The sequence below is a fragment of the Equus caballus genome, chromosome 27 (genome assembly GCF_041296265.1).
Source record: "Equus caballus isolate H_3958 breed thoroughbred chromosome 27, TB-T2T, whole genome shotgun sequence".
NCBI lineage: Eukaryota > Metazoa > Chordata > Mammalia > Perissodactyla > Equidae > Equus > Equus caballus.
Window position 1 is genome coordinate 33,808,186 of NC_091710.1, and position 71,425 is coordinate 33,879,610.

The 71,425-nt window shown below is 46.3% G+C and overlaps 1 protein-coding gene across 2 annotated transcripts; it reads left to right on the forward strand.

Moving 5' to 3' along the window:
* The first annotated feature begins 3,342 nt into the window (after nucleotides 1-3,342).
* On the forward strand, nucleotides 3,343-52,972 carry PRAG1 (PEAK1 related, kinase-activating pseudokinase 1). 2 transcript variants are annotated; one of them, XM_023630785.2, is made up of 6 exons: nucleotides 3,343-4,119; nucleotides 9,124-9,540; nucleotides 11,266-13,112; nucleotides 33,112-33,269; nucleotides 44,365-45,122; nucleotides 51,611-52,972. In XM_023630785.2, exons 2-6 carry the CDS (start codon nucleotides 9,211-9,213, stop codon nucleotides 52,802-52,804), a joined length of 4,287 nt encoding a protein of 1,428 aa, XP_023486553.2. In that variant the 5' UTR covers nucleotides 3,343-4,119; nucleotides 9,124-9,210; the 3' UTR covers nucleotides 52,805-52,972. The 2 variants fall into 2 exon arrangements, with proteins under 2 accessions (XP_023486553.2, XP_023486552.2); XM_023630784.2 differs by lacking the exon at nucleotides 3,343-4,119 and adding an exon at nucleotides 4,436-4,632.
* The last annotated feature ends 18,453 nt before the right edge of the window (nucleotides 52,973-71,425 follow it).

The window sequence follows — 71,425 nt, forward strand, 5'->3', positions numbered from 1 at the left end:
TTTCCACCCCTCGAGGAGGGAGAGATAACTTCGGGTTGGCAACTCAAAGAGCTGACTATCGCTCAGGAGGAAAGAAAGAGGGAAGAAAGAGGGGAGTGGGGCTGTGTACCCTTGCTAGACCAACCTTCAACTGGCTTGCTGAGAATATCTAGCAGGACAGAAGGAGCCCAGAAGAGTTTTGTCCTTACCTCCTTACTTTCTCAATCCCTTCCATGGTGGTTTTGGGACCGCAGATGCCACCAAGGAAGACCCAGCGCATGCCCATGGCTTCCAGGCGTCCATCCTCTCTCACCTGCAGCCTCCCTCCTGGCCTTGTGAAATGCTGCTCACTACCTGCATCCCTATCAAGCCCACCTTTTCCTTCCCATTTGTCCTCCCATCTGACTTATTCCTTCCACGGAAACTCCGCCTGTTACAAAGAAAGTAACTAAGAGTTTAAGCTGGTCTCAAACACTCCCCACCTCATGCAATCAACTGAAACCTGGAATCCCCTTGATGACACCTCCTCCCTGACTATCTTCTCCAAGGGACTTCTCTTCACACTGCTCTGGATTTAACGAGGTCTGGAAGAGAGCGTCCACACCTTTTCTTCACAGCCTCTTCCAGATGACTGTGTCTCCACTCCTTTACCTCTTTGTGACATCTTTGTCCTTCTTCACCATACTCTTCCAGCCTCTTTCATTTTTCCTATCTGTCCAAACTCCACTCTGGTAGGCTAATTTCGTTCACCAAATGGCTACCACACACTTCAGACTCAAGAGTCCCCAAACTAAATCCTCTGACTCCCCTATTTGTACTTGTGATACTATCTTTCTATCAGTCTCTTGAGGTTAAAGTTCTTTTGGTCATCTTTGATTCCTTCCTCTCCCTCCGTCACAGCACCTACCTCCGAGTTTCTGTGAAGTTCAAACGAGAGAAGGCGTGTGAATCATCTAGCACGTGGGGCCTGCCGCAGAGTAAGTGCCCCATAATGTAAGCTATGATTAGTTAATATCTTATGGCTCATAGTGAACCAGTAAGAAGCCAGTCCCCATATCTCCCTCTTCAAGTCTTGCAAAACCATCCATATACCATCCATCCTCTCCAGTCCCCCCACCATCTCCCTTATCAAGGCCCTTTTCCTCCCCTCTGAACCAGGGATAGAAACTCTAAGCCAGTCCCCTTGTCTCCAATCTCTTCTCCCATTTCCTAATCCATCTGGGATATAAGATCCAGGTAGAGCTAATGAAACACGGACTTGGATAATGTCATTTGGCTGATCAGAAATGTCAATACTCTCTTGTTGGCTCACTTGGAAACCAAGCCTTTCCTGCCCCGTGCCACATTCCATTTCCAGGCTTGTCTCCAACAACCATGCTCCAGCCTGACTGCATGGGAAATCTCTGAAAAAGTCGTCTGCCTCTCCCACGTCCATTCCTTTGTGGGTACCATTCTCTCAATCTGCAAAGTCCCCATTGTCCGCAAATCAAAATCCTTCTCATCTTCCAAGGCCCCCTTCTGCCATGAAACCACTTTTTGTGTTTCTGTCCTTTCCTCCTTTGAACCCCCACTGCTCCTGTATCCTCTTCTTACTCAGTTTTCTTTTTTCTCCTCTATCGTACCTCATTCAGTGCATCATAAGTAGCAATAAGTGTTCAATAAATGTTCGTTGACTAAAATGGATCACTCTTCTCTCTTTAAGGTGAGAGATTCCTCTCTATTATTTGAGATCTATTCTCTAGCTGGGGAGAGATATCATGCATGGGATTACTTTGGTCCAATCTTCATGTTGTCTAACCCCTCAAATACTCCAGCTAGCATTTCTCAGTATAATTTAACGGTGGGCATTCCTCATTCTGCCTTTTTGCCTTTCCAATTCCAAACTACTTTACCTTACCCACCCCAAAGCACTACCTGTCCCAGCCTTTGTCTTAATTTCCCCAAATTTAACCACTCTCTTCTACAGAATGGTGCTCATGGACTAAAACCCTGAAGGGTATCGCTCTTGTTCAAGGTCTCTGTCAGGGAACCCAAGCCCTGCAGTTAAAAGTGTCATGAAAATGAACTGATAAGTAGCTAGCTGCAGAATGCTGTGTACACACAAACTGTACTGCATTGCAGGGTGCAGCTGGAAGTTCAAGCAAGAATTGTTTATTAAAATGCATGAGCTTACCGTAGCTTTACTGAGGAGATAACATACTTAACAGTCACTGGTGGAGCACTGCCTAAGAGAATGGGTATTTTATGCGCATCTAAGTGAGTCTTTTGAAGTATTTTTTGATTCTTTTCATTAGGCAAGATGAAGTCATCTCTAAGGCCACGTTGCTAGCATAAAAAGATGCACATTACGTGTCAGCAGCTACAGTATAATGCATTTATTTTGTGTGAGCACAGCAAAACAGTTGAGAACAGTTGATTTTTCAGAAAGACTGGATTAACATTTCCATTGCTGTCCCAGGCCACAGAACCACCAACCTGTTCACACTACAGCCTTCACCTCTTCTGATTACGTTCCTTAGGCTGTTCATGTATTAAGGATAAATTGAGCATAGAGAAAAAAGTAAAGTGGGAAAATGAGTGCTTCCTCTTCGCTCAATTCTGTGAGGTGGGACCGGGAACTCCTCAAACACTAGAGTTGACCTCTCCCATTGTAACTGAATTGTATGCACTTCCTGACGTCATTTTTGTCTTTCTCCAGTGCAGATCAGTTTGTCCCCACCTGCTGAGCAACACTTTCCCTTCCTGGGTCTTGGTAAGTGAACAAGCTGGACCCTTCAGTTTTGTTGGATGCTAATGGAACCTAACTAGAGTTTTCCTTCCATGTTTGTTCAAATGGTCTCCCCTGACTTTGGGAAGAAAGAAAAGCAGGAGTGGACTACCAGTACTTGGGGAGGGCAGTGAGGCAGAGTGGAATTGCCCATCAGTGGAGCCAGAGAGCTGTTGGTTCCAATTCCAGCACTACCACATTTTAGCTGTTGAGCCCTGATAAATCATGTGGCCCTCTGCACCTCTGTTTTCTTCTCTATAAAATGGGGATTTTATAAATTTTATAGATTTTAGAATTTTATAAATTCCTCTCATGGGGTTGCTTGGCACAGGGCAGGTACTTACTGAATGTTGGTTCCATCCTTCTACACCTTCCCCCCCCCCCCCATTCTATTCATACTCAGTAGACATTAGTGACACAGAGGAAGTAGTCTCTATATCCCTTCTACCTTTGACCTCTTCCGGAAGCCAAACCTGGAAACTATGTCTTCTCCCTCCGTTTCCTTCACCTACGTCCTCACCCTCAGTCCTTCTATGTCACTGCCACATCACAAGGACAGCCGGGGGATCTCAAGGGGAACAAGCCTTCCTGCTCTTAGCCAGGTGGGGGCTCCCAGGCTTATCCTGCGGGCTGACAGGGAGTGGACCCTAACTGGAATTACAGCACACTGCCTCTCTGGGGAGGGGAAGAGCCAGAGAGAAGGCCACGGGTGTTTTTCTGGGGTCTTTTCCCTGTTCCATTTTGCCACATGCCCACCTGCCAGCACAAGGCGGTGACCTTGGCGCTGGCTCCCTGAGGAAACACCCAGGTCAAGGTGCGAGCCTGCTGTAGGCAGCAGGAGGAAGGGAGGGGACTGACCGAGTCATGGCTGTCATACTCTCTGTTAAAACATTTTTAGCCAGAAGACTATCTTGGACTCGGTTTTATCTCAGTGAATGAGTCACTTACTTACACAGGTGTAAGATTGGCCTGCGGAAGTCCTGAGTGTCCCAGCGTGGTGGAAGACCAGCTCTCTCCAGTCCAGCCTTTGCATTCCACATCCAGAAAGCCAAAGCTCAAGGAGCTTTGCCTGAGGCCTCGAATCAGCCGAGGGACTGAGCGGGACCTGGAACCCGCTGTCAGGATTCCCAGCCCAGCTCCGTCCCACGGGACCCTCCTCCCACTGGCAACGGTAACTGACAATTGCGGTGCCCACGCTGCTTTCGGAACCGTCTGGGATCCTGACCTCATCATTCCTCTCCCGATCCCTGGCTTTCTTGTTCTGCCACTCCAGCTCTCGTGCTTTATCCTCCCCGCCCCCTCCCCCGAGGGTCTCGAAGAGCCGGCTGGATGAAGGAATGCCGGACACCTACAATACCTGTGCATACATTATGGTAAGAGGAAGGTTGCAAACACCGAAACTCGCCCATGCCGAAGCGCGCAGAGACATCCTTGGGGAGGGGCGCAAACGGGGCTCTGCTCGGGGGTCAGACGGCGCCAAGTCTCGGGCTAGGGGCGGAGCCTCTTGATCGGGAGCGGGAGGGTGGGGAGGAAGGGAGGGACCGGGCATGGAGAGTTTGGAGGAATCCGGGGCTGGAGATTCGGAGCCCGCCGGGGTGGGAGCTGGAGGCGCGCGAGCCGAGCGGCAGGGTGCGCTCAACCAGGGGGGCGCGGGGCGGCGGCGGGGACTGCGGAGGTGCGGCGGGAGCCGGGGCGGGCGGCGTAACCGGAGGCGGAGGGGGCGGAGCCGCGCTCGCAGCTGCCACCCGGCCGGGCCCGGCAGACGACACCCGCCCGCGGCCGGGCACGCACCGCGCGCACACTCTGCAAACAATGCTCCGAGGCGCCCGGCGGGGCGCCTGGCGGCTCGGAGACAGACGGCGAGGCCGGGGGAGCGCGGCCCCGAGGTGAGCCCGCGACGCTTTCTCCAAATTTGGCCTCTTTTTGTCTGGCAAACGTGGCCGCAGAGGGGAGCTTCGGAGGAGCGCTGCGGTCGCCGAGCGGGCGACCCCCTGTCGGCGTCCCCCGGGGTGACAGGCGGCCGCTTGGGGAGGGTGGGGCGTCCGGACCGCGTGCGCCCCGGGTTGTGCCCGAGGTGGAGACGCTGAGACCGGAGGACAGGGAAGCCGGAGGGCTGTTTTCGCTTCATTCGAGAATCGCGCTCTTTAAAACGGGGAAACTTTCCTTCGAGTTCCGGGAGGGGAAACCGACTGTTCTGTCGGTCTGGCTGCTCTGCTTGGGGCAGGAGGCTGACACGCTTTGGGGACTGCCAGTGTGGAGACTTCCTTTCCTGGGCAGCAGTATTGTCAATGGAGCAGAGAAGGAAAGACTGTCCGGGCTGCCCGGACCAGGACCCCGGGTTGATGTCTTGGGGCCCCAGGTTAGTGGCTGCCTCTGATGCGGCACCGGGCTAGGTGCCAGCCTCGGAGTCTCCAGGGGGGCCGAGATGATGCCTTTTTCCTGAGCCCTGGCTGAGCCCTCTGAAAGGCGTGCTGTGGACATGTTCCTAACCTTTGCTTGTGCCGCTCACTCCCCAGCCGGACACACACATACACACACACACACACACACACACACACACACAAAGTAGAATCTCTCCACTTTCGGGTCCCGTGAATCGGAATGGAGGCAGGGCCGGCTGACTGTGTATATTTCTCTTGGGTGAAGCTCAACCAGCAAGCACATGGCTTTGCAGAGCGATAGCAGAGCCCAAAGGTCTAGAGGGGAGGAGTTTTGCAATGCGTTCGGTCCAGAGTCAGGTTCCTAAGGCCTTATTGATCACTGGCCTGAACTATGTTAACAACCCTTTCCCTTTTTGAGAGAGAAATTTAATAGGAAGCCCTGGGGAATTCTACGCTTATTTTGCTATCATGGGGTCCTGTGGAACTGGGTATGCTTCTTACTGGTTTAGACTGTAATGGCTCTAACCCACAAAAACCACATTCCTACCCCTGAGATTAGATTACCTAGCATTGGAGAAGAAAAAAGAGACTAAAAGGTTGGGGGAATATCATGACTTTCCCTGTGTTTGGCAGGGCAGGGAGGTGTTAATGTTGTCACTTTCTCCACCCCTGTCACCCCTGTCAATGGCATGTTGAAATCTAGACAAGCACTTTCCATGCATATTTCCTTTTTTCAGTGTTGTGTTAATTTAATTGTAATATATATAAATTGTTTAGATGAATGTTTTCTGGAATTCTGTCACTTCAGGGTAAAGCATAAACAACTTTTGATGCAAGGATGAGGGACAATATTTTGAGCCAAAATATTTAATTTTATGAAACTGGCCACGATTCTTCAGACTTTTTTGGGGGGGGTTGAGAAAGATTGGCCCTGAGCTAACATCTCTTGCCAATCTTCCTCTTTTTGCGTGCCAGTCTTCCCCTATTTTGTATGTGGGATGCCACCACAGCATGACTTGACGAGCAGTGTGTAGGTCTGTGCCCCGAACCTGTGAACTCCTGGCTACCGAAGTAGGGCCCATGAACTTAACCACTATGCCACGCAGCCGGCCTCTTCAGATTCTTTTTGAAATGGGGTGGGAATGTATCTGACAGCTTCAGTCTTGCAAATTGTGGCCACAAATCTAGTGCAGAAGGTTGCAGAGGCAAAGATATTTTATCATGACTTGGATCAGAAAGAATGCTGAGATCTTTTTCTAATCTTACACTGCCGCCTCCCACTGAAATAGGGGAATTTGCATAATTCTGGAAGCCACCTCCCTTCAGAGGTAAGGAATGTGGGCTGGGAAGGTGCCATTCCCAGGCTTCTGAGAGAGCTGGCACTGGTAGGCGCTCGCTGCGCCTGCTTTCTGAGTGCCACTTGAGCTTTTCATCTTCTACTTAAAACACGTAGGAGATACTTCCAGGCACAGAACCGCTCTGGACAGATCGAACGGGATAAGTATCTTTCTGGCTTGACATGGTGGTAAATTCTGTTTGCTCCAACTGAGAAGCCAGTTTTAACAGGTTGCAGTGAGTCAAGGATGCTGAGAAGCCTAGGGCTTCATTCTGTTCTCTTCTTCAAAGACTTCTCCTTAAAAACCTGTGCCTCTCTGAGCAGTTGGGTCGTGAAAGTTGTGCCGATGGTGAGAGAATTTCAGAGCTGAGGATGGGAGCGAAGAGAGCGCTCATACACTCATGAGAGGCTCTGAGGGACGCTTCCTGCACACGCGTCAGTAATCCAGAGCCTACCAAGAGTCCCCGGCTGTAGTGGGCCATGGCTACAAAGGACAGGGGGACCCCTGGCCCCAAGCAGCCATGACAAGCTTGGTCTGTGGGCTGCCTGTTGAGGAGGAAATGAGACGTGGCCACCCAAAACTGCTTCTTTGTGCATCTGTGGTAGCCTTGAGGAAGTGGTTGGACACCCACCTCCTCAGATAGCGCAGCCTTATGTGAAGCTGCTGGAACGTGAGGGGCCCACACAGAACTGGTCTCCAGGCTCTCTTCCTGCATCCGCTGAGGGGCGTGGGAGCCTCTGGCTGCAGGAGAGAGGGACCTGTCTTTTTCCGTGGCCAAGAAGAGCTAGGCACCCTTCAACAGCTCCCCAGCAAAGGACCTGCTCCCCGCCTTGGGGCAGGGGTAGGGAGACCTGCCCTGTTGAACACAGAAAATGCTTCCTCCTCTTTTTCTTCCTTCCAAAATTTAGCACAGAACCTTACGCTCTCAGCAGCCTGAGATCCTAGGAAAAAGAAAAATCCTTGCTATCCTCCTCTGCTTGTTGAAGCTTAGTGACCTCTTCTGGGGAACTTGGCAAAGAATGAACCTACTATATGGGTGTATTTAGGGGAGAAGAACCTAACCTGGGATCGTCTTAAGGAGAGGGATGCAGAAGATCCTTACAACAATGGCTGAAAGACAGATGCTTGTCTTTTATTTCAGAGCATCCATTTATCTTAAAGATGCGGTGAGCTTCAAGGTGGACTTTGGAGGGAAAGGAGGCAAATTTAGCTTCAGCTCTTGTTGAATAAGCACCCCTGACTGTGAGTGTGGGGGAGACCAGAAAGAGAGCACTTCCCACAAAGATTCTGGCATGATCTTTGGGGCTCCTGGCTCATTCCAGCTAGTTAGTCCTGTTGATAGTTTAGAGAGCATCAACCTCAAAGCAAATTCTCACGGGAAGAAAGTGGAGAGCAGACCCCAGGGCTAAACCCCTCCTTATTTAATGAGAATCTGTTCGCCTTAGGTCCTTAAGGATGATTTTCTCATGAATGCGCTCCTTATGAGGAAGTCGGTTCATTTAATGAGGAGAGAAGAGCAAGGAGCCCCAGACAGATAATGGCGAGTGACTCAGTGTGATGAGTGACGCAGTGAGGGCTGCCAGCAAAGTGGGTTTCTCTTTCTAGGACCACCAAATTCTCTGTGTCTATGGACAGGCCTTAGTTTACGTCATTGCCACTGTTTTCCCATCTGTATAATGGGCATAACAGCTACCTGACAGGGTGTTCTTCAGGTTACTTGGTTAATATCCTCAACCCTTTGAGCTCCTCTTTACTGGTGAATGACTCTGTTCTATGGTGCAGAGTCTTTTCTTTCAGTTTTACCCTCAGAGGCAACCGATTCTTTCAGCAAGCTCACCGCCCCACCTCCAGGGTTACCGCGGGGAAAAATAACTGTGTGATAATCTTTTCCCTCTGTCGTATTCTATCCAGCCACCCCTGGACCACAGGACTGTAGTGATCATGCATTTCTCTTTCTGTTTTCCCTCTTGGCCTGCAGCTCCAGCTTTGTTGACCCCACTGAGCACTGGGTTGAATAAGGAATATTAAGCAAGGGGAGGGGGACAGGTTCCCAAGATGCCAGACCTCCTGACGCGGTTTCCTTGGGGGGCAGGCCAGCACGGCACCACTCCCCATTCTCACCCAGCCCATCTCCACCTGGTCACAAGGGTGGATTACAGTGTGAGGGCAGGGCCCAGCCTTGCCTTCCCGCTCACACGGTTCTTATTACCCTAAGCCACCACTTTTGTTTGCTGTACTACTTGGAAAGTCTTGTTTTTCTACGTTATAGTCCCAGTTGCTAGACCCCAAGCAGCAGGGAATGCATGAATGAGATCCAGGCTTCTCATCTCGGATCTCTGTGATTTCTTCCCATCACTGTGCCCAAATCTCCAAGCGCTCAGGATTTTAGGGGACTGAAGTGCTTTTAGGCTCTCTGTTCATGTAACAGAGTTGTGTTTAGTTTTTACAGCTTCTGATAAGGCCACACCACTAGAGAGTGACTTTAGGAGCCTTATGACAAATGGATGAGGGCCTTGGAATAAACGGAATACTGATCTTTACCGTTTTTCTCCTCCTGCCTCCCTCTTCTACTCCCCGTCAAACAATCAGACTCAAATTGATAAGGCACCCATCCCTCGGCAGGGAGATGTCTGACCAGGCCGGTGTTCTGCTTTTCCAGGAAGCTGCTCTGTGACCCACTGCTGCCTCCCACAAGACCACGCCAGAGAGCCGGGCGCAAGATGAACCAGCACACCGTCCACTCAAGATGCACCAGACCATCCGACTGAACCCTGAGACCCTGAAAATGTCTGCGTGCAGTGACTTTGTGGAGCACATCTGGAAGCCCGGGTCCTGCAAGAACTGCTTCTGCCTGCGGAGTGACCACCAGCTGGCGCCTGGCCACCCCCAGCCGAGAGCAGGCAGCCTGCCCCCTCCTCCGCGCCTGCCCCCCAGGCCTGACAACTGCCGCCTGGAAGATGAAGGTGTGAACAGCTCGCCCTACTCCAAGCCCACCATCGCTGTGAAGCCCACCATGATGAGCTCCGAGGCCTCTGATGTGTGGACAGAGGCAAACATGAGTGCTGACGTCTCGCAGGTGAGGCTGACCAAGCCCAGTGGTATTTTTACAGGGGCTGCTCCTGTCGTAACCCTTGGTGACTGGCTGGCAGCCACAGGGCACTGTAGAGCAAGACTCCTGGAGGATGGCATTCTGCCAGCTTGCCCCAAGACTGCTCCATCCTGACGGCAGCCCTCCTTTCTCTCTGTTCCTTTAGGCTAAGAACCATTAATCCAGTCTCTCAAAGTTTATTTGGAGACTGTATTAATTATTGATTTGGATACATATAAGGGCACAAAAAGGAAGCTTTTTTAAAAAAGTTTTTAAAATTTTTCAATCAATAATTTCACGTGTGTAGATAAGTAGCAATAATTGCATAATGAATTCCATGCATCTACCACTCTCAGCCTGAGCATCAACAATCATCTAGTCATGACCAGCCTTGTTTCATCGCTACCCCCCACCCCATCCTCCCTTCCCTGTGATTTTAAAGCAAAGCCCTGACATCACGTTATTTCAGTACATCTTTAAAAAGAGAGCCTTTATAAAAATGTAACCACAATATCATTATCGCACTTAAAAATATTAGCAGTAACTCCTTGATATCATCCAATTCCCAGCCAGTGTTCCTATTTTCAGTTTTGAAGTTTGGGTTTTGTGGGCTTTGATCTAGGATCACTAAAAACGGTGACATCCTAGAGATTAGACCATTCTGCTCAGCACACAGGTGACCCTTAGAAAAATCCAGTTATTTTGAGGGTGCATAGAGCTTGCCTCCTCCAGACATGTCTAGGAAGCTCTCTGTCTAGGGCATGTTCTCAAGAACTGCTTTCGACCTGTTTGACTTCTTGCCTGTTCTAGTTTCTCTAAACTATTTCCTGTGGTTGCACTGAGCTCCATTCCCCTCAGGCCTGCTCCATTTTCATCAGCCGGCTACATCCCTTCACCGGGCCATTCTCGCTGCCTTCAGCCTTCATAGATGCCAGCCAGGGACTCTTTCAGTTCAGAATCACCTTGGAAAGGAGCTAGGTGCAGGCCCTACTTTGAGGGTGCTGCTAAAGGTGGGGATGGGGGAGACTTTAAAAGGGAAGGAGGAGAAGACAGCGACGTCAGTGATGGGAACGGCCAGTCCGTGTCTCTGTGTCATAGCTCAACTAGTCCAGCCACTTCTGCAGGCTCGGACTGAGGTCACTGCCTGTAACTGGGAGCCAGAGCAGCTCTTTGGCATGGCCCAGAGAGAAGAAATAGGTAATAAAGAAAGAAGCCGGGACCCAGCTCAGAAACCCCCCCTTGTCTCCTGCCCCCTGTCCCACCAGCCACCCAAGGTATTTTAAAAAGCCTTATGACTTTGGTTCCTTCAGGAATGTGCTGTGACACGGTTATCAAAAGACTAACCAACACAAAGCAAAAGTTAAACAAAATCCAAAACTCTATTTTCGAAGCCCGTTGGAGAACTTATCTCATCTGGCAGTTTCGAGGGAGAAGGCAAAATGTTCTTTTTTTAGAGTTTCTTTTGCCCTGCCTCACAGACTTTGCCAAAAGAATGACAGACCATGGGTGGGAGGCACAGCTCAGTGTCTGGGAAGACCGGTGGCTCCCCGGTGCCCCGGCAATGATGAGAAGGCAGTGGGGAGATCAGAAGGTGGGCGTGCTACAGCACAGAAGACAGTCGACAATGCCACGGCACTGCCCTCTCACTTTTTCTCTCTTCCTTTTTTCTCTGACAAGGTCTAATGTAAGTCTTTTAACCTTGGGGCTGTGTAGGTCATCTGGAGACGAGCCCCCGGCAAGCTCCCGCTCCCGAAGCAGGAAGATGTGCCGCTAGTTTACCTGAGCAGCTTCCGCGGCCTCCAGAAACCTGCTGGGCCCTCGACCTCCGCAGATGGCCACTCGCGCTGCCCCCCTGGCTATGCCATGGTCGGCCTGCATGGCCGAGAGGCCCGGGGGGACCGGAGCACTGCCTTCCACCCGGTCAGCTTCCCCGATGAGAAGGTTGGGAGAGAAGATAAACCCACATTTCCCTACCAAGAGCTGACCTCCCCTCAGGAGAGCTTCCGCCAGAAACTGGCTGCCTTTGCCGGGATGACATCAGGCTGTCATAAGGGCCCTGGGCCCTTTGCCTCTCCACAGCCCTTGCGGGAGTCCCTGCCCTCGGAGGATGACAGCGATCAAAGGTGCTCACCCTCGGGGGACAGCGAAGGGGGAGAATACTGCTCCATCCTGGACTGTTGCCCTGGGAGCCCTGTCGCTAAAGATGCCTCACAGGCTGAGGGTTCCCGGCACAGAGATGGTGGAGGGGACTGCTCGCCAACATGCTGGGAGCAGAGATCCTGTGCAGGGCCAAGTGAGGAGGAGAAGCGAGTTGTGAGCTTCCCGAAGGAGTGCTGTGGCCAGGGCCCGACAGAGAACCTGCCCCGCCTGGGCCCCAAGAAGCCGTCCCTTCACTCAGAGGCCGCCAGTTCTTCAGATGGCCTCTCCTGTGGCAGTGCCAGCAGCGGCACCAGCAGCCCCTTTGCCCCCCATTTCGAGAGTGATTACTGTTCCCTTGTGAAGGAACCTGTGTCTGGGAAGCAGCAGGACGCTGGCTGCCATGTTGTGACCTTGAACAGGGGCCTTGGGCCAACTGGGGAGCCCCAGCCCCCAGCCCACCCCAGGGAGGCTGTACAGCCTGAACCCATCTATGCTGAGAGCACAAAGAGGAAGAAGGTTCCAGGGCTTTCCAGGCCACAGGCCAAGGCAGAACAGGTGGCAGCTGCTCAGGGCAAGGGCCAGGTACGGACAGCCAGCACCTGGGCTCAGAAAACAGCATCTGGCTGGGGCCGGGACCGGGAAGGCCCCGATGTGGCCCCTGAGATGGCAGATATGGCCCCCCAGGTATCAGCCACCATCACAGTCATGGCGGCCCACCCAGAGGAGGACCACCGGACCATCTACCTGAGCAGCCCTGACTCTGCAGTGGGGGTGCAGTGGCCACGCGGGCCCTTGAGCCAGGACTCTGAGGCCGGCGAAGAAGAGACTTCAGCTGGCCAGGGGCTGAGCTCCAGGGAAAGCCACCGTCACGTTGCAAGTGAGAACACACCCAAGGGGAGGCCTGCCATTCCCCCCAAACTGTCCAAGAGTAGCCCTGGAGGGTCCCCAGTGTCACCATCTCCCTCCCCACTCTCTGACCTCAGTGAGGGGAGCTGCAGTGGTGTCATTGGGCCCCAGCCTTCATCCAGGGGCCCCACTGACCCCGCTTCTTCTTCCCGGGCCAACGGTGTCCCCACTAGCGACTCTGTCAGGTGCCCCCCGCCTGCCACCACCAGCTCAGCCTCGGACCAGCGGCGGCCCCGGTTCCAGACTGGGGCCTGGAGTCGTCAGTGCCGGATAGAGGAAGAGGAGGAGCTGGAGCCCGACTTGTTGAGTCAAAGGGGAAGAGAGATGGAAAATGGCACCATGGACCCCTCCACCTCCTCCACCTGGCACCGTCTGCGCCCCACAGATGGCTCCTCTGGAGAGAGCAGCAAAGCCGGGACCGGGATGAGCAAATCGGCCTCCTTTGCCTTTGAGTTCCCCAAGGACAGAAGTGGGATGGAGGCGTTCCCACCTCCCCCACCGCCTCCAAAGTCCAGGTGAGTACAGTTGTCTATATGTGACTCAGAGCTCACCTGGCAGGACAGAGGGCTCTTCCAGAAACCTTTGTCTTTGCCTCCTTTGCCAAAGGGCTTCGGACTCAGGCTCGGAGTCTTGCACTCCAGGCACCAGTGTCTGCCCAAAGGCCCTTGAGCCTTGCTGTCAGTTTCTGAGAGTTGTTGCTCATGTCAGCGCTCAGCAAACACACCTCCAGGCCGTGCTTCTCGGGATTGGCTATTTACAAGGACTCTTTCCTGGTGTTCATAATTTTATAATTTGGTGGTCTTTCTCTCTCCATCTCTCTGAAGTATCTTCAGCAGGCTTTTGCAAGGAAACCCTGAAATTCTCCATTTATTTAAACATGCAAAAGAAGGCCTAAGGAGGTTCTGCTACAATGTTTGGAGGGGCAAAGAGATGGGGAGACAAAAAGGCCTTTCTACAGGTGTGCTCCAAAAACTGTTACCGTGATGGCGATTAGGCCCTGGGCCCAAAAGCAGAACAGGAGGAGGCCCTGCACGTGGTTAGTAATCCTTAGATGTATATTTTTAAAGAAAAAAAATGGAGTTTCATTTCAGCTTGCCGAAACTCACAGCTTTCTTGGCTCCCTCCCTGCTGTCGCCTGCCGGTTTAAAGGACCTTTCAAAGGCTCGAGAAAAAATAAATGCCTTTTTTAAGGTATTGAGTTGTGCACAGAATTTAAATTCTGGGGAAAAAAATTCTTTCTATTAGAGCAAAAAACTGATTCCTATCAGGGAAGGGAGAAACCTGCTGTTTTTCAAAAACTGACAGCCTTCCTGAACACACTTTCTCTAGTCATGTCATTTTCAGTGGCTCTGTTTCGGCTCGCGTGCCTCCAGGTTGATGTCAGAAGCAGCTGTGACACTTGACTTTGAACATCAAGGCATCTCAGGCTGTGATGCCTTCTAACACAGGCTTTTTCCATTACCACGACTTTGTTCTGGTATTGCATTGTCCTCCTGCCGTGCGGACTAGACTCCCCCCCAGATGCTCAGGTGCCTGCAGACTCTCTGTGGCTACAGTTTTAACGCCCTGAATGAGTGAAGCGTTCAGCAGCTAAGAATAGCTTCCATTTATATGGTGCTTACTATAGGCCGGGCATGGAGCTAAGGGAGTTAGACATATGAACTCATTTGATCCTCAAAGCAGCTCTTAGAGGCAGGAATTACCACCTCCAATTTACAGATGACAGAACAGAGATGGAGAGAACTGAAGTCACTGCCAAGGTTGCACAGCCGTACCTGGCACTCTGGCTGCAAAGTCTGTGCTAAAGACATAGGGCAAATCCTTGGGCACAGGACGTGAGCAGAGTGTGAGAGTAACGTGGGCATGGCTCTCTCAGCCTCGGGCGGCGTCGCTTAGTGAGAAACACAGGCTCTGGCCTCAGAAAATCAAATTCATGTTGCATCTGTCTCACCTACGGGCTGATGGATCTTGAGCAAGCCACTTGCCATGACGGAGCCTCCAGGTTACTCTTCTCTCAAACGAGGATAATAACAATACTTTTATAACAGCCTGTTGTTGAAAGGCTCACATGAGACGAACAGAATCCAATGTGGAGGTTAGTTATTATGTAGGCAAAAGCCACCCCAAGCTGTTGGCTGTGGCCCCCACACCCTATAGAAACGGGCCTGGCGCACTTCCAGGAGCACCACCTGAGCCGTGGAGAAGAAACTAAAACTTTCCCATTTAAGAATCACAGGGCTTAGAGAAGCCCCAGTCGCCATAGCAACATGACTCAGGGAGGGTTTTATTAGCATCTGGGTGGAAATCAGAGTTTTTTGCCCAGTTTGTTATGATAAAATCATTAGATTATATACAGCTCAAACCAGGTGAGAATCTCAGAGGTTCTGGGTTCCAGCTCTTAAAAGAAAAGAAAAGTTCTTCTTTTCAAGACTTTTGGGAGAAAAATGTAGGAAGTAAAATTTTAAGTAGCTTAAGAGAACTCAGAGAAAAGAAAAGAGCATTTCGTACTATTTGAAATAACTCAAACTAGTATATATTTTGATTTGGGGAAGAATTTTCAAGCATTATAGACATTCTCTCTTGAGTTGTCACCTTTCCCCCTTGAGGAGATAAAAGGGCAGGCTTGGGACAATAAGCTGACTTTTATTTCTGAAGCTCAGTACTTAGTGAATTCCTCTGAAGAGGGGGCCAGGGACCCACAATCTTCAAACTTAGCAGGTCAGGTGATGGCAAATCAGAGTATTAAGGAGAAGGTAGCCCACAGTTGATCCAGTACCAATGCTAGTACCACACTGGTAACTATGGCAGGCTGATGTCAATTTCCAAGATGGAGAAGCGTTAGAAGGTCTTTGAGCAGCATACAAGGCTCACTTAACGTCTTCACATGGGCCGTCTGTTAAATAAGTCTTATTTCTAAGGATCAGCTTCACCTGCAAGCAAAGATAACGGATCTCATGATGTGTATTATACACACGCAAAACTCTGGAGAAAGGGTCGTTTCATACAGGGCAGTGTGACTTTTCACTTACACTTCCTTCGATCCATCTGCTTTCCAGGGCCACTATGGAAGAACAGAGAATGATGTTCCGGCTTGCCTATGGTCCTGTTTGACAAAAGTGACTCTGACTTGGAGGGGAAAAAAAAAATAGATGTTGAGAAGGACTCGGCTTTCCTGTGGTCTGGTTTCGAATGTTTGGCAGCAGCTTATCTATCTGAGAGGTTGTCCTCTGTAAACTCCCATTGGGATTCCTGAGAAACCTCTCGCTCTGGAGGTTTCTGCCATGGAGGACAGAGGCGCTCCGTGCTCATTTAATCTGCTGAAAGCCCATTAGAGGTGTTTTAGCAGGTGTCCAGCTCACCTCCTGGGCAGGTAAGGCAGAGTCTGGGTCCTTCCATAGTTCCTGTTGCCAAGGCAACATCCTGCTCACACAAACTAACACGTACTTAGACTGACGGACCCCACCGAATCTCTGGGTCACCCGTGCCCCGGTTTAGGGCGGAGTTAGAAGGTGAGGATCGACAAGTACTGGTGCTTAAGAAACTAAAAACTGCCCGAAGGAAGTGTGGATTTCTTAGTTTAAATGTCACATTCAAGGCTTAAGGTTGTTTAATGAGAACAGCAGTGCCTGGGGAAATAATTAAGATGCAAAAGAATCAAATTTATTTCTGCCTTTTATTTCTTCTCAGATGCAAACGTGGTCTTAAATGACTTATGCCTTTTGAGTGACAAGGTCCGTTGAGGGAGAATCATTTGATTAGGGAGACAAGCAGATCACAAAGAAATCCCAAATTAGGACAATAGGCCTGAACTCAGGTGGAACTGGAGGACAGCAAGTGAATAAGAAATAAGACAAGTTTATATGGTTTTAGTTGCCAAACGGTCTGGCCCCACCCAGGTGAGACCAATCAAAAGGAAGAAAAGTTTCTCCAAGAAAGTGAGAGATGTTTTTGTTTTTAAGTTATCACTCATGCTGATTGTAATTTTAACCCACTACTTAAGTTTCTCCCCAGCTCTGGGGATTCTGAACTCATTCTTAATTCCCCTCTCTCCCTCCCTCCCACCCATGTTGCTTCAGCAGACAGGTGGTGACAGTGTCATAGATGGAGCACTTTTCTGTCCACAGAAGTGGCCACTTTGCTAACCAGAGGAATCGAAATGACTTCATTGTGTGGTCTCTCTGTAACATGGTCTCTCAGCGTGAGCCCTGAGGATGGGAGTGGAATGGGCATTTGTCTCCAGACTCCATAGCCAATCTGATTAAAGCTCCAGATGCTTTATTCTCGAGGCACTTTTCACTGTAGTGGATTACAGTGGGATGGCAGCAGCTTACTAGGAAATCCCATAGTCTTGATGCGTAACGGGCTTTTTTTCGTGTGGCATTTTGAAAATCACAGTTTGTATGAGAAAGCACTATATTTGCTTCAAGAATCTTCTCTATTTTTAGCCTTTTTGACAAAACTGAAATAAGTAGGCTAGAGGTCAAGGAGGGGGGAATGACTACTGGGGATATTTCAGGGGGAGAAAATGCCCCCCACTCATGCACACCGAGCTTGAAAAACAAAACAAAGCACTTGTATCAACAATGCAAGTTTATATTCTGCCCCCTGCAAGGCAAATTAATAGCTGGTCTCTTCCCATGAGTTTGTGGCTAGAACCTGAAAACACTGGACATCTAATGATGCCATAGCAGGGAGAATTGAAATTGATTCCTAGCTTCCTATTTTGTAATTTAAAAAAAGAGAAAACTCAGGGGCTGGCCCTGTGGCTGAGTGATTAAGTTCACACGCTGCGCTTCAGCGGCCCAGGGTTTTGCTAGTTTGGATCCTGGGCACAGACGTTGCACCGCTCATCAGGCCATGCTGAAGCAGCATCCCACAGCACAACTAGAGGCACTCACAACTAGAATATACAACTTTGTACTGGGGGGCTTTGGGGAGAAGAAGGGAAAAAAAAGATTGGCAACAGATGTTAGCTCAGGGCCAATCTTTAGAAAAAATCACTGAATTGAACAGTAGTATATATAAAATATTTAGGACATTCTCTCCATGTTTGAGCATATACATCCATGCTAAGGCTGGGGACTGGAGATTCTTTCTTTAATTTGTCAGATATCTGCTAATTGCCTCCTTTCTATCAGGCTCAGTGCAAGGTGCTAACAAGCCAGTGACTGGGGTTCTGCTTCTCAAGGACCCCGAGGGTTGAGTCGGTGTAAATGACATCAGGAGATGTGCAATATGACCACAAAGTCACAGCCCCGCTTTGATTCCCTTTAATGAGGCTGGCTATGGTAGCTTCTGGATTCTCCCCACATTCCGTGCTCTGTTCAGTAATGCAAAGGTGAGCTCAGCATGGTGCCCAGGAACAGTGAAACAATAGCCTTTCCTTGAACTGTCTTTTGACCTGATCCAAGATCAAGTTTAGTATAGGCATGTAAACCATTTATAAAATAAAAATAAAATAAAAAGGACAGATGCTCCTTGAGGGTAAACAGCATACTTAGCTGTGTGTAATTCCATGGTATCCTCTTTGGTGCCCGGCACATAATAGATGCTCAAGAAATGTTTGTCAAATAGTTGTAGGCAGAGACCATGCTTTGTTTATTTCAATTTTTCCAAAAGCGCTTAACTATGCTTAGCACATCAAGAAATGTTGAAGAAAGGAATAAGTAGCTTTAAATACTTGTATCAAAGTATCTTTCTGAAACCCAGGTCTCTGGGTTGCCCGTGTGCTCTGTTTCTGCCTCTGTTTTGGTGATTAACACAGTGTGTCTTGCTTGCACTGTGTTGGAGTGAGTCCATGTCTATATCTCCTCAAGAAATTGTAAACTCCTGGGAGTACAGGGACCATGTTTCATACATTTTTCTTTGACTTTCCCATAGGATACCTTAGCACAGTGCCTGGTACATAGTAGGTATTCAATAAAGGATTATTGAATTAGAAAAAAAAAGCCTGGAGTGAACTATACATCTTGGCCTGAGTTTTCACTGGCTACCCCAATTCTAATTCTGTGGCTAGTCTTGCTCAGCAGAACATTGTCACCTTGAGTTAAAGAAGCAGAAGTTAATAATTATTAATGCTTCAAGGTGGGCAAACACCATGTGGGCACAATGCATCCTTTCATGGATTAGTCACTCTCCAAAGATTGTACATTTCACTTTTGCAACTGGGTTCTTACTCTGATTTTTTTTTTAAAGCTGAGCAGGTGTGTGGAGCCAGCCCTCTTGCCACAAGAATGTGTCTTTCAGGTAGTAATCACCTAAGGACTTTTTTCCCCCATCAGTGAGTTGCAAGGAATTCTAGGGTGTGGTTTTGCCTCTCCGAGAATAGATTTTCCATGCTTTCTGGGTCCAATTGCAAACACAAGCCTGAGCTGTATGATCAAGCGCTCTCTGTCCATGAAGTGATCAGAGGGACTTTGTTCCTAGAATGGCCGGCCTACTTTTTGGGTGTGGAACACACCAGTTGGTGAGAAGTTTTCCCTGTTTGTGGTGCAAGTGATTTGTTGTTATTTTGGGATTGTGAACGTGTTCATGAAACAGCTTGCATTTCCCTCTAGCAGGGTCGATAAACAAAGTGCAACGAACACTCAGCGTCCCTTTCTGCAGGCAGCTCATAACTTTCAGTTTAAGATCAGTGTCTTCCTCTTTGTGTTGGAATTGCTCGTTAATTTCTTTCTATGAACTTGTGGGCAGATTCCTAAAAATGTTGGGTGTTAAGGGTGTTCATGCTGTCCGCATATCGCTCTATAGAAGTCCTTGCTTCAATTAGCCTTTGTCTGATGCGCTGGAGGGCTTCTCCTCTGTGCTTCTCTAACAGGAAGACATATAAATAACTGTTCCTCATTAGGGGAGAAGGGGAACTTCCACATTAAAGGCTGCTTTAAAAAAATCCTTCCCTTTTTATTCATATATTCTATTCTCCAGTTGATTTTAGTATCTATCACTATCACATGATCCCCGTGACTTCCTGGTAGTTGGTTTTTAGCCATTTCATGCCTACTAATGTGCTATAAAAACTTTCCCAAAGTCTAAGACCTAGGCAAGTAACTGGTGGTGTTACCACTGGATGTGCCTGAATTGTAGACAGCCCTTCAGAATGGCTCCTGCTCTTCAGGAGCTCCATACAGCAGTCAAAATGAATGAAAACACAACCACACTGGATAAGCACGAGAATCATTGAGCTAAATCGACATATTAATAAGTAATATGACCTTGAAGATCAGGAAGAAAGAGAAGAAGAGTCTTTGGAATTTAAAAATCAGCCATAGTGGGGATAGCACTTCAAATAGTTATTAATATGTACAGATCAAAAGGAAGATGTTGTGACCGCATGTTCTTGAATCTTGAGGGCATTTAGATTGCATCCTCCACACCGCTACCAGTCAACTGGAGTAGCAGTCTGCAGCTCCACGTGGAAAACAGTGAGCCCGTGCGCCTCCTTCAGAAAGGCGGGCTATGTAAGCGAGGGGTGCAGACACGTGTGCCAGCTATTTGCCAATCCAGCTTTAGAATCTAGAATTTATCATCTATAATGCAAAATCATTGATGGTCAAGGACTGTTCTTCCTACTAATTGAAGAGTTTAAGTGTTCCCATACCTGGGAGGGGATCTGTGGTCTGTCCAGCTCAGGCAGACCTAAGCAACATGTTTGGCAAAAGATGGCCATCCTCCTTGATTACAGCCTCAAATTTCAGACTGTCATGACAGAATGTTTTGTTTCTTCTTAATGAGTAATTATGAATATTTCATGAGTTGTAATGAGTGATGATGAATATTTCATAAATTTTTGGAGCTCTATATTTTAGTAAATAACAGTTACCATTAAGTCAATTGTCCATTATTTAAAGTACCATTTCTCTTTATAGACCTTAAACTTACTTATTCAGTCCTTAAATCGTGTTAAACAATGTGTGTTCACTGAACCTTACACTCTTCAGCTTGTAGCACTGATTATCTACGCGCCTGATTGGAGGGTGATGGGCAAGGGGCAGGAGGTCTGTCAGAATCTTTTGGAGGGATAGTTTGAAAGTGGAAATTAAATATTATTATATAAATTTAAGTTTGGGAAATAAGAACAAAACTATGTTTCCCTAGTACATAGTACATATAATTTTTCCGAGTCTTCTTGACTGTGATGTTAGGCTATCTTTTTCATAGAGATGTTCACCTTGGGGACAGAGCATGTCTTCCTAAGAGAAAGTAGAAGAAAACCAGGACGGGAATATTCGCACATCTGTTATATGTGCCTGGTGACTGCCCTTCAAATCTCTCAAAGTGTCTTCTCTCCAAAACTTGAAACAGGGACGTTGTCTGTACAGCGAATCCTTAGTCCAGCCCCTTAATCCTGCTTCTTATCCTACTCTCAGTGCTTGTCCATGCTGCCTAGAAAAGCAGAGAAAGATAATGAAAGACTCTCTTCCTACAGTTCAGAGTCTGAGACTTTCTTGATCTTGACAGCCACTGAATCACTAAATAGTGAGGACTTGTTGTAGGTGGACCTAATTTGAATTACGCAGTAAAACTAAGTATAAGAATACACTATGCCCCCACAATCCTCATCCTAAGTATATGCCTCAGAGAAACACACACACGTCAGTAAGGGGACATATACAAAGGAGATCATTACCACTTTGTTCACAGGAGCAGGTAGTTGGAGCAAATCCACATATTCATCTCTAGGGAAATAGAAAAGTCAGATGTAGTGAGTATGAAATGAAATACTTAACAGCGATCAGAAGCTATGGACTAGATGTATATACAGAATGGATGGACCTTAAACTAGTATTGAGTGAAATAACTAAGAAACAGAACAAAATCTGTAACACAATGTAATTAATATAAATTTAAAACCAAGTTACACTCTATCTTTTTTAAAGATAAATCCAAAGATAATATATATATGTCCAAGGAAATACAGTGTGAGTACCTGGGAAATTGGGAAAGTAGAGAATTAGACTGGAGATGGGGTGAAGGGAAGGTGGAGATCAAAGGGAGAGTGTATCATTAATTGAGGCATATGATTCACCTTTCTGTACTTGAAGTAAATATGAACAGGAAGAGAGACTGTAGACCATGGAGAGAGAGAGAGGACTTACTGGAAAGAGGTAAGGATGGTGATTAAGAACATCAAGAAAAGTGATGAATGTTTGAACAGCTCTTTGGAGAATGAGAGGTCAAGTGCAAGGATTGTGAGGCGGCCCCAAGAGCTGGCTGAAGGGAGGAAGCGTGAATTAATTGTGGTTCCAGTCTGCATAGTTGTGGTCTTTCCCAGAGAAGCATTGGGCTGCCCAGTGCAAGGGGAAAGATGGAAGATGTTTGGAGTTACCTGGTGTGATGTTGTGATTTATAAGAAATATGTATTTGGTCTTTGTCCGTTTCTGGCACAGAGTTCCTGAAACTCAGAATTTCCCAAGTGCTGAGAGCCATAAACATGTCTTTTATTATGTTAATTGGGTGACTTTTGGATCCCACCTAAGGATGGAGGTGGTTGCCGGGGAAACCAACCATGTGATTAGAGGGTTGACCGCCTGGAGAGGAGAAAGGGGCAGGACATTGAATCAATCCCCAGTGTCCAATGATTTAAATGATTTAATCAATCATGCCTGTGTAACAAAGCCTCCATAAAACCCCAAAAGGATGGAGTTCAGAGAGCTTCCAGGTTGGTGAACATGTGGAGATGTGGGCAGAGTGGCGCACTCAGAGAGAGCATGGAAGCCCCACGCTCCTTCCCACATACCTTGCCCTACGCATCTCTTCCATCTGGCTGTTCCTGAGTTGTATCTTTTTAAGTAAAATGTTTCTCTGAGTTCTGGGAGCTGCTCTACCAAATTAGTCAAAGTCAAGGAGCGGGGTCTTTGGAACCTCCAATCTGTAGCTGGTCAGCCCGAAGCACAGGTGACAACCTGGACTTGCAATTGGCATCTGCAACAGACGGCAGTCTTGTGGGACTGAGCTCTTAACCTTTGGGACCTGATGTTATCTCTGGGTAGACAGTGTCAGAATTGAGTTGAATTGTAGGATACCCAGCTGCTGTCTGAGAATTCATGGTGTTAGGAGCCTCCCCCACCCTGAAACTGGGTGACCAGAACCCTTACCTGGGGGGGGGGGGTGGGGAGCAGGTTTCAGCTAAGGCTGAGGGACAGGGAGATGAAGCTTTTGAGGAGCAGGTAAGAGAGTGCTGAGCAACTGACTTGGGAGTGGGAGAGGAGCCTCATCCTTACTAGGCAACAGGCTAGACCAGAGCAGGGAGTGAAGAAGTAGATCTTCCTGGTAGCTTTGTTACAAATAGCCTGAATCTCCCAAGCCGGGAGGGCAGGAATGAAGTCTAATATAAATACACACAGATTTCTTAAGCCAAATAGTTGGGCTCAGAAGCTGGGTCAACAAAGTGGATTTGAAGTATTCGCTGAATCAAGAGAAGAAGGGAAAGATAATTCTGAAAGCAGGGTTGCCAAAACCAATAGTTTAGCAACAAAAAGATTCTGGTGAGGCACAGATCTTCTTGGTGGATGGATTCCAGCAGGAATAGGTCAGGACTAGAACAGCAGCGACTCCCAAGTTGGTGAGTAACAGCTCGCTACTGTTTTGGTTTAATCTCCAGAGTCCTCTGTGTGCTGGAGGGTGGGGACGTGGTGTGAAGGGGGAAGGAATCATGGGAGGTTCTTTTTTTTGTAGGGAGAAGGCAGATTTATATAATAAAAGAGGTTCTTTTGTTTCAAAATTTTTGTATAAGAAGCTAAGCAACCTGGTTAGCTGAGAAGTATGTCAGCCCCTAACCAGGGGGGCTACTCTATAAATTACCCAGCTCTTGAAGACTTAGATTCAAACTGAGGTCTGGTTGATGAACCAGTCAGCTTTTCCTAGTTATTTTAGAATAATGCATGTCCTCAAGGCATCACCCTGATGAACATCTTTCTTTGGGTTTCTTTAAAGAACCATAATAAAGTGGAAGTATCCGGAGAGAGTGAGATCTCTAGCCCGTCTGCTGTTTTCTGCTTCCATCCAGGTAGCCAAAAGAATTACCGGGTTTACTGGCAGCTGCTGAACTCCTCTCTCTGTCTGTGTCTCTGTCTTCCATCCATCCATCCATCTATCCATCCATCTTTCTATATTACTAGCACTTTCGATGTACCTGACGCTGTTTTTAGCACTTATTAAATATTAACTCATTGACTCTTCCTAACAGCCCCATGAGATATGTGTTATTGTTATCCTCATTTTGTAGAGGGGAAGCTGAAGCACAGAGATTAAGTGCCTTTTCCAAGGCACTCAGCCGTCAGCCAGTAAACACTGGCGCCAGGACCTAAACCCAGGCAGTGAAGCCCCAGTGTTCATGCCCTTAAGCACCACATCAGTGGCCTTCCTAGGTGACTCTGAAGTCCATCTGGGAAGTTATTCATATGCTTGTATCGCTGTTCTTCCCAAAGGCTCCTGAGGGTCCTCTCACACTGTGCTGGCACGTAGGCTGGGCACCTGGTGGGAGGTGCCGCTCTGTGGATTGCACTTGCTCAGTCTTGACTTCCCTTTGTTCTTCATCTCCTTCTTTTCATCTTTTCTTCCCATCTGCCCCTTGTGTGCAGAGATGTAAGAGTGTCCTCCTTGACTTTCCAGGCCAGGAGTGGGACACTCATTGTTCTTAGGCAAACGCGCGAGAGATGAAAGTGCGGTGGACTGGGCGATGGGGTCATGAGTTCCGCAGCTCTCGCTTCCCTGCTCCTCAACAGCTTGTCTCCCTGTCCTCAGCCTTCACTGAACCCTCCCCATGCTAGGTAACTCCACACATCTGCCGTCCTCACTCCTGGACCAGGCAGCCCAGAGCTTCTTTAGGAACAAACACAACTATGCAGACTGGGGCTGCAAGTAAAGGACTTTGATTTTCTGAGACCTGAAAGGTCATCTTTTAAAAATATTTGCTTCCCTCACTGCCAAAGTATATCTGCATATAGTCAGGGCAAATGCCTGCAAATTTCCATTTGACTTATTTAAACCTTTTTATCCTTGTCTAAAACTAACCAGTGACCTAAACGTGTGTGTGTGTCTATCTTTAAAAATAAGTATGGCTTTATTCTTATTTTTAAATGGTTCCACTGAAGGCAAAGTGCCTTCATCTTTAGGTGGAACCAAAGGGTTTTTCAGCTTGCAGAGCCCCAGTGGTCACTAGTGCGTTAACTGCAAATGCAAATTAACAGGCCTGCAGGGTGGGGACCATGGAAGTCATCTGACCTAAAATGAAACTGATTTCCTATCTTTATACATGCAAACAAATCAGTGGGGAAACAGGCCCCCAGAGCAGAACAAAGACATTAGTCCTTTCAGGTGGCACTTGGACTCTTGCAAAAGAACTCCTTAGCATCTTCATCAAAGAGCACCAAAGACAAAAACAATAAAAACCTTTCCAGCTTAGTGATCTACCTTTCTCATCCCATCTCCTGGAAAAAAGAAAAATTTAAAAACTAAGATGTATGCAAATTCAGGATATTTGGGAACTGGTGTTTTTCGTAGATGTGAAAAAGGTTCCGCTATGGAATCCAGCTTTCCTGAGGCTTGTTTGCTCAGTGTCCTGTCTTTTGCAAGTTTTGCCAGGCAAATGTAATTCTTTTCTTAAAGGAAACATTTATTCTCTCAGATGCCACCGAGTTATTGAAACAGAGGCAGATAAACTCAATCAAGAAGTATTTAATAATTGCTCTGTGTTCCAGCATGTCCTGCCTGTGACACAGCTCCTCAAACGGTTTACAATTTGGGGATGGTAACAAGCCTATTTCACATGAAACAATTAGAATAATCTAACTAGGATTATAACCGAACGCTCAGTGATATGAATCAGACTCAGTTCAGTGAGAGTTCCAGAGGGGACACCAGACAGAGAAGACTGAAAATGGCTTGTGAGGGATTTGTAGGTAAGTGATACTGTTGCTTGAGGATGAAAAAGGTTTGAAGGGGAGAGAGAATTGTTTCCTTTGTGCCAGGGTGGGGAGGGGACAGGAATGCACTATGCTTTGGGGACAATGAGAGACTAGCCCAATTGGAGCAAAGGGTTTATGAGGGGAAGTAGGAGTATATTAACCAAAATGGTGATAATTTTTTTCCAAACAAGAAATCTAGGCATGTGTTCTAATGTATAGATGGGGGGTGGGGAGCCAGTATTTGAAATCGAGAGTGTCAAAGAAAACCTGGGGTGTGTGTTTCTGTCCCCACAGAGGACCTGAGCTGATCCAATATGGTGGCCGAGGTCGAGAATCCTTATAGAGCTCTGTGTAAGGCTCTTCGGGGTCAGCCATCATTATGAGAGCAGTATTTTAGAAAGATTTTTAGTCAGGCTGCTCTGCTTCAAGGCTGCAATCTTTTCTGAAGATGTGTGTCAAGTATACAGAACCCTCCGTATTCTTTTTTATAGGAGCTCGATAAATATTTATCAACCAGATTGCAGCTTTGTTGAAGCAGGGATGGTGTCATCTCTACTTACTCTTGTATCCCAGTGCCTAACCCAGTGCTCAGCACAGAGCAGGAAGTCAGTATTTATTTGTCGAAAAACCTGGGAATGGTATTCAGGATAGACGGGACGGGGGACGCCCTGCAGGTCATACAGGCATAAGATAAGTTAGTAACTGGGTGTTCTTGTTCACCATGTAACCCTGGCTTTTCAGCTTGAATCGCTTAATGATTTTTGACTTTAGGATGTGGCCCAACGGCAGAGAATAAATGGGGTGAAACAATGTATTTTAGAGGGAGAATTGCTTCTAATGATGGAGCCCAACAAAGCAATTGGAGATTGAAAGCTGCAGGTCATGGGCAGAGCCGTCCCTATTTTCCTGTGCTGTTGCAGGAAGTGCATTTTATAGAAAAGTGAGAGAGGAACTGAGGGGAAACGGAGAGCTCTGGGCTGGTGAATTCACAGCAGGCTGACAGGGCACTCCCGGCCACTGTAGCTGGCCCTTCATCCTCCAGGCTGCGCTACGGGACCCTGCAGCCGCTGGTCCAGCCCGGCACGGGGCTCCAGGAGGCCATGCTGATGAGGACGGCACCCCGGGCCGGAGTCTAGGATGGTAAGAGGTTCTTCTTCTTTGGTTTAGGCGTGACTTGATTTATTTGCATCTAAAACCAACCTGTTTTCACTTCTCTTGGTAACTGAAAGAATGTATCTAGAATTATCTAACATGTGCGTGCCTTTAGAGCTCCCTCCCAGGTCTTCTCCAGGTCATACTAAACTTGGCAGTGAATTTGACCAATGCAAAGTCTTGGGGGTGTGAATGTGTCCTGGGGTCTAGAGAGCTGGTCTAAAACTGCTCGCGAGCGTTGAGTTTTCGTATCTTCCATTCCAGAGGCAAAAAGCTCTGAACCAAGTAATCTATGTGAACTAAACAAAAGTCAGGGAGGTGAGAATGACAATTTCCCTCTGTCGCACTTGCGCTTGTGCTGTCATATGAAGATTCTAGCAACCATGTGAAGTCGGAGGTACAGTCTCTGCGACACACCAGGGCCCAGCCTCTGTTAGGAATTTCGGACATTCTGAAAGCTTGGGGAGTATTTTTAGATGAGGCTTGTTCCTACAAATGAGGAAGTCTAGCAGATGGCTCTTCCGGCTGGATATTTTTTTCCAGCTTTCTACCAATACAGTACGGAGAAAACTTCTGGCAAGGCTTCTTTCTCTAAGGACAATGAAGGGAAAAGCCATTCTAAAAACACTGGGCAGCAGCTGCGGGGCTCCGAGTCTCTGAGGACACTGTGCCACTGGCCGTGTATTTCACCCTCATCTCCTGTGACTGTGTCTAATCAAGAAGGGGAGGCAGGAGAGGAAGTCTGAGCAAGCACAAGCCATTTATCACACCGAGGGAGCAAAGACATCTGTGCGGGCCGTGCTCTCGCCGCAGCTGATAAGAATGTTATTCACCACCCAAAGAGGAAAGACCAGAGTATGTGGTTTTGGCCCATTGAAGCCACTTCCTTAAATTACATGACATCCAATTTCATCTTCTAGATGGTTTGTACCAGTTTTATGAAAGACAAATCAAACTATCATTAATGAGGGAAAAGTGCCTTGGACAAAAAGAAGTATAGTCTTGCCGTGCATTGTTGAGTGTGCTCGGATTGTCCTTTAGCCTATGTCTGACAGAACAATCCAGTAAGGCTCAGAAAAGTCACCTTTGGAATATTAAGCCTTTTCCAGAGATTCTTAAGAAACCTCTTGCACACAGAGATGGAAGACATAAAAACAACTGGGGCGTCTGGCTCTGCCCTGACAGCAAGCTTCCTCTTTTATTTTTAAATCTGATGTGGTTTTGCTTATTCCCTAGCTAAAGTGCAGTTCTCTAAGAGTGCAGATTACATGAGTTTCCAAGGTGGAAGATTTTCGATGAAGTTCATAGGAAAGAGTCTTCACTCCCAAGATTTTGCTCTTCAGAGGGAAGGTCACCGCTTTCCCTCCCCATACACCTGAGCGTTCCAGATGCCTGTTGGGTTTTAGTTACCTGGTGGGAACCTGGGCTTCTGGAGTTTTTTGAGCAGAGAAACAGCAGTAATATCCTGAGACGCCATGAAAACTCCCTTTGTGGCTAGGATACTAAGATTTACCAAGGTCTCCTTTTGGAGACTCCCCACTTTCCTGTTCACACACACACACACACAGACACACACAAACACACAAACCCCTGTGAAGAACTTATCCTGTGATCACAGGAATCGTCTGATTTTATCTGCATTCTCTTGGCGAATCTTCGAAGCTGTAACTTCTCCCTCATGGTGACTAGATGCAGAAGGATTAATCCCCTAAGTCTCAGAAAAGTCATTGGGTGTGAGAAATAACTTTTTCCATTCACCAGGCTCTTCTGTGGTGGAACCAACCCTCATGTGGGGCCTGTTGGAAATCCCACTGGGTCATCCGTTGTGCTGTTTGCCTTTCAGAGGTTCAACAGCAAGTCAACAGGAGTGTCCCTGTGCTTATTCAGGCTCTAGTGACTTTGTTTCCTTCTAGAATGTTCATTTTCAATTTATCAAATATTTCAAGCAAACAATGACGTGCAAAGAATAATTTGACTCTTATGTGTCCCCCTAAGATTTTTCAAGTATTAACATTTTTCCATTTGTTTTAGATTTTTTTAAATAAAATATTACGGGTACAGTGGAAGATCCCTCCCTATTTCCATTTCAATTTCCCATTGCTACTCAGAGTAATTCCTATCTTGAATTTGATGAGTAGTATTTCCATTTTACTACATATATGGGATATCCAAAAAATATATAGCATTGTTATGTGTTTTAAAACATATATAAATGGTATCACACTGTACTTGAGCCTTTTGCAAGCTACTTTTAATATTCAACATTTGAAGAATCATTTTCACGTTGGTACATTAAAATCAAGTTCATTTATTTTTGAACGCTATATAGTATTCCATTATAAGACTATATACCACAATGTATCCATTTCTTTATTGATGGACATTGGACTGATTACAATTTTGTTTTTGCTATTAGTAACACTGTAAACAACCTTGTCCATGTATGAAGGTTTCTCTAGATCTGCACCGTACATACGGTAGCCGCTAGCTTAAAATGTGGCCAGTCTAAATTGCAATGTGCTGTAAATATAAAATACACACCAGATTTTGAAGACTTAGAATGAAAAAGGAAGAATGTAAAGTATCTCATTAATAATTTTTATATTCATTGCATGCTGAAATGACAATATTTTTATATATGTTGTTAAATAAAATGTTATTAAAATGAATTTCACCTATAATTTGGCTACTAAAAAATTTTAAATTATATGTATGTCTTGCATTACATTTCTATTGGACAAGGCTGTTCTAGACCAGGAGTTAGTAATCTACAGCCCACAAGCCAGCCAGCTGTGTTTGTAAGTAAAATTTTGCTGGAAAACATGCCCATTTATTTACATACAGTCTGTGGCTTCTTTCCTGCTAAAACAGCAGAGTTGAGTAGTTGCAACAGACACCGTATGACCCACGTGCCTAAACCATTTACCATCTGTCCCTTTAAGGAAAAGTTTGTTGACCCCTATTCTAGAGCAATGATTTTTAACCTTCTTTTAACCAGAACCCACAAAAGAAATATATTTAATATTGTTATCCAACACACACACCCCTGAAACAAAAGTTTCACACGCAAAGTTTCACAAATCCTTACAACCTATTTTCATATTTTCTGGTCTGTTCTAGTTTATTAAAATAAACTGCTGGTCAATAAACTGCCGTGGCTCACTAAATTGACTTAGCCATTCATTCACTACTAGTCATTTGAATATCATCGCTCAAGGATATATACCTAAAAATGGCACAAGTTCATTACAGGAATATGCATATTCAACTTTACAGGATTCATCAAAGTGTTATCCAGAGTGTGTGTGTGTATGTGAGTGTGTGTACCGATCTTCAATCCCACAAACAGTGCAAGAAACTTCCCATTTTCCCACATCTGTAACAATATCTGATATTGCCAGACTGATCTGATAGGTGTAAAATGGAATGTTGTTTTTTAAATCTGATAACTACTAAGTTTGATCACCTTTTCATGTGTTGATTGATTTTTTTTTCTTTTTGAATTGTCTACTTGTGTTCATTGCCCTTTTTTGAATGGGGTCATTTGTCTGTCTGTTGCATTCTTTTGATGTTCTGGATACCAATCCTTTATCAGTTATGTAGATTGCAAACGTGTGGGTTGCCCACTCCAAGGCTTGCTTTTTTTCACTTTCTTTGTGGTGTGTTTTATTTTATCAGACAGAACTTTTAAATTTTAAAGTAATCAAATTTATCTATGTTTTCCTTTATGGTTCCTTTTTCTTTTTTAATCTCATTTAAGAGATCCTACCCTATGTGCCAAGATCATAAAGATTTTCTCGATTTTCTTCTAACAGATTTTAAAAACTTGGTTTTTTTTCTGTTGAAAATTCATGTTTGTATGTGGTGTGAGATATAGCGTTGCTTTCCTTTTTTTTTTTTTGTCCTACTGTAAATAGCTAGTGTATGAGGGTCATTAACTGACATGTCCCTCCTTCCATCACTGATGCAACACTACCTTTGTCACATAGCAAGTTCCTGTATGCAGAGGTCTGTGTCTTAGATCTCTGTCCTGAAAACATTGGCCCTAGATGTATCAGAAACAAACCTTTACTGATCTCACATATACTGCCACCAGGTCTAGATGGTGGTACAGGCAAGTTGTCGCAATCTTTCGAGGGACACGTCATCCCTGTCTTATACAAACCACGTGAGGTGATTGAAAAAGAGAAAAAGTCACCCAGGTCGCTTCATGACTCTAATTTGACCTTTATACCAAAACTAGACGAGAACGGTACAAGAGAGAAAAATTATGGACTAAGCTCACATTTTAAAGTAAATGTAAAAATCTTAAATTGAATATTAGAAAAACTAAATCCAGCATTGTGTAGTAAAATAAGTTTCTGCAAAGTGTGCAAGCATGGGTCAATTTAAGAAAAGTTATTAATGTAGTTCATCACGTTGGCAGAATAAAGAAGGAAAGCGATATGATTTTTTTATAGATGTGGGAAAAGCCTTTGATAAAATCCAATAACTATAAATGATTTAAAAAGATAAAGTGTTTAGATAACTTAGAATAGAAACACTCTTCCTTAACCTGATAAAGAACATCTGCTAAAACCTACAGCAAACATGCACTTCGTGTGGAAACATCCCTTATCCCACTCTGATATTGAGTTCCCTCTTTGCATCTGGCACCTGGGAATTTTTCTTTCTTTCAATGCTTTGCTGTTAGTTTAAATAGTTGTGTGTGTCTGTGTGTGTGTCTGTGTGTATACTCACATATGCACACTTTTATGTTTTGCTTTGCTGTTGGTTTAAATAGTTGTGTGTGTGTATACTCACATATGCACAGGTTTATGTATTTTTTAGTTTTGTCTATTTCTATACATTTCACTGAGTGTTTTCCTAAGTTTATGGCACGGGGAGCTGTGCCAGCTCAGCGGCTATGGCGCTGGAATTTCTCCCCTGTCAGTTTTCCGGGCCTGAAGACCAAGAGACTCCAGAGACACTTTGGAGGGGGCACAGTAGTTGCGTTGCCATAGAGCTGGCTCCTCTCCTGGATTGAGGAGTTGTCATTATTCACAACTTCATATCTTGGCTTCATCTGGAAAAGCCGTTATTGATGGATCTGGTGAGGATAAAAGTATTTTATGACCCTGTCTATGATTATATTTTGCCAGAAGGTAAAATAAAGATAATCTACAGCCATAGTATTTCCTAAGGATTTGATATTTGCAAGATCCCCACAGTGACGTGAAACATAAGGACTACTATTAGACGTAACATTGCCGTGACTGTCGCACTTAGGTTTAACACCTTTAAAACATTTTTTCATGTATTTCCAAGGGTTGGTGGTGGAGAGAGAGGTATGTTTCTAAAGAGCACTTTTCATGGTAGCAAACAAACTTTCTCTAAACTTTTCTGTTAAAGAACAAGGGATTCCAGTGACAGTGAAGATCACTTCAGGGCTTGGCAATGTTGAACACAAAGAACAATCGATACATTCTTGACTGTAAGGTCATGTGCACAAATAAGGCGGTTCTGATGCCAAGTCAATACAATACTGTAGTTTTCCTACAGCAGATATTGCGGTATAGATCTGCTGTAGTGGGAACAGCAATCTCATCAGGAAATATCAGTTCAAACAAATCTGGGTTACCACCAACAGGGAAAGAGCTGGATTGATTTGCCCCACTGCGTGGTGAAAATGTCAGGTCCGAGTGAATATTCATGTGGTGCTTAGAGCAGGGGAGGAGAAATCAATAAGCTAAACACTCTACCTAATAATGGAACTCTTTTCTCCAAGGCGAGTTCTTTTTTCTTGAACTTGGTGTTCCTGTTCCTGATATGGTGGAAATGCTGTCCTAGGGATGCGACAGAAGATTTCCTAGAAAGCCTAAGGGCAGATTTATTCCATAGTTCGTCAATAAGGATTATGGTAACATGGTTCTGTGTGAACATTGCACTAGGAGTCTGGCTAAAATTGAAATAAAATTTTCCTTAATTCCGAGGAACAACCTAGACCCTTTGAAGCGATGTCAAGAGAGTAAAAGAGAAATCCCACATTTTTGGTCACTAATTTGCAATTCACTTGTTCTGTGATTGTGCAGAAGCTGCCCAGTCTCTATCTCTATACACTGGCTTGTATGATAATGTTCAATTTTTCTTTGTAGAGATGTTACACAGAATGTAATAGATGACGTAAATGTTTTGGCAGATGAGATCAGAATATAAAGGCCGTTCCTCCCAAATCATGATTTTGACATTTGTCTAAACTTCACAGACTCATTTCTCTTAACTGTACCATAGACATCTTGTACCATGCACGTGCCTAATGTTTCAGAAGAGCCCCTGTTCTCTCTTCCCCAAATCATTTTTGCAAAACTTGCTGGCATTGTTCAGCTGTCAAAAGCATAGCAGGTCCATGATCCATCAGCCTGGTTTTTGAAAAGAAACCAAATTAATTACTTTTATTGTTTGTTCCTCCATTTTCCAGGCACCTTTTAAAAATGAACAAGAGCAGCTCTGATTTGGAAAAAGTGAGCCAGGGCTCAGCAGAGAGCCTCAGCCCGTCCTTCAGGGGCGTCCACGTCAGCTTCACCACGGGCTCCACGGACAGCCTGGCCTCGGACTCCAGGACCTGCAGTGACGGAGGTAACAGACTCGACCTTGATGGGGAGTCTTAGATTCTCTCAAGTCTGCAAGGCCAGGCCTGGATTAATTGCCAGGATTTGGAAGGGCTCAGGTAGACCTACTGTCTTGGCCCTGCTCTCCCCATAAGGTAGACTCTATCAGGGAGCGGTTGATGTTAATTTCCTATTGAATTATGACAAGGCGCCTCATCTCATATGGGCCTGTCCAGTTATACACAGTGCATCCACATGGCAGCAAGGTGGGAGGAGGCCAAATTTGAAAGCATATTGAAAGACTCCCTATTCCCTGGGTAATGAGCCATCTACATATGGGTCTGCACTCCATTTCTGTCCTCAGGATTAGTTCTCGAGGGATAGGGTACATACCAACCACAGGTTTTCACACACAGCCCTCCCCCCATCTCTCTGTCTGTGCTCTATCTTTCCTGCAAATGCATGGACACATATGTGCACACATGCACACACTTACTTGGACACACAGCAGGTGTTCATACAAATGCTTGTTGAATTAAAGGATTACACCACCATCCATCCCACTTTTCTGGAAGAAGCTCTAAGGCGTAATATGTGAGTCTGTCCTAATTGGGTATGTCCCTTAAAAGGAACTCTTGTTTTTCTGTAGTTGTGATGAGTAGTATTAAAACCTCTCACCCTTCCAGCATTCTTTGTGTGTGTGTGTCCTCTCCCACATTTCTCGTAGACTTGCTTTAGCATGTTAGGTTTCAACATGTGCCAACATGACTGCCTTTCTCACTCTATGAAGTATTTCTTCTCAGTAGGCAATTTTGGAGTAGAGGATTCCATCGTAAATTTACTGTCACCCACATTTTTGTGTCTAAAAGATGAGTACCGCTAAGACAAAAGCATAATTATAAGTCAGTCTGTGGTGTGTTCTGATGGGGAACTTCTGACAGCTCTGACTTAAAAACAGGAAATGTCTTAGTCTTGATTTCTGGATTTTCTTTTTCTGCAGATTTCCCTGGGCTTCTATCTTTTTCCTTTTCCCATCCCATTGTGCAAAAATTCCACGAGGCAGATTATTCCACAGGGGGTTTGGCTGGGCACGTGAACCATTAGTCCCTGTGCTGGTCAGCCCTGACCTGCTCTCTTGGGGGTGGTCACCCATTCTGATGGAGCAGAGTACAGTGGAGCCCTCCATGGGCCACAGGCCAGCTGGTGTTGATGAGAGCTGGACTTAATTGCCTCAGCACTTTGCTGCTCAGAACCAGCAAATCACCATGTCTGCTCTCAGGGTCTAGCCAGGAAGGTAAGATTAAAATGCATGACATGAGGGCCAGCCTGGTGGTGCAGTGGTAAAGTTCACACATTCGGCTTCAGCAGCCCGGAGTTTGCTCGTTCGGATCCCAGGGGCAGACCTACGCACCGCTTGTCAAGCCATGCTGTAGCAGGTGTCCCACATATGAAGCAGAGGAAGATGGGCACGGATGTTAGCTCAGGGCCAGTCTTCCTCAGCAAAAAGGGGAGGATTGGTGACAGATGTTAGCTCAGGGCTAATCTTCCTCAAAAAAACAACAAAAAATGCATGACATGAGCGTGGATGGGCTAAGCGAGGAAACTGGGCTGCCCAGAACCTAAGTGTTTATAGAGATAGGAAATTGGGCTGCCCAAAACACAAACCCTTATAAAGGCTTCCTTCCAGAAGAGAGAGGAATCAATGAGGGCTAGTGGAGGTTCAGAGATGGCTTTGTGAGAAGATAAAACTTTAGCTCGTGTTTCAAGTGTGGTTAGAATTGAGAAAGTGAAGGGTAGACGAGAAGGCTTTGCAGGTTAAGGAAAGAATAAAGGCAGAGTGAAGACATAAGGTTCGCAGAGCACATTGGGAAAAGGGTCAGACCAGCTGTACGCACGTCAGTGGAGGCAAGTGAGGGGAAAATGGGCATGAGGTTGGTGGGAAGCTGGAGGATGGATTGTACAGAGTTCTTGAAACCAGTTTGTGGAGTTCAGAAATAGGGAGCCAGTGGGGGTTTCTGAGTACAATGGTGACACCTAACTCAGACATTTTTGAACTAAAATGAAAACATTTTCATGGTTATTCCTTTATCATGAGCCAGTTACCCAATGGAAATGCACTCCAAAATTTGGATTCCTAGATTGACAAGAAGGCATAGACCTTGTTACTGGACTCTGGGTCCTTAGAATGAACCATTTCTATCTGCTGCTCCTGCGTATGGCTCTGTACCCGGAACCATGCTTTGAAACTGGCAAGATCAAAGGCATTCTCTCTTTCTTTTTTTTTTTTACCTTTTCAACATCTCTCAAACATTAATCTGGGGAATATCCAGAACCACTGGTCATGGAATGTAAGAAACCCTTCATTCAGCTTCTCATCATTAACCAAGGCAGCTTGCCTTAGGTCTGTAATTGAACAATTGTATTTCAGCCCCAGAGTCCTTATTCACTTTTATCTTGTAGCAAAGATGTTCACCCCTCGTGCCTTTTGTTACTATTTGCCTTCTAGTACTGAAGCTGAGAGACTGGTTTGGAATGAGCGAGGTAGAATTAGTTCAAGCTGAAGTTTTTTGAAATCAGAATGTGGTGTCTGCCTTTCTAATATTATATACTAAGTCAAAAGATACCATTAAACTGTACATTTATTTTGTCAATAGAAATTCACTGATGAAAACGACCCATTTTTGTGTCCGCAGTATAGGCTGGCCAGAGTGAGTTGAGGACAAAGTCATTCCAGGACATACATAATAGTAGCTTATGTAAACTTCTTGGAAGCTTATCAGAGTCGATGGTTAAAGTTAGTTTTCTACTATTCAAGTTTTGTGGCAAAGAAAAAAAAAGTTTTAAATTTTATAAGAAAAACAAACATAATTCAAGTCTATAACTTTGTGGCATTTTTAAAATGTTTGTCTACATTTTATGTTTACAAAATATATTTGTATCAGTATTAATTTCACCTCTTTATGCTTATACCGCATTTCATATTCCTCAAAGCACATCTGTCATGCCATTTGTCCATGTGGGCAGTTCAGTTGAACAGTGAGTGAACTCAGAGGAAAAATTCATCTCAGCAGTTGCTTGGTTTATGCTTGGTTTGGGAGGGACAGACTGCATATGTCAGGACAGATCTATGAATGCTGCCAACGGGAAGGTTATCTGTGGTAATGGCTGGATGGGTGTGGGGGGAAACGATCGCCTAAATGAGCATCAGAAATGGTCACCAGAAGACAAAAGAAAGACATGGTCCTCAGAAGAAAAAGAAAAGAAATGGTGATCAGAAGACTCTTGTGCTTTAAATGGTTACTTTTAAATATGCAAACCTCGTGTCGCATTATGATCGTTTTCGTTTTTGTGTTAGCATAGCAAAATTCAGTTCAGCAGTTTGACCAACATCTATGGCTGCCAGGTTCCCATAGTCCAGGAGATTAGAGAGTCCTCTGTGGAACTGAAACTGTTGGCACAAGCAATAGATAAGATAAGAAGTCTAACTATACAGTGATTGTGGGTATAACTCACATGAAGATATGTACCAGGGCAATGTTGATATTCTTATTTTTATGACTAGCAAACCAGATACAGAAAGTTAATTAAGTATCTTGACAAAAGCCAGCTTGTTTGTCTCAGTAATAATGCCAAGCAGATTCTTAAAATATATACGTTAATGCAATCATTGATTTGATGGTTATTTGTTGAATGCAAACTCTGTGTTGGCTACAGTTTTATATGTTGAAAGATACAGCAGTGACCAAAAAATGCCCAGTCCCTTCTTTCATGGAGCTCACATTCTAGTGGGGAGAGGCGGGCAGTGAGGAAGATCAAGGAGTCAAGTGGCCTGCGTATCAGGTGGCGGAAAAATCGAGGCTGGAAGTGGGCTGGGAGAAGTGGTAGGACCTGTCGAGGGGAGAGCCAGTAAGTCCACAGAGATCACACGTCAGTCAGAATGAGTGACAGCCCTGACCTTCACTGAGCATTGGCTCCCCGACAGAAATAGTGTTCTTAAAAAGGTGGTCCTGAAAAACCATCTACAACTCTCTAGCTAAAAATAGTGTGTTTCCTGACTATTAGAACACTTGATCCTAAACTGATGGGTTCGCTCTTACATATTACATTGGTATTTTGTTCTAACACAGTGTGTCCCTCCTTGACCCCCAGCCCTCATGAAGAAAGACTGGGCCATGGGTTCTGTTCTGGGAGAGCGATTACAGAAAGATGAAGAAGCTATCTCAAAGGAAAAAAATGTTCATTTTTAAGATTATCTGTGCCCTGAGCCCTGACAATATCTCTAAAGTGAAGTTTCATCTCAGTTTAAGCTATTCCCTTTAAACTGAATTTTAAAATATACGTCATTACTTTAATAAAGTTAATACGTGTCTACGGTAAAAATTCAAACAACAGAGAAAGGTGTGAAATGAGAAGTCAGAGTCTTCAGACAGCCCCATCCTGGCTCCCACCACCACTTTGAAGATTTGTTTCTACATCATCCCAGAAATTTTTATCCATATTTCAAATATCATAAACTTCAATTCTACACATTTTTATACTTAATTTATATCTTGAAGTCTTTCAAATCAGAACCTCTAAATCTACCTCATTTTTTTAAAATGCGAATTTTTTTACTGTATGAATCAGTTAAACCCTTCTCTTATCAATGCATGTTTGCGTTGTTTTCATTACAAGTCTACAGAAAGATCCTGGGACATACACTGAAATAATTTGGTGAACATATCCGTAAGGTAAATTCTTAGAAGTGGAATTGATGTGTCAAAATGCATATGCGTCTTAAACAGATGTTACCAATTAGCCTCTAAAAATGTCAGTTTACACTTCTATCAACAGCCTGAGAAAATGCTTTGAATTAACTTATAGTTTTACTATGAATCTGGAGGAAAACCCTTAAGGATTATGTTATAACAGCGGATTGAAAGACCATGATTCCGGAACCACACTGGGGCGGGAGGCATGAAATATTTTCCATGAGCCTATTTTCCAAACGAAGATAGTGCTTCTCCTCTTTTGCATGGAAATCACATTCCCATCTTGATTATTCTTTCTTGGGGTGAGGAAGTGGTCCCAAGAGACTGCCCACAAATGCCTCGTTTCCATCCACTTGTAAAAGGCTAATCATATGCTTCCATTTTCAGACCACGTTTACCTTCTTGAAAAAGCAAGAGTTCCTTTTGAAGGAATGCTTTGCTGCTCTTTTCTTTTTTAAACATTTAGAGTTGAGCTTATTCTGATTGTGAGACCAAACAAAAGGTTGCACAATTTTCCTTTGGAGGAAAAAGTTACACACGTGAGGCTAGAACCCCCGCCCCCCCCCCCCCCCCCCCCCCCCCCCCCCCCCCCCGCCATCACGTCTTCCTGGGAAAGGGGGTTTGGCAGAAACCTGCAAAACTGTCACTTCCTGTGTGACACTGGCAAGGTGCCTAAACAGCCGGCTTTAGTTTCTCACCTTTATTGTGAGGGGACTGAACGAGGCCACAGGGCATGGGCGAGGTTTTCTCCATTTGCTTTGTCCCCTATGCCTTGCATTTAATAGTTGTTCAAGAAGTAATGACTGAATGAATGGATAAATCTGTGCAGCCCTTTCCAGCTGTACAATATATTACCCTCCTTTTTAAAAACGATCCGTCGTAGAATACTCCAAGATTTTCAAACAAAAGAAAATTCAGTTCGCTTTACCTTACCGGAAGTTGGAGAATAGTCAGACACGAAAGCTGAAGTTTGGAGCTTGGGGACTGTTAGCTGGGACTCTGCCCTTTGCCTCCACATTTGCTCTGACCCAGCCGCTGTCAGAAGGCACCGAGGGAGCCAGAAGGCGCTCATTCACAGGGCTCGGAACTGGACTGACCACTTCCTCCATAAGCTCAGCTCTCATTTTGGCCGTAGAGAACAATGAAAGTGCCTATTAAAACCCAGCGAGAAGAGAAGACTCTATAATAAGGAAAACCTCACAGGACCACGTTTGAACTTTTGGCCTGCATTTCTGTGTAGGGGTTAAGCTATTTTTCCCGACCACTGAAATCCTGATTTCTCTGCTTTCTAAATATAATGGCATCAAAGTACTATACCTTCCTTTCGGTCTTTTTAAGATCCCCCCCAATGCCCCAGTGTGATGTGTACCCCCCCACTTTCTCTTCCCTGAAGCACATGCACTAAGGAGGTGCAGAAGTGTATCTACTCTGTAGCCGGCTCCTGGCTTTATATGCAGAATTGGAAATTGAAAGGAAAACTTAGGAACTGGGATTGAGCTCCCTGGCCCAGTTAGGATGCAAAACCATTAAAAAACCTACCAATGATGTAACTATGATGTAGGCCAACTTCCCAGAAAAGTATTTTCCATTCTCACCCCTTTTAAACCCTTAATTGTAAGCCAGAATTTGGAAACAGGGTGATGTCACACCAGCATAAAACCAGGATATATTTGAATTTGTCTCATGTGCCCTTGGAGCTGAGTCCTGAGAATATGAGCTGTTGGCCAAAGTTTTTCAGGATTTTTTAGGCACATTTTTCTGAACCAGTGGTTTGTCTGTAAGTTTTGAAACTGTTTTAGGTGTCAAGGCATATTTGTTCCCTCTTCTCTCTGGCTCTTCTAAATGTAGTGTGGCATCTGCTGCAAATAGTAAGAATCGAGCTGCTGTGTTCCCCACAGGCGTGTTTATGAGGAGGTTCCCTCAAGTAAGAGGCAAGAAAATGACAGAGTCAGAGTGGGTCTGTGGGGGTGTCCCTGATCCCGTAGAAGACGGCTACTGCTTATCTCCTGGTGGGGAAACCAGTTTCATGGAGAAGGACCACATGTTGGCTTCTATTTCAGAGTAGCCCTGAGGATATTAACAGCTGAGATGTTGTATGGTCCTGAGGTGGCTGGGAGCTGTCAGAGTGAATTATGATCTTCTCACCAGCTGTGGTTCCGCATCTGGAGAACAGCTGTAAAGGACCCATAAGTTCAGAAGGATGCCTCAGGTTGGAAGGCAATGTGCCTGTTACAGAACTAGGCAGGGTTTTTTTCTGAATACAGAAAACAATATGCGTACGTAGTGCCCAGCTATGTGGGTACAGTCCGCATTTCCCATGAGCCTCACTTCATCGGATGAGGTTTGTGTAACTATGATCCTTTGCATCTGCTGCAGAAGTGCATGGTTGGGGAGCGTTTTCATGCAGCGCCATCCTCTGATGAGTATGTGCTATATGGAGTGATTGCTGGGTAACAAACGCATAGTATCCAAGAATGAAGAATTAACTAGCCTGTGCGCTAACCCTTGAAGCCATAACTCCTCCTAATACCCAGTACTCCTGCCAGATTTGCCTAAGTGGTTTTGGGATATAGATCTGATGAAAGCCAGTGACTAACACACTTCCCACAGGAAAGCAGCACGCAACAGGGTGCAGGAGAAAATCACTTCTTTTGACTCCCTGAACACACAGGTTATTTTTGTGCTAAAGCAGAACCTCTTGATTCTCTTTGGTAATCTACAGAATAAGAAGTATATGGATTTTTTTTAAGATTCCTGCTATCCTTACAGATTGGAAAGTTCACCCGAAGCAGCTGTGGGAACTAGAGATAGAGAGACGACCGGTTGAAGTGAGATAACCATCTGCCTAGAGGTGTTTTATTTCAGGAGCAGGTTTGAGACAAAATGCATGTTAGGAGAGGTCGAAAATGGAGAGAGTGGCTGAAATTATAGACTGTGAGTGCTGGAAGGGGCCCTCTCGGTGATGCAATCAGGTCAGTGAGGTCAACAGCTAGTTAAGGGTCATTCCGCTGTCTGCCCTCAGATTGGAGTAGAGGCAGAAAGGGACGTGGTGGAGGCATGAAGGAGAGCTGTGCAAGGAAGGCAAGAAAGACAGACCAAGAAGGATGGGGAAATAAGCACAGGCTTAAAGAGGGGATGAGCCAAAAAACTGATTGTTAAGGGCTGGCCTGGTGGTGTAGCAGTTAAGTTCATGCCCTCTGCTTCAGCAGCCTGGGGTTTATGGGTTCAGATCCCAGGTGCAGACCTATGCACTGCTTATCCAAGCATGCTGTGGCGGCATCCCACATACAAAATAGAGGAAGATGGGCACAGATGTTAGCTCAGGGCCAATCTTCCTCAGCAAAAAGATGCTAATCTTCCTCAAAAAAAAAAAAACAACAAAACCCACTCCCCCACCCAACCTCCAGCCAGCTGGACTGGGGACCAGAAGGAGCCTTGAGCATGGGCAGGAGTTCTGACCATGGGCAGGCTGTCCTGTCGCTGGAGGCGCTGATTAAAGCACCGACCGGGCATTCTGATCATGCTGCACTTCCTCCCCACCCCCATCTTCTGCGTGTAGATAATAAATTGAGGATCAGACCCCTCGATGGCGGGCTTCTGCGGTCCAGAATGCAGAAAGGCCAGAAATGGACATGTTTCCACCTGCTGTCCTCTTGCTCATCACCTGGGTGCTTGGCAGCTAAGGCTTAGTGTCCCTGGACAGCCCCCGCACATAAGGAGTCTTGCTCCTCCCTTCCTGAGCCTAGCAGCTGATAAGCAATCCTCCTCTTCTCTCTCAGCCTCTGCTGCTAGAGGGAGGAGGAGAGGAAGTGAATCAGCCGCCCCAGCTTCCTCTGTCCACACTGCCGACCGAGCCCTGGGAGGGAAAAAGCTGCTTCCTGGGGAGTGTGGGCTGGGGGAACCTATGGACCCCAGGGTGTCAGAGCCTGCTGAGATCAGCTGCCATCAGGGTCTCCCCTCCTCCGGCTGGCTGTCTCTTGCGTGCCCCCGTCGTGACTGCTGAGGGGAGAATACATGGGTGTGGGAAGTTGACTGGTCCCGACTTCGCCACCGCTGCTTGATTGATAATTAACCTGGGCCTCCTGGAAGGGATATAAATCACTCATTCAGCCTTGCTGGCGGGCGCCCCACCTGTCATTAGCAATGCAGGGTGAGGTGGGAAGGAAAACTTGCTACAATCTTGATAAACCACTTGGAAGCAAGAGCAATTGCGTCCTGGAGGCCTGTGAGCATGAGAAGCTTCCTCCTGGGTCTGGTGAGAGATGGTGGAACCAGGAAATGGTGCGGGTCAGTCTTGCTCCGCTGCACGGGGCTTCTCTTGCTGTGAACCTGTTCCTTCTGGCTCCTGTGTTCAACAGGCTGCATGCACCCACTTAGGCCTCCTGTGAGCTCTGCATTTGGGGTCTGACTAGGCAGGAGGGCCCTGCCTCACACGCTGTTGGTGTGTGTCTGGGGTCAGCGAGGCTGGGGCATGGATGGCAGCACCCACTCTGCCTGGGGCAAGGTGAGCCCTAAGATGTGGTCATGCACCTTGCTCCCGAGAGGGACCCTTCTCCTGAGCATCCCAAGTAAGGAGACCCAGTGTTGGTGTGAGGGCCTTTGTGCCAGTGCTTGTTCCTTAGGGGCCCATTCTGTCCCCACTTTTGTTGGAGAAAACAGAAGGACTCAGTGTGGGTACAGAAGGTTATTCGGAGCAGCCCTGGAAAGATCTTGTGCATCTGAGGGAGGTGACACAAAACTAACAGTTTGCTCCCTTTGCCTTGGGCCTCTGTGCCTGTTGCCCCTCTTTCATTCTAGTCATTGTGCTACGGTGAGGAAGGGGACAGAGAGGCAGGCCATGCCCTGCCTTTCAGGTGACATGGCACAGTGAACTAAATGAGGAATGCACACCATAAGTACTTATTTCCTTGAATCTAGGACCCATATTTCTTTCACATTTTAATCTTCAGGATAATAGGATGCATTTTAAAACCTATGAATATAGTTAATTTTTTTTAATCCCCCTAAAAGCTGTTGTTAAAATAGTGGGTACATCTTTGAGTCAGTTCTTAGAATGAAAGAAACAAGTATTATTTCAATTTTCCCTTTCCTGTCTCTAATGTCCACACCTTTTCCTACTTTTTTTTTTTTTTTTTTTGGTGAGGAAGATTAGCCCTGAGCTAACATCTGTTGCCAATCTTCCTCTTTTTTTGCTTAAGGAAGATTAGCCCCGAGCCAACATCCATCCATGCCAGTCTTCCTCTGTGTTGTATGTGGGATGCCTTGACAGCCACAACACGGCTGATGAGCGGACTAGGTCTGCGCCCAGGCTCCAAACCCACAAACCTGGGCCACAGAAGTGGAGTGCATGGAACTTTAAACCGCTCAGCCACGGGGCCAGCCCCCTTCCTACATGTATTTTACCTGAACTCTTGTTACATTGTGGAACCTCCATTTCATACATTGATACAAAGAAGAAAGTCCAGTCTTCACCCTGTCTAGACTAGCCCTTTATCTCACAGTCTGTGATATTTCTGAATGTCCCCGTGCTCTGCAGAGACCTGTGGCCGTGACGGAATCTTCCCCAAATCCGATTCAGATCCACATGCACCAATTTGGGAGCCGTGGGGCCTAGGAAAGATTTGCTTTCCCTTAAGATCTGTTTCTTCTTCTGTAAACTCACCATCCTCTGTCTTCTAAAATATCTGTGGGGCTGCCTTCCCTCACAAGCCACCAGAGCGTTTGTCAAAACTCATAGAACTACATACTAAAAAGGAGGAATTTTACTGTAGGTAAAGTGTACTTTCTGTAAACTTGACTTTAAAAAAAGTCCAGTCAGACCGCACGCATTCTGGTTTGTTGTTGCTTGCAGCATTGTTTGCAAAATATTGGAAACAACCTAAGTGTCCATCAAGAGGGGATTGGTTAAATAAATTGTGATACTTGCATATGACAATATATTACTGGATAGCCGTTAAAAATAACTACATAGATCTGTACATCTGATGTGACATATCTCCAAGATGTAGTGACAAGTGAAGAAAAGCAATATTCCAAACAGTGGGCACCATTTGCTCTCCCTTGTGTAAATGTGTCCGTGTGTGTTTGTTTGGGTTGCATGGCGTATCTCCAGGCAGGTGCATGAGAAATTCCCACAGGGTTCCCTCTGCTCAGAGGGACCAGGTACTAAAGGATGGAGTAGGAGGAAGATGTCATTGGCACTGTACACCTTTGTTGCATTTTGAATTTTTTTCATTGTGCATATATTGTCTCCTTAGGAAATAGATAAAAATAAAATAAAATAAACTGCTTTGACCAAAAAAAAAAGACACAGGTCCCCGGATCTGAGGGGCATAGGCCTCCAGCCTGATTGTTTCTGTTTCTGGTTTTCAGGCCCATCCTCCGAGCCGACTCACTCGCCCACCAGCAGTGGCAAGAAGCTCTTTGCTCCTGTCCCGTTCCCTTCGGGCTCCACTGAGGATGTGTCCCCCAGTGGCGCGCTGCAGCCCCCGCCTCTCCCCCAGAAGAAGTTAGTGAGCCGGGCGGCCTCTTCGCCAGATGGCTTCTTCTGGACCCAAGGCTCCCCCAAGCCAAGAGCAGCGAGTCCCAAGCTGAACCTCAGCCACTCGGAAACCAACGTCTGCGTCCATGAAGAGTCCCACTTCAGCTACTCCTCGAGCCCCGGGAGCCGCCACCATCCTATCTTCTCCTCTTCTGAGCCTCTGGAGAAAACTTTCAAAGGCAGCGGCCACTGGGTCCCAGCACCGGGGCTGGCGGGCAGCAGAAGCGGCTGCGGGAGCCCCAGCCCCCAGTGCAAAGGGGCCCCCTCGGCCTCATCCTCTCAACTGAGCGTGTCCAGCCAGGCCTCCACCGGCAGCACCCAGCTTCAGCTCCACAGCCTCCTGAGTAGCATCAGCAGCAAGGAGGGCACCTACGCCAAGCTGGGGGGGCTCTACGCCCAGTCCCTGGTCCGCCTCGTGGCCAAGTGTGAGGACCTCTTCATGGGCGGCCAGAAAAAGGAGCTGCACTTCAACGAGAATAACTGGTCGCTCTTCAAGCTGACCTGTAACAAGCCCTGTTGTGACTCGGGAGATGCTATTTATTACTGTGCCACCTGCTCCGAGGACCCTGGCAGCACCTACGCTGTGAAAGTAGGTACCACCCCTCCCTCCTTCCTGCAGGGCAACCAGCTGGTCCCAGCTGGGGCAGAATTGCGCCCTGAGCCAGCCCTGAGCCATCCTTTCTTTCGCCTCTTGAGGCTGTAGGGGGTGGGCTGATTCCTGAGGTTCCTTTCAACACCTGCCGCTCGATGACTTGCCTCTCTGCGGGGCCAGGACGTGGTGCAGTGAGATCTCTAATGTGGCTCTGAGGCGTTCTGTGCTTTCAGGAATGAACCTCTGGGATTTAGCTGGATTAAGGACACAGCTGTCTTTTAAGGCAACAGAGAGTTCATTTATTTATTCAGCAGGTTTTTACTGAGTGCTTGCTATATGCCAGGTATTTTGTAAAGATCTGAGTATGTAGAGGTGAACATCCGGTTCCCTTGGAGCTTATCATCTCGTAAGGGCGATGGGCAGTAAAGATCTTGTTCTTGAAATGTTAGAGCTGGAAGGAGAGTTTGACCCAGGCATCATCTTGGACAATAAGAATAATTGCATTGCTTGAGCATTTGCTATACGACTAGACTCGGCTGGGCGTATTAACCACATACTCTCGAATCCTCACAGAGTAAGGGTTTATAGATGGGGATCTGAGGCTCAGAATGCTTTAGTAATCTGCCCACAGCTAGCTGGTAGCTCAGATGGATTTGAGCTCCGCTTTGTCTTGTCTCCAAAGCCTGTGCTACCATCCTGTCAGTTAAGAAAAATGAAGTTCAGAGAAGTTAAGCAACTAGCACAAGGCAACACAACTTGCAGGGCTGTTGCGACCACACCCCGTTTCTCTCTCAGGGTGCAGCTCTGAGCAAGCTAGTCGAGCCATCTGCAACCATCTGGCCACTCTGCTGTCTGCCACAGACTCTGGTCGTTCCGTATGACCCCCTTTCTCATCTTTGTTTGGAGTTCCTTGAATCCCTAGTGGGTCTGTGGCCCTTCTATAAATGCAGGCTTTTGTTGGGGCGTGAGGAGGGGACTCCTGAGCTCTCTTCTGCCATCATGTGTCCCAAGATAGTCTTTTATTTCAGTTAGAAAAACGCAAACAGTGAACTTGTGTGAAATAACCTTGGTCAGCTAGCTTCCTGTTTACTAGTAAGATTTTTTAAAATATGATTATTAGCCAAGGAAAATTGCAGTGAATTTTACCTTGAGATTTTTCTTTTAAGAAATTGGTGACACTACCTTAAAACATAGATTGGGAACCCCTGATTTATATGTTCCAGGGGCTAACTATAGTCACTTGCTGCCTTCCTGTGAAAAAACTAGGGAGGGTGTGGCTACTAGGAGGATCCAGTTAATTGTCAGAAATCAAGGCCCCAAAAGACCGGGGGGATACAGCCAGGATAGGAGGCCCTAGACGCAAGAATGCAAACATCCAGAATGAGAGTCTGGATTTCTTGAACTTCATTGCCTCTTTATATCTAAATCCAGCACCTGCTTTCTTAGTGAGCTCTCCTTCTCTGCCACTCCCCCAACCACAGTTATAAGGAAAAAGAGACGATTCCAGCATTTCCCTTCCTATTAAGACGGTGCTGTATCTGGTAGAGCACAAAGTGAGTGGACCCTCTGGTAAGCTAAACGTGATTATCCTGGTTCTCACCGTCCGCCCAGAGCCAGGGGTGGAGGTGCCTTTAGGAAGTTCTTCTCTTTTGCCAGCCCCAGTGAACCTGAGAGAGCCATCTGTGGATGACCCCTCCCTTCCGCCTCCCCACAGTCAGATGCCTCAGTCACTCTCACCATCTCCTGGGCTGGCCCTGGGGGTTCATTCTGTGTCAAGGGGCAGCTGACCTCCCCACTTTGAGGAGGAAAGAGCCTGGTGGAAGAGGCTTACTCCCTCTTGTCCATGGGGTAGAAAGTGACGTGACCCTAAATGCAAGAACTAAGGGGCCACCTGGCGCCAGACCTGCCACTGGACCAGAACCTCGGGGCCATGGGTTTTGGTTTCTCCGTAAGTGGTTGTGATGTGTAGCTTGCCTTCTAGAACCTTCGATAATAATGTAGAATTGGCCACAGTCTCCAAAGAACAAGGCAGAAAACTCGGCTTTCCCAGAGGATGTTAAAAACCAACATTGCTCCTCATTTCATTGCAAATCTAAACCATAAGGAAACCAGAAGATAGGCCTTGGTCCTCTAAGGATGCGAGTCCCAGGGGTCTCCTGTTTGACTTTGCTGGAGACTTGGCAGCTCGAGGACTATCTCGGTAATGTGTGATAGGAAGTTTGGAGAAGAGCTTCAAATATTGAGAGTCTAGGGAACAACAAAGTCAGTTTGCAAATGCGCCTGGCTTGGTAATGAGGCGGGGGCAGGAGGCGGGGGGTGGCGGGCTCGTTGTGGAACATCATTTTGCACGTGCAGCTGTTCCTCTTCATTAGCGCCGCAATCTAGACGGAATACAGTCATCTGAAATCCACAGGACGGGGAGCAGGTCTCCCGTCCCGCATTGCCTGTCTGTCGCTAAGCTCATTTCATCTGTGCACGGTAAGCAGGAGCACTGGTGGCGAGTCCCCATTAACAAAAGCGGGCTCGCACCTGCTCCCGCTAATGCTGGGCCGTGGCATGTGGGCTGGGCGCCCTGCAGCAGCCAGGAGGTGAAGCCAGCTCTTGTCGCCCTACTCCGTGAACATGTGGCCAAAAAAAAAAATCTTTGGCTGTGTGGGATACAAACGAAGCTGTTTCATTCTTCAGTGGACTAGAACTCCAGCTCAGTAATTAGGGACCTGTGTTAAGCCGGCTGGGCCCTTTTTTTAAACAGATATGACTTAGCCCAGATTTGCAGCCGCAAATGAGGCCGTGGCTCCAGAGTTTAAAGGGAGAGTTGGCTCAGCAAAACATTTGAAATTGGAGCCGAACCAAAGGTTTGTGTGAAGGTCTTGAGCCGAAACCCAAGCGCAGACCCTCTGAAAATGAGATGCGGAGGAGTGAGGGGAGGTGGGGAAGAAGAAGAAACCTCCCCCCTCCTCCTCTACCACTCCAACCCGGCACTTGGCACTCTAGAATGATCTTGGGGGCGCCCGCCCAGGGCTCCTAGGCTCCTGAACATGCGCCGGCTCCCTGGTGCGGGGCTGTGAGGAAGATGCAGGTATTGCCAGAGGACCAGCTCACTGGATTTGAAACGCATCCAGCCCGGTGGCCATTTACTCTGCCCCTACACTTACATCTCTGTGCAAACTGTCGGCAGCTCCACTGGAGCTCTGACCAAGAGTGTTTGCTGGGCCCAGGCCTTTGATACCCTTGAGAAAAGGCATCCTTGGAAACAACTTCCCAGCCCCGGGGCAGCTGCATCCTCCAGTTGGTACAATAACCTGCCAGCCAGCTCTGGATTGCTCATACCACCGCATGGCTACAGCCAGACCTGCAAGAGCAGTCACCATGGCAACCTTTCGCAGTGAGCGCTCACCGTGGGCTAGGCGCTGTGCTGAAAGCCATGCCTGTGCTGTGTCCCTTAATGCTCACCATGGCCCTGTGCAGAAGGGCTGTCACTGCCGCTGATACACAGAGGGGAAGCAGACTTTGGGATAAATACCATCCATCCTCACTATTTATGGATTCCGCAGTTGTGAATTCGCTGCTAAAATTTATCTGTAGCCCCAAATCAATACTGTGGCGATTTGTGGTCGTTCCTGAACAGGCACAGAGTGGGGGGAAATTGGTGTCACCAGACATGCAGATTTCCAGCTGAGGGGGAACAAGGCTATGCCCTGCCTTTTTGTTTCAGCTCTCATACTGAAAACAAGTGTCCTTTTTGAGATCTGTTCAGTACTGCTTTCTTCACATTTTTGTGTTATTTTGTTGATTTCGCTATTTAAAATGGCTCCTATCTGGTTGCTAAGCTCAAGAAGGCGGTGATGTGCCTTTGGGAGAGCTCTCCGTAAGCTTTGTTCAGGCACGAGTTTCAGTACTGTTGGCCATGAGCTCAGTGTTAAAGAATCAGCAGTATCCACTAAGAAGGCATCTTTCAACAGAAGCACACAGAAAACAAGGTGACATTTGGCCGGTTGGTGAGAATGTTGTGAGCTGAGGCTTGCAAGATCTTCACATTGTATTCACGAATCCAGTGCTTGTGGCTACTTAGTAGAACTTAACTACCACAAATAATGAGAATCATGGGAACCTGCCAATGTTTGCAGAGTTCATATTTAAACCTAGCTCTTTGTCATGCCAGAGCCCATACTTTTGACCTGTAGAACACTTCTCAGTTGTGTAATCTTGGGCAAATAATTTAACCTCTTGAAGCCTCAGTTTCCTCCTCTGTCATGGCGTCTACCGCATCGAGTTGTTTGAGGTTTAATGAGACACTGCGTGAAAAATGCTTAGTAGGTGTATTGCCTCACACATGCCAGAGTTAGGTAGTTGTCTGTTGAGGTCGAGAAGCCGTCACTGGACAGGGGTGACCCGGACATCCAGTAATGCTCTTCCCACGTATCCATAGATGGCACAGCAGACAAGTCTATACACAGTGGTTGGTATTTATACTCAAGACTATTTCTCAAGGACCCCCCCAAATTTCCTTTAGTTTACTAGTGTTCTAGAAGATTGCCATTTAAAACCTGAATACAGTTAGATGGGCTGGAATAAGGAAGAGCCTGAACAATGCTCTTTAGATAAGTATTCCAAAGTCATTTTTGCGGGTGTCATAGAAAGCAATGTATGGGGTAAACGTACTTCCATTTCTATTCTACCTCTATAATAGAGAGACTGCTAAATGAATGTGTTACTGCCCCACCCCTCCAATTATCGTTTTAAAAGTTTCCTTGTAGGCTGAACTCTTTTATCCCAGGTTTCATGCTGAGAGGTTTGCATAGCTGCAATGCAAGTAAATCTCCATGGAAAGGTGCTTGCAATGGAACTTCCAGATGCGTCCCACGTACAGTGTGGCGCTCCGTAAACACTGCTGTCATCATTCGAGTGTGGCATGCAGCAGCCCGAAGGGTTGTTTGTGAATTGTTTGCAGGATGCTGTTTTGTTTTGTAGGTAGAGGCAGGATGCCTTTCTTCCAGGATGACATGCTGATCCTTACCTTCCATAAATCATGGCTGAGGTTGCACAAGATCCTTTGAGATAGGAGACCACAGACCAGCTTCGGTCCTTTTCAGCATAATTACAGGGAAATCGAGACCTGCCACAGGGCCATTATCTCTGGCTGAAGACGCTCCAGTTGTGTGGCAGCCAGATGCGGATTAGTGTTGCTAGCGATCCTGGGGTGGCTGGCACCGTCATTGGGACAAGCTGCTGGAGCGGCGGTTGTGGGGATTCCCCGGAGGAGCTTGAGCTCACTTTTGTGGTTATTCCCACCTTCAGTTCAGAGGGTGCCTTTGGCACTTTCGGATCCCTCTCCCTGGAGAGCCTTCTGTTTTCTTTCAGCTCTGACTCACCCTCAGAGGAAAGCGTTTGGCTTCCACATAGCAGCTCCACTAAAATCAGCTTGCAGGTCCTGCCAGCTGGCAGGTATTGCATATTGACGTGGCCCTAGAAACTTGGGCAGCTAAGAGAACTTGGCCAGGTCCTGGAGGGTTAGGGTCTGCGTCTGCCCCTGAGATTCCCCAAGAAGGGGAGGTCAAACACATCCTCCATCAGGTAGCTGCCAATTTGAGCGTGAGGGATGGGGAGTAAGGCTGACAGCCTGTGGAAACTCTTCTCTGGCTTCCTGAGAATTTGTCCAGCCCATACCTCGGGCGGAGGGATGTCTTCCTACTGATACCAGGATGCCACACTGCATAGTGTTCTGCAGGGACCCCACTCTTGATGGGTTGGATGGTAATTTTATGTTAACTTTTAAAGAAATTCCCAAACTGTGTTGCATTTTGCATCCACCAGCAACATAGGGATTTCTCTACATTCTCATAGACATTTGTTATTATCTGTCATTTTTATTATATCTGTTCTAGTGAGTGTCAATTAGTTTCTCATTGTGGTTTTGATTTGCATTTCCCTAATGAGTTTCATGTGATGCTGAGCATCCTTTCATGTGCTTATGGCCATTTACGTATTTCTTTGGTGAAATACCTATTAGTATACTCTTTTGCCCACTTTTTGACTGGGTAGTTTATCTTCTTATTACTGAGTTGTAAGAATTTTTTTGCAAGTTCTGGATACAAATCATTTATCAGATATGTGTTTTGCAAATATTTTCTCCCAATCTATTAATGCTCTTTCCATTTTCTCAATGATAGCTTTTGCTACACAAAAGTTTTGAATTTTGATGGTTATCCATTTTTTCTTTTATGGGCCATGCTTTTGGTGTGATATCTGAGAAATCTTCGCCCAACCCAAGGTCTCACAGATTCTCTCCTGTGTTTTCTTCTAAAATTTGTATGTTTTAGCTCTTACACTTATGTCTCTTTGATCCATTGGAGTTAATTTGTGTATATGGTGTGAGGTAAAGGTTTGAATTCACCATCTTGCATGTGGATATCCAAAGTTCCGACATTATTGTTGAACAGAATGATGGATCCCCCTCCTGACCTCACTTCTCCTTTTCCCTGCAGATCTGCAAAACCCCTGAGCCCAAAACGGCCTCATACTGCAGCCCTTCTGTGCCCGTGCACTTCAACATCCAGCAGGACTGCGGCCACTTTGTCGCCTCGGTGCCCTCCAGCATGCTCACCTCTCCCGACGCACCCAAAGCCCCTCTGCCTGCCCCGCCCTCACACCCCCCTGCCCAGGAGCAGGACTGTGTGGTGGTCATCACCCGAGAGGTGCCCCACCAGACCGCCTCTGACTTCGTGCGGGACTCAGCCACCAGCCATCAGTCTGAGCCCGAGGTTTACGAGCGGCGCGTGTGCTTCCTGCTTCTGCAGCTCTGCAATGGGCTGGAGCATCTGAAGGAGCATGGGATCATCCATCGAGACCTGTGCCTGGAGAACCTGCTACTAGTGCACTGTACTCCCCAGGCCTCCCCTGGCCTCTCCGCTGCCACCCCAGCTCCCCATGTCTCCTCTGCCACCTCCAGCACCCCTCCCACCTCCACATCCCCTACTCCTGCTGCTACTCCCTCCCCTCACCCCTCTGCCACCCTTCCAGCCAGTGCCCCCCTCAATGCCCCAGCTGCCCGTGCCTGTCAGGGAGTGCCCAGTGAGAAGCACTTGCCCCGGCTCATCATCAGCAACTTCTTGAAGGCCAAGCAGAAGCCGGGCGGCACCACCAACCTGCAGCAGAAAAAGAGCCAGGCCCGGCTGGCCCCGGAGATCGTGTCTGCCTCCCAGTACCGCAAGTTCGATGAGTTCCAAACAGGCATCCTCATCTATGAGCTGCTCCACCAGCCCAACCCCTTCGAGGTGCGGGCCCAGCTTCGGGAACAGGACTACCGGCAGGAAGACCTGCCTCCGCTGCCCACCCTGTCCCTGTACTCGCCCGGCCTGCAGCAGCTCGCCCACCTGCTGCTCGAGGCCGACCCCATCAAGCGCATCCGCATCGGCGAGGCCAAGCGGGTGCTGCAGTGCTTGCTGTGGGGCCCCCGGCGGGAGCTGGTGGAGCAGCCGGGCACCTCCGAGGAGGTGCTCTGCGGCACGCTGCATAACTGGATCGACATGAAGCGGGCTCTGATGATGATGAAGTTCGCCGAGAAGGCGGTGGACCGCAGGCGTGGGGTGGAGCTGGAGGACTGGCTTTGTTGCCAGTACCTGGCGGCCGCAGAGCCCGGAGCCCTCTTACAGTCGCTGAGGCTCCTGCAGCTCCTGTGAGCGCCGCCCCCAGCCCCGCCCTTGATCTCCCGCATCCGTGCCTGACCCCCATCCTGACCCCCATGCCCTGCCTTGCCTTGGAAACATCCGTGTCTCCCCGGGAAATGGTACAAAATGACTGTCATACTTGGATGTAATATATATGCAAAATATATAAATATGAAAGACTGAGGATGTCACTGCCCACCCTGGCCTCCTCCCCAAGTACTCCCACTTTTCTCCTGCAATTATACATTTCTAGTTCAGTGCAAGGTCCTAAGACAGTTCTGCTACCAGAGTGAAACCTGGACGCTGGCCTCACTACCACATTATGGGATCTGTTTACCCTCCTGTCAAATGGTTATTAAAAAAAAGAAAAAAACAACTCCATGTTTAAAAATTTTTGGTTGAGTCATGAGCAAAGCTCTTTTATCTGCAAGCACCTGAGTGCATCAGTTTCTTTGGTGAGTAAAATTGAATGTGAACCTCTGAAACAGTGTCCGGGCCACCGGAAGTGTCCTTGGTCTACGCTTCTCGTGAGACAGAGCAGTAGGCCATGAGGGCCCGGGCTTGCTGGTTGCCAATCAGTCTTCGCTCTTCTCTCCCCACCTAGCAGTCTCTCAGAAAGAATCCAGACACGGCTGATGTGCCCCAAATCCGTTACCAGTTTGCTGAAGCTGGTTACCATTTGCATCAGACAAGGGCCTGGCTGGAAACAGAATCCACCCCAGACGGTTCAGGTGGAAAGACCTTAGCAGGGGAACACTTAGAGTGGTGTGGGCAGGGTTCAGACAAAGAACAAAGGATGATGAGGCAAAGACAAGGGCTGGAATGGAGAGTTACCTGTTCACTCTTCCTGTTCCCCACCTGTCATCTCCAGGCCAAGACCAACAGGGCCAGAACACAAGGGGGCCTGGGTGATGCCATCAGCAAGATCCGCCTCCCCAGTCAGGGAAATGGGAGGAAAGATGGGGTGCCAGGTGGCAAACAGCCCACTGTTCCTACTGTACTAGGTAAGGGCAGTGCAAGAATACAACTCAGGTGTTCCCACCCCCAAACCAGTAGTCTGTCTGCTGTTCTAAGCTTCAGGTTTCTATTTTAAAAAACTCATTCATTTAACACACTGACTGGCACCTCCTCTCTCCTGTGGTCAATATCTGTTACCATGCCTTTAAAAGTGCACAGAGAGAATTAGGAAGCAACACATCTTTCCTCCTTAAAACTAGACACGCACAAAAGTCATTCATCACTCATTTGAAGAAAAACAGCCCCAAGACCCTTACATTTCTCCCTAAAGGGTCATCTTCCAACTTTTGAATTAATTGCTAAAATCTTAATAATCACTATGGACAATTTGAAACAAATGCAAAGATCCTAGTGGATGTCCTAGAAATCTGGGGATGTGGCTAGCAACCAGGATGGGGCAATCTCCCAGGTGTTCTGCATATGAATTTCACTCCTTTTGCAAGTTCTGCCTTCAGCCTCCAACTGCAGGTAGACACACCCACATTTTCATGCATCAGTGCTAAAGATGGCATTTCAGCTGTTGGCTTGAGCATTGAGGAAAGAACTGACTGAAACCAGCTTCCAACTGTGTACAAGAGCGAGAAAGTCTTTGAACACGGAAATCACGATTCTCCATAGGATCTATCTGTTTCAGAGGGGATTATTTTATTAGTTGTTTGTTTCTGGGAATTTGCCAGGCAAACCCTCCATGCTCGATGTTCTGTCTTTTGTTTTCTTGTCCTTTCTCACTCGGAATAAATAAACAATGGAGAGAGAGGAAACAAATATTCTGCCAGAGGACTGCAGTGCCATTTGGAAACACATGTCTCAAGAGACACATTTTAAATCTCTGAATTAATTGCATGTTGTTTATATGCCACCCACTTCAGGAAAAAAAATTGAGATTGTAGAAAAGCTTTTAAGAACCAAAATGAACTCAAAAGTAAAGATGGAAAGAGAAGAAACTAGAGCAATAAATTCTTTTCTTTTTATTTTTTTTTGAGGAAGATTAGCCCTGAGCTAACATCTGCAGCCAGTCTTTCTCTTCTTGCTGAGGAAGACTGGCCCTGAGCTAATATCCATGCCCATCTTCCTCTACTTTATATGTGGGATGCCTGCTACAGCATGGCTTGCCAAACGGTGCCATGTCCGCACCCGGGATCCGAACCGGCAAACCCCAGGCTGCCAAAGCCGAATGTGCGAACTTAACTGCTGTGCCACTGGGCCGGCCCTAGAGCAATAAATTCTGATTGAGAAGAATGAAAGCAATCAAACATAAAACTTGCATCTGAGCCATCCACCAACCTAGAAAAAGTAGAAAGCAACTGGTTGCAGAATTCTTTGTGCAATTTTAGGAAACACTTCACTTCATCAGGAGGAAACAAGCTTGGTTCCAAAGGGAATTTGTCAAGGATTTCCTTGTTTAACGACATTGAATAATGTTTCCAATAGCAGGTTGAAAAAAAGAAGATGACATTTTTTTAGTTAAGGCAATTTCTTACATCCATCATTGGTGAAATTCAAGTATGTAGCATTCCAGCCCGATTCCATCAAGAAGATTCTATAGGGTAATTGCCACCCATTCATCTCCATAGATTCATCTCCTTTTCCATAAATAGTCATGTGGCTACAAATATTAGGTTTGGCAAACAACTTCAGTCACAGTGAATTCAGAGGCTCAATATAACTGGTTTTTATTACCTCAGAATACACCTGGGATGCACAGCTTTGTCTCAGAAAACTCAGCACTCAATACATTAAGTCCAGAAACAATAGCTTATTCCACAGGACTGGGCTTCAGATACAAGCAGGGACCTTTGTATGATGACAGTCTCTTAACATCTGGGCATTTAATACTCCTAGTATCTCTGAGTTCATCTCCTTTTTCTTGGCTTTAGACCCAACTACTGGTATTTGCATCTCCAGGTTTTCTTCTCTCCAGCTCTGAGTCAAGTCGCCCGCATATCTTTTCCACATTTGTAATTTTTGTTGTTAATGAGCCTTTCCCTTTCTCGTGCCAAGATGCGGAATCTTTTTTTTCCTTCTCCTGAATTCTTTCCTGTAGGCGTTGTGAAGCCGTACATCTAAACTGTTATATCCTTGCCAGAAGCAAGATAAGCACTTCAGGGATTATTGATTTGTCATAACACATGGCTCAGATCTCAAAAGACAGGGCTCCAGGGAGCTGTAGTTACCACTCTGTGTAACACTTCCTGGTTTTCAAGAGCTGGGGAGGGAGAAAGCTCTTTTGTGATGTACACATGTACGCAAAACAATTATGAAGATTTTGAAGATGGAAGACACATGTTACTCTAATGACTTCTCTGAGATTCGTTCTTTAAATATATAGCCAGTAGACGAGGCAGCCCTTTCCCACTCTGCTGAATAGCCATAAATCTTTGAAGATCTAAGGATAAGCTTATTAAGTCTCATTAGAAGCAGTAGATTTGTAATGTAAAATCTGCTTGGCAGATTTAATAGAGGGTGATGTGAATGGAATTGATTCATTAGAAACCAAAATTTAAACGAGCTGATGTCATTGCTAAAAATTAAAGACAAGAATAAAATGTTTGGGGCAAGGTCCCAGGGGCGAATGTCTTGACAAATTACTCTCCTCTCTTTTCCAGTGCTAATTAATGGGGGTTAAGGGACAGCCAAGGTGACCTCCTCCAGGCAAGAAATGTCCTAGGAGGACGTGTGTGCTGGAAAGAGGGTTATGAGGTAGACGGGTGGGTTCCAGGGCCCCAGAAAAGGAGCCCAAATTAACCCAAAATCAGTATCATTGATTTAGGGGGAACTAGGATTTGGTCAGAACTCCCATGATCAACTTGGATCCTTACTGGATCCTAGATGCTCAGTCTTCTCTCATCTGCATCTTTCTTCCCAGGACTTGACTACATCCATTCAAACTTACCGGAGTGGGAGAAGCCAAGTCAAGCTTACTCAGGATTTTTCTGCATGCCAACAAGCCAACTCGGTATTGGACTATCTCAGTTGGGACTTGAACATGTACATTTATCACATATTCTGAATGTTGGATTCAAATCGGTCCGATCCTTTGCTAGAAGTGATTACAGTTATTTCCTACAAAACCACTGCCCTCAACACTGGATGTGCTTGGACTATCAAATCGTTTATGGGTGGCATGAGGACGTAAAGGTTATTCTTCAGACTTCTAACTTAGTGCTTTATCAGGGATCCCAGGCATGGAGACAGGTTGGGGGAACTGAGCATAGTGGTCGAAGGAGGGAGGAAAGGGCAGGAAATGAGAAAGAAGGATTCAGAGACAAACCACCTGCTCTACCACTTGCCCAGATCCAACCTTGATAACTTCCCACAACCCCCTAAAGGGGATTCATTCGTTTTAGTCCAGTCGGGCTGTTATAACAAAATACCACAGACTGGGTGGCTTATAAACAACAGAAATTTATTTCTCACAGTTCTGGAAGCTGGGAAGTCTAAGATCAGGGTGCCAGCAGATCCAGCTCTGGTGAGAGCCCACTTGTTGGTTCACAGACAGTAGTATTCTCATCGTGTCCTCATGTGGCAGAAAGAGCAAGGGAGCTCTCAGAGGTCTCTTTTATAAAGGCACTAACTCCATTCATGAGGGCTCCACCCTCATGACCTCACCATCTCCCTAGGGTCCCACCACTTAATACCATCACATTGGGGGTTAGGTTTCAACATATGTATTTGAGGGGGCAAACCTTCAATCTATAGTCTCATGCTTGTGAGCCCTTTACTGGGATCATAGACACTTAGATGTCTATTCTATTCTTGAAGATTTCCGAGGGATGAGGAAGTTTTGAACTCTAGGTTGTGTTGATTTCCATTTCGGAGTTTATAGCAAATTCTTTAAAAAGTGAGAAAAACTTTAGAAATTGTACCCTTTATTTATGCCCTTTCTTTACTGACGATTCCCATCATTATCATCATCATGGAGACCATTTTCAGTTTTCCTTTTAAAGGAGTAACAGAGAGTTCTTCTCCCTTACTCCTCAGCCTTACTGGTTTTATTTATTTTGAGTATGTAATTCATAACGTGGCACAAAAAGCCAAAATTATTCCAAAAGATATATTCAGAGAAGTATCACTCCCCCATATTCTGCCCCCATTCCTTCATCCTTTCCACACTGCTCCCACCCTCCCTCTGTCGCAAACAAACTCACTAATTTCTTTATGCTTCCTGTATCTCGTTTGCCCAAATGAGCACCTACAAGAAGATGTCTTCTTTCTCGCTTGAAAGTTAGTCTATCCAAGATGCAAGAGCACTTTGCTTTTCTCTCTTAGCAGTGTGTCAACAGAACTTTTCTTAAAGCGAAGAGGCAGTAACTGGATTTCTTGCTTGATTCAAAAAACTGTCACAGTTTCATCATCCTCTACCCAGGTGTTAAAAGCATCACTTGCTTTGCTTAAAGAGCATTAATTCATTAAACTTTGAATGCTTCCTTACTGGTATTGCCTCTTGGTTCTTAGGACAACCCATTTTATTTCCACTGGGAGATATGGACTGTTTTTCCTCCCAGATGGAAATCCTGAGGTTTGCCCCAGACCATAGTCAGCATTGGCAGCAGACCCCGAAGTTCCATGTAGAAATTCGTACTCAAGTCTTTACTCCTCTCTGGAGTGACACTGCTGGTCCTTGTGCTTGAAACTGAACACTTCTTTGATCAACTCTGCACTGATCGTTTGCAGCAAACTCAACCTGGTGACTATGGCTAGGTCTCAGAGGAAGATACTTCCAGGCTGATCCCCAGAAAGAGTGTTTAAGGAAGAGATTGTGCTACTCTGTGGCTTGGCTTTTCTGTGGCTCCAGTGTGGTCATTTCTTTCCCTGACTTGAGAGAGCAGCAATGTAAGCAACAAGGACTCCACTCACTGAAATGGTTTATGGAACTTCGAGTTAACTCTTAAACAAAAGAGGCCTGATGCTGTTGGTCTTGGCTGAGTCCAACATGAGTCATGTGCTGTTTCAAGTACCTGATTGAATATGGATAGAATGAAGGAGCTCGCTGGGTGTTTTGTCCAGTGGAACAGTTCCATGTGGAGACGAGGGTTGGGGGAGGGAAGTGGGGGGTGGGAGCTCTGCTCCCAGCACAGAAGGCTCAGGAGGGCGCAGAGCAGAGAGTGCCTTCTGGGCGAGGGCCGACTGTTCGCCTGCAGCTGGGGCTGGCAGCCTCCTCCCAGCTATGAATCACCCATTTGATGGCAGCCCTCATCCTGCAGCCAGGCCCGCTTGCGCCAGCTCTGAGCCCTGGCTTATCACGGGACAGCCCCCTTTGTTTCAACTCTGAAAAGGAAACAGCCCATTGGAAAAAGCACTGGAATGAAGAAAACCAAGGGCATTGTTACATTGGGATTGCAGCTATGCTTTCGGTAGGATAATCATTTCTAAACAACACCCAGCTCACAAGTGCTCCCATAAAAGGGCTTTTCACTAGAGCACAGGCCTCTGGGAGCTGCTCTCTGGGAGCAATTTGCTAGAGGGTCGGCATGATCACCTTCCAGGGGCCAGGCCCTGTAAAGTCTGGAGTTTCTCCTTTGTGTTTCCTGTAAAGTTACCGTGAAGGGAAAGAAAGAACACTTAATATTCCTGGAGTGATGTTGTTAAGAGCACGCCACAAGCCCTGAGAGTGGCTTCAGCTCGGCCCCGTTTGGTGTCTGTGTGTCTGTAAACCGACACCCCAACTTTTAGTGCACAGAAACTGGCCATGTAATCCAGGGCCTTTGTCTAGTTTCACTCACGTACCCTGTGGTCTGAGCTCCAAGAAAGGAATGCCTTAATACGGGCAACCTTTCATTCATAGACTCCCTGGGCTGCATAAACAGAAGATTTTAGTTGGGCGTCTAATGAAAACATTGGAAAACAATGAATGACATAATAGTAGTCTCTTTGTTTACCTGATTTCTCTGTTCCAGAAGACTTGGAGTCCTGGTATTTGAAATATTATTTTACCTTCTGACAACATTTCTCTGATATATTTAAGTAGGAATCAAGACAGGTAGTTGACATTTTAAGAGAAAATTGAGGTCTGCAAAGACGAATTGGTCGGTGTAGTGTAGTGTAAACCCAGAACTTCCATTCTCTGCCAGTCACCACTGTACCGCGTGTGTGATCAAATTTACTGGGGACCGCTCAACATCCCAGCTGTCCTTCAACATTCAGCTCAAGTTTTACCCTGCCTGTGAAAGCCAGTGTCCCTTTCTCCTCCGCTGTCTCTCACTCCCGGGGCCTTCTTGATCCTGCACTCTTGACTCACTCCTGGGTCACTCTTGGGGAGGCAAGTACTGATTTTTTTCATATTATAATAAGAGTGGCAATGCAGTGTATTCTTTCTCACTAAGTCTATGGGCCCCTTGAGGGCGGTGACCGTGGCTGAAACTACTTTGTTTCCCAATTCCCTAGCCCCTTATATACAGTAGGCACTTAATAAATGTGTTGATGTCATTTATGATGATGCATGGTTTATAGTTGATGACTACCACCACTGCTAGGAAAAATGGTGCCCACAAATCACACAGGGCCTTACAGTGGGTAAAGCACTTTCACACCCCTTGTCTCACACCAACCTTCTGAACTCCTACAACATTGCCAAGTACAGAGCATATCAGTGAACCGCAGAGAGACCAAGGGACTTGGCAGAGAGTCCCTATGACCCCTGAGTGAGAGGACTCAGGCTGGAACCAAGTCGTCTGTATTCAAAGCCAGCATTCTGTCCTCCGCAACAGCCACTGCTGTTGCTTCTGAAGAATGGTGCACTTGCCTTCACACAGGAATCCCCAAAGCCTCGGTCTTTTACACCAAGACTGCTGTCTGTTTTTGCTGTCCAGAGTGGCTTCACTGCAATAGTGACTGCATCGTACTCCATTATTAATATCAAAAGTTAAAAGCAAAGGGGCATTTTAAATTTTCTTAGGCATGTCATACAAACTCTATATGTTCCTCTCAAATGTGTAGTGATGAGGTGGCTAGTAAGAGATGCACACCAGTTTTATTGGAACCATTTTCCATTGAATTACCCTAAATGCACTCCCAGAGTGATGATGTCCCCTGCCGTAGCCCGGAGGGAGAACATTCTCCCAACCCAGGGTCATCTGCTCACCCCAGGCCAGTGCCCTGCCAAGCTGCCAGCTTCTCCTATGATGGGGGCTTGTGGGGCCTGTCAGCTGGACCCGTGGGGGATGTCCAAGGTTCGTGCCCATTTCCCCCCATGCCAGGCCCTGTGCCAGGCTCTGCTTCTGGCCCCTGGGCAGCATGCCTGCATTGAAACTGCTGTGACTCCACAGCCACCTTCCTGAGGAGTCTCGCTCCCTCAGGCTTGTCAGGCTGGTGCCCAACCCCAAGCAGGACAGCTGGACAGAGAAAGCAGTGTGGTTTCTTTACCAGACCGCTATAAAACACCAAATTCCATTTTCTGCACCAAACTGAGGCTCCCCGGGCAGACAGGGAGCAAAAGCTTGAGAATCTTGTGTGACTCCCTAACATTTTTCTTCAATGCTGAACTAAAATTTAGGCTGAAATTTGATGAGAACCACCTGAATCCATAAGCGTACATAAGTTTGCAAATCATTGAAATGTTTGTCAGTGATTTTAAAGGAATACCGTTGAGTAAGAATTCCATTATGTGGGGTTCTGCTCTCTGGGTTTCCTTAAATTTGCATTCGCTTTAAGACACACTTCTATTTCTTGGCAATGGCCCAAGGATGCCTTGCTTTTGAGCTGCTTATCGGTGTTACGTTTTTACGGCAGGAATTCCATTTTCCAAAGAATTTCTCCATCTTTCTAGGATAAAGGATCCATACACCTCACAAACCCGTCCCAGCGTCCGTGACAGCTACACTTGGTGGAGTTCAGCCCTCTGCTTGGTTTCTATCCACTTCTGCTCAGAAAAACGTCTGTGACAGTGAGCTAAATCCCCAGCAGATTATTTCATCAGCCCTAATAAAGGCATGCCAGGGTTCTGCCAGGAAGAATCTGGTTTCAGAAGCAACTTTCCTTTTCAGGTGCCAGGGTGATCGCGTCTACCCAAACTCATGAGGATCACATTGCAGGAAGCACAAATGGGATTAAAACTGCCTCTCAGTGGACAAGTTCTTCCTTGCCCCCCCGCCTCCAAACAAACAGCTCTCTGGGGAGCGATGTCTACATCAAAAGCTGCGTGTCACTCAGCAGGCCTCCCAGATGAGGAAGTGTTTACTTTGGCTGAGAACGACTATATTCCCTGCATCCCGAGCCAGGGGCTGACTGCAGTGGGCTCTTTCTGCGGCAGGGCGATTTGTGGCTGCTATGCTTTTCTCCCAGCTCCCATCATCCAGAAGGGTCAGAGGAAGTTAAGAAAATATGAGGACCCGGACAGGAACCGAAGATCTCCAAAGTGTGCAGAGGCTGCTGGGTGCACCACAGAGGTCATGAAACCTCTTTTAAACCTTCTACCTGAGGTGGTAACATCCAGCTCTTGGTAAAATCTGGGATCTTGAGGGATGCTAAAATTAGATTTTTGTTGTTGTTGTTTAAATATTACAGAATTTTGTTTAAATATTACAGGACCGAGTTGGGTTTCCAGGCGTGGACCTACACCATTCTGTTAGTGGCCATGCTGTGCTGGTGGCCTACATACTGAAAAATAGAGGAAGACTGGCACGGATGTTAGCTCAGGGTGAATCTTCCTCAGCAAAAATAAATAAATGTTACAGAAGAGGTAGAAATATATAAATCTTCCTATTTAACTCTTTCTTGCATCCATAGAGCTCCTCAGGAAATTTGTCTGAATTCAAGAGTCAATGAAACATGTGATGTGCCACAATCCTGGGGTGAAATGCCATGTCTTCTGTCTGCCAGTCACTGAGCTGTAATGCAATTGCTGTTTGATGCTCTGAGCCCTAAGCAGTTTCCTCAGTCATAGCTTCTTGAATGATAAGAATGTGTAGCTTTGTTCCGTTACCAAGAGCTATGATAATGGCAGAAAGCTTCCCGAAGTCACCTGTACACCAGGTAAGACCTTGACTCTCAATTGTGAACCACCTGTCCAGCCTCCTTGGTAAGGAACAGGGTAGCCATATGGGAAAAAACTAGCGATCAGAGGCATGACCATGTCCCCCGTGACTTTTTACATGTGACTGATAGAAGCAAAGAAAGGATTATTGGCTAAAGACATGGATAGTCAGGAAACAATGGCCAAAATGAGCTAGCATTGAGTCAGGTCTTGAAAGAAGTTATGGTCATTTGCTTAGAGTTTCTAAGCACTGGAACTTGGATAATCCTCGCAAAATTGTATAGCACTTCAAGTTTGCGCACACACACCTCTCTCAAACGTGTCCTCTTTAATCTATATTTTCTGGCTGCCTTGTCTCACCAATTCTTGTGCAATTTCTTCAAGGAAAAAGGCTTCATTCTTAACATCCTTTAAAACATGATCCACAAACTGGCAGCATCTACATGCCCTGGGAGGTTGTTAGAAATGCAAAATCTCAGGCGTCAGCCAGGACCACTTGAATCAGACTGCATTTTGACAAGATCCCCAGGTGATCTGTATGCACATTAAAGTTTGACGAGTGTTGTTGTACACCTTTCATATTTCCAGATCCTCAATCTTTAAGCGTAATACTCAATTATCATTTAAATGCTTTATTTTTAACAACTTGGAGATAATTGATAACATTTTTTGATGTAATTCACATACATACAATTCACTCATTTATAGTGTACAATTCAATGGCTTTTAGTATATTCACCGTTTTGCATCTGTCACCGTAATCAATTTTATAACATTTTTATTACTCCAAAAAGAAACCCCCTCATTAGCCATCACCTCCCAATACCTCTTTCCCCCGAGGCCCATGTCCCCCCAAGTCACGGGGGACATGGTCATGCCTCTGATCGCTAGTTTTTTCCCATAATCTACTTTCTGTCATTATAGTTTTGCCAATTCTGGACATTTCATGTAAAGGGGACCATATGATATGTGCTCTTTTGTGACTCAGCATAATATTTTCAAGGTTCATCCATGTTGTAACATATCAGTACTCCTTTTTTTTATTGCCAAATAATATTCCATCGTGTGGATATATTCTATTTGCCCATTCATCAGTTGATGGACATCTGGGTTGTTTCTACCCTTTAGCTATCATGAATAAAGCTCTTGTGAGCATTCATGTCCAAGTGTTTGTGTGGACATATGCTTTCATCTCTTCTGGGCATGGACCTAGGAGTGGAATTGCCGAGTCATGCTTGATGTTTTTAAAGTATTTTCCTATTTGTGATTCAGAGACAGCAAGTCCTGCTGTCCCCATTTAAAAGATGAGGAAACTGAATTCTAAGAAGTTGACTTGCCTGAGGTGGGATAAACTTGTCTACTTCTGTCTTCTGACTTTTAGATTATTAGATTGGTAAATGAGATAACTGAAAGTGAGCAGGTTAATTGGTCTTTCCAAGGTCACCCAAAAGATTTAGTTTACTAAAGGAAAATTGTGATCTTGGATTTATAGTTTTCCTTGTCCAAATCCTAGATAGTAGATGGAGCTTTATATAGTTTCTCTAGCTTTTAGGCTGGACTCATTAAAAAAAATGAAGTGTTTCATAACTTTTCATTTCTAATCAATGTTTTAATTGCACAAGGCAGTCTGAAGGGAAGATATTTTTTAAGATAATTACACAAAAGCTAAGTCCAAGACAAGCTTTCTATTCCCAGCTTTCCTTTTATTATTACGTTAATTAAACTGCTCGTTTCCCTCTGCTTTTGCCAGGCATGATAAATTTATGTCATGACGAGTTGCTTTAGTTAAACAATAGCTTTATGCATTTCTTTATGAGTTATTTACTAGGTTTTTGTAATACCCCTCCTCGTAAGAGCTCATGGTGTTGGTCACGTAATCTTTAGGATGTTATTTTTATCATAAACCTTTCTAAGCATCTTAATGTTGACTAGACTATCAACAGGAATGGCTCCCAGTATAGCTAAAAAGAAAGGACAACAAAAATTATTAGAACTATGAACTATAAAATATGAACTATAATGGTAATATGAGCTAAGGTACTGGAAGAGCACAGAGGAGGAAAAAGCTAATTTTGCCTTACGAAGTGAGGAAGAGGAGAAACCAGGAAAGATCACAGAGGAAGTGATATTGGAGGTGAATTTTGAGGGATAATTAAAAGTATGCAAGATAGGCAAGGGTAGAAAGGACATTTTATTTTTTAACAGTTACTTTGAGGTATAATTGATATATAAGAAGCTGCACATATTTAAATTTCAGATTTGGTAAGTTTTGACATATATATTGTAGGGGAGCAGAATTTGCCGCTCCAAAATGTGTCTCTTTGGCTTGAGGATTATTTAGGGCTGATTATTTTTTTAATTTTTTTTTCCTTAAAAATTGCCACCTGAGCTAACAACTTTTGCCAATCTTTTTTTTTTTTTTTTCTGCTTTATCTCCCCAAATGCCCCCTGGTACATAGCTGTATATCTTAGTTGCAGGTCCTTCTAGTTGTGGCATGTGGGATGCCGCCTCACTGTGGCCTGATGAGCAGTGCCATGTCCATGCCCAGGATCCAAACCAGTGAAACCCTGGGCTGCTGCAGCAGAGCATGCGAACTTAACCACTAGGCCACGGGGCCGGCCCCTGGGCTGAATATTTTTAAGAAAGCAAGACTCAGGAGGAAACTTTGACCTTCCCCCTAGCTGTCTAAAAGAAGTTAGGATAGAAGCCCCATTCCAGGAAGGAGTTGTCACCATAGATAACATGAACTAGGTGTGGTAGACAGGGAGGAACCTAGCAAGGCCCATTTGATCAAAGTCCTCTCTATGTTCCATTGTCTCTGCAAGGCATGGCAAACATCTCTTTACATTTGCTTCTCTATCACCATGTAAATTGCCTTCCTTCCTTTGAAGTCCCAAACCACTACCCCCAACATCCTCTTTTGTCTTTAGCTGAAGATAGTATTTAAGGTAGTGGCTCCAGCCATTTTGGTGAGTGACTCACTTTTCTTGGATCTCTCCCATGTATACATGTTATTAAACTTTGTTTGATTTTCTCCTATTATTCTGTCTCATGTCAATTTAATTCTTAGATCAGCCAGAAGGACCTAGAAGGGGAGAGGAAAATTTCTTCCTCCCCTACAGTATGCACCCATGAAATCATGCCACAATCCAGCTAATGAACATATTCGTCACTCCCAAAAGTTTCCTTGTGACCCACTATAACTCCTCCTCCAGTCTTGCCCCACCCATCCCACACTCATCCCATCCCACACTCATCCCATCCCACACTCATCCCATCCCCAAGTAGCCAGTGATATGCTTCCTTTCACTATACATTAATGTACATTTTTTAGAATTGTATATAAATGGAATCATAGAACTCCTACCCTTTTGACTCAGCATTAATTATTTTGAGATTAATCTCTGTTGTTATGTATATAGGTAGTTTATTCCTTTTTATTTTTGAATCAGTTTCCATTGTACGGATATACCACATGGCATTCATTATCAGTTATGGACATCTGAGTTGTTTTTAGTTTCATCGACTGCTGCTAAGAACACTCATGTACAAGTCTTCGTATGGACATATGCTTTCTTTCCTCTTGGGTAAACATCTAGGAGTAGAATGACTGGGTCATAGGGTAAATGTCAGTTTAACTTTTTAGAACCTGCCACAAAGTTTTCCAAAATAGTTGTACAATTATATATACAGTACTCAGCTGCAGCCTATGAGAATTCAAGTTCCTCCACAGGACTTGGCCTGGCCAGGCTTTTTAATTTTAATTTTTGCCCATTTTATGTGTGGGAGGGGGCATTTCTGATAATTTTCTTGGGAAAGAATCATTGAGGCAATATGAACATTTTAAACGTCTTGTTTCGTATTGCAAATTGTTTTCCAGAAAATCCTTCTTTCGTTTACTCTCCTAACAAAGATTTCATCTTACTGGCCTTCATAGCTTAGAATCCTCCTTCGTTTCCCTCAAAAGCCTGTGCCGAAAGAACCCATGTACCATCCTTCCACCGGGGCAGCGTGTGGAGAAGGGTCTTTGAGGAGTGGTTCTTGATATTATCACTGGCCTCCACTGTGGCCTCTGCTCTTCCAGGTGTTTCTCCGAGGTAAGGACTCCACTGCACGAGGTAGGAGGAGTTGGTGAGGTAGAGAGCCAGGAAATGCAGGCTGTGGCGGGCAGGGGAAGGTATTGTTATGAGCGTCCAGGGCAGCTTTCCAGACCATGAGCTGGTTCTTTTACTCAAGCATAGGACTCACTTGCAGGTCCTTAAAGCCTGATTAAAACTACAGCTTTTATTTTTCTGTCTCTCAAGCTCCACCTCACTGCTAGTAATCACTTATAAATATGTTCATTTTTTCATCATCAGTCCATCTAAAATCTCTTTGGGAAAAACTTAGCCCAGGGCTTACAGTAGAAGACAATCTGGAACGTCTTTTCCAGTTTTGTGGTTCTCCTGAGGCCATTTCCCTTTAAAAAACCGGTGACTGCTGCTTCTGTCTTTTTAGCAGTGGAGATGTCTGCCCTTTCACAGATGTTAGAGAACTTTATCATTAACGCAGCCTCAGCACCTTACCTTCAGGTTTACCTTGGGAATTCGGGGATTTATTTTTCCTGTTAAGTTTTACCCACAATTCTTCATTTAGACAGTCTGGCAGTATGTTGAGGTTTGTCTCAGATGACTGGCTCACTCCAACCTAATGAGGCCCTGGACATGACCATTCTTGTCAAACGCTAGCCAGACTGAGCTGAGGACCATGGATAAAGGCGGAGGCCTTCCCAGGCTGCCTGACTCACAGGGGGACACTAGTCAGGGGGACTCTGACACTGCCTTCCATGTGGTCAGTGGTCCTGGGGTGGCATCTGATTTGGCCTCTCCTGTCTTTCGTGGGTGCTCTGAGGGCCGTGTTTGGGGGCATATGAGGTGGTACAAGATAAACTGTTAATGACTGGATGTGACTATTCTTTTAACTTATGATTAAAGTTATTTAAATACATGAATGATTAAGATCCTCTGCAGCTACCATTTGCAATCAAAGTCTCTAAACAAGGGCCTCTATCCTGTCCTCTTTCTCACCAGCATTCCTCTGGAATATCCATCCACAGTCTTTGTGTTTAGCTGAAGCATTTCTCCAAGAAGTTAAGGCTTTCTCAAGGCGGCCAAATGGCTCACTGAAGGAGAGACTTTCTTGAATTTTGATGTTAGTTTTCTCCTAACGATGAGTCCCTTTACATCAGACGTTGCTTTTTCTTTCTTTCCTACCTGTCCCGGGATTTTCCACCTGGACTCATGAAGATAGGGAGGACTCACCCCCCGACCCACCCCTTCCGCAGAGCCACATCTTGCCTTCCTAGTGTCCTTCCCAGCCTGGCTGAAGGGAGGGTCCCCTAGCAGCCTGTTTTCCCCTAGCAGCACCACAGAGGTGCCTAGGGCTGAGATTATGTCCTGTTGTTCCATGAATGATCCCAACTGTGGAATGGAACCCCCAAAGTACTGCTCTGATGATCTCCCTTTCCTGGCCCACGGATTCCTCTCCGTGAGGGTTTGTCTTGCTGCCCTGCACCGGCCTCCCTCCGTGTGGAGGCGTGAAGGTCTCCAAGAAGGTGTTACTTGCAAGTTCCCAGAAAAGTTGCCTACTCACAGAGAGAGGGCCTGAGGGGGAGGCAGGAAGCTGCAGTGGTCATGAACCACAAGTGCCCCGAGTGCCCTTGCAGACCGGGGCGAGGTCAGGGCTGAGCAGACTGCTGAGGTCAGCCTGGAGGAATGCATCTAGGTAACACTCCCTCCCTGTCAAGGTCCATGAGTCAGAGGGTAGAGAGGAGCCCCACCTAGACGTGAATAAAACTGCACTCCAGGCCGAAAAAGGAGGGAAGCCATGTTGGCCCTCCACCTCCAACAGGGAACAGGAGGTTAGTCACTCTCCTCTGTTCTGGGGCACAGGGCGGACTCTCTGCACAGGTTTCATCCATTGAATCCCACGCATTCTCTTCTTTGAACAAATCGAATCTTTTTGTTGCTTTCTGGATGAGTTTGCTTTTCAGGCTCCTTGGGAGCAAGTGGGAGGATGTCACTTGCCTCCATCATCAACCTCCATGAGGAAAGAGGAGTCTGCTCAGTAGAGGACCAGGTGAGCCGGCGTCTTGCCCCAGGCATGTAGTAGGTGATCAGTGAATATTTAGTCACTGAGCTGAGAAATGGGAGGTCTGCACTTGCACCACTTTTCAGAGATCCTCCCACAACCTCTTGCAGAGTCACATTTTCTCAGCAGAATGGATGGGAACTCAGAACAGTTCACCGACTGAGAAATGGCACTGATGGGCTCAGCACCTCCGAAGATGAGATGTGGCAGCTTTAAGAAGACTACGTTGGCCTAATTGGGGAACACAGCCTATGACTTGGAAGAAAGTGGTTTCCACAAAGGTGCCACAGCCTTACTGAGATGGGAGCACATCATGGACTTGAGGCCTCAGGACAGCGTGAAGCCGAGGGGCCCAAAACCTGGAGCTGAGGCAGGTAGACTGCTTGGAGCGCCGAACCAGGAGCCCCTGGTTCTGAAGGGCTCAAAAAGCCACTTCTGTGAGCAGACCAAAACACGAAGAAAAGTGTCCAGCTAAGGGGAATGAAGCCCCCGGCAGCTGGGAGGTCAGCAGTCTTGCTGGCCCTTGATGTGCACGGTGTGGCCTTACATGTATGGACCCGGCTCCGTTCTCACCCTCCTAGGAGTAGCCAACTGTATGGTCAGGAAGGGGTGAACGGAGAGGCGTGAACTTGACCTGAGCCGTGTGAGCCATGGGGGTTAGGTATGGGAGCCCCAGCTGAAGCAGCCAGGTGGATGAAGATTTTCAGGGGAAGGGCTGGTCAAGTGCCCCATTCACAGGAGGGAGGGCACTGAATCCTTCCTCACGATTTCCGCCTCCCGCTGTCCTTGCTTACTTCTTACAACATGGAGACATCTCACTGTCCTGGACTTACAGGCAATTTTGCTTCTAATAGCCCCTCATTCTTTACACATGGACAATCTCACCTCTGTTAAAAATAAGACAATAGGGCCTGGCCTGGTGGCGCAGCAGTTAAGTTTGCACATTCCGCTTCTCAGCAGCCTGGGGTTCTCCGGTTTGGATCCCGGGTGCGAACATGGCACCACTCATCAAGCCATGCTGTGGTAGGCATCCCACATATAAAGTAGAGGGTGATGGGCATGGATTTTAGCTCAGGGCCAGTGTTCCTCAGCAAAAAGAGGAGGATTGGCAGTAGTTAGCTCAGGGCTAATCTGCCTCAAAAAAAAAAAAGACAATAGGCCCGAAATGGAGTCACTTATGCTAAGTGCCACATCACCAAACTGAGACTTAAGTTAATTACACTTTTGGCCTCTCCCTGAAATGGAGTCTTAAACCAGTCAATCAGGAATCGCCTGATCAGTGCTAGTGAGGTCATCAGCCTGACAGACCCCTGCTATCCCCTAAAGGAAAGTGACCTTGCCACAGCCACTCTGCTCTTTGCTAGGATAATGTCCTTGTTCCCGCCCCCTTCTGCCTATAAAAGTCTTTCATTTCATACAGCTCCTCGGAGCATCTTTCTATCTGCCAGATCAGATGCTGCCCGATTCATGAATTGTTGAATAAAGCCAATAAGATCTTTAAAATGTACTCAGTTGAGTTTTGCTTTTTAACCCCTCTTATCAACTTATCTCTTTTATCTTCCCTCTTCTGTCAATCAGTCTGTCATGTCACCACCAAATTGAGCAGTTCCCATGTGTGCCAAACCCTTAGTAGGCCTGGGGATGAAAAGGCCCAGCCCACCCAGGGCTCACATTCACATTAGAGAAATAAGCCCGAATCATTGCGCAGACCCCTGGTAAGGGCCATGCTGGTGGCGAGAGGAAAGAAGAATGGGAACAAAGAATAGGCCCTGTTAGGGAGCTGGGGTGGAGCGAGGCTGCTTAGAGGGTGGTTAGGACCACGCTGTGAGCTAGGTCTTGAAGGTGGAGTACAGTTTTCCCAAAGAGAGAAGTGGTGCTCATTCCTGGACAAATGCACAAAGGTCCAGATTTGAGAAGCACGTTGCATTTGAAGAGTGACAGCTCTGAGGGTGCCCTGAGTTTGCTGAAGCCACAGGAGTACAGGGTAGGTGGGCCCAGGACTGGGACTTCCATTTCCTGACTCTCCATCAAGGCCCAGATAGTCCCTGAACGTGGAGGAGGGTGTAGGGAGCGTGGCACACTTTCCTCTCAGGCCCCCCTCCTTTCCTCCTCTGGGGTGATTTATTAATACATCCCTCTCACCCAGATCCGGCCTCACTTGTCACAAATCCTGCTTGCCCTTGATTTGACTCCTAAGCACTGCCTCCCTTCCCCTTTTGCCTAGGGTGGGAGGGAAAAAACTGAATGAGAAATCAACCATACAAGGACTCCTAGCAAAAGTGTTAAACAAAAGCGGGAAGGATGTTTCAAAGGAAAATCCTCACACAGGAAGTAAGGAGACAAAAATAAAAAAGAGAAAGGGAAAAACAAGCAAACTTAGGTCACCTGTGAAAACCACTAAGTTAGCTAATGAAATACAGGATATGACCAAATGAATTAGAAAAAGCTAGGACAATAATTATAGCTAACACTTAAATAGCAGTCACCATATGAGCCCTTTCCTACGCATGAAACA

Excerpts from the sequence above, each read along its gene's own strand:
- PRAG1 (XM_023630785.2), top strand. The coding sequence starts at position 9,211 with ATGCACCAGACCATCCGACTGAACCCTGAGACCCTGAAAATGTCTGCG. Across the intron at positions 9,541-11,265 it reads TGAGTGCTGACGTCTCGCAG|GTCATCTGGAGACGAGCCCC; the intron begins GTGAGGCTGACC and ends GGGGCTGTGTAG. Across the intron at positions 13,113-33,111 it reads CCACCGCCTCCAAAGTCCAG|GCACCTTTTAAAAATGAACA; the intron begins GTGAGTACAGTT and ends TCCATTTTCCAG.